Below are 72089 nucleotides of genomic sequence, written 5' to 3' on the forward strand. Positions count from 1 at the left end.
CCACTGTTTCTTTTCTTTCTATGGTAATAATTTCTGCTGTTGCATTTATTAGGGCTTTTCTTCTACTACTTCATTTCTAGAGTTAAATGCTTACCTGACTAATTCTTAGCCTTTCTTCTTCCTAAGAATAATACACTATACATTTCCATTAGACTCTATTTTTGCTACATTCCTCAAATTTTATTTTTAGTATTTTTATTATCTGATACAACTTTTATCAAATATGTTCTAATATTTATTAAATATAAATGTCACCCCGTGAGGTATTTAGGACATGTTAATTTCCAGACATTTGGGGTTTTTAAGTTACTTCTTTTACAGTTATTAGATGCATTGTCATCAAAGTATATGACTTAGTGATACCAACCTTTTGGTGTTTTTGAGACTTGGTTTATGGCATCAAACAATTTTTATAAACATTTTTGGCATGAGTTTTGTTAACTGTGATATACAAATCCTTTATAACCTAACCAAATATTTGGTTTGCTTCATCTACTTATTAATCAAAGTATATTAAACTCTCCATAATTGTAGACTTTTTAGACTTCACATATTTTCATCAATTTTTCTCTACATACATATTTTGAGATTACAATACTAGGAGCATAAGATATCATTTTCTATCTTCCTAAGAATTGTTCTTTGTATCATTATATCCAAACCCTCTTTATCCTTAAAGTGTATTTTTGGTGAAATAAATATAGGCTTATCAATCTTCTGGTTAATATTTACCCAGTATGATTATGATTTTCTCAGGCTTTAACTTTCCCCTTTTCTACGCTTTATGTTTTAGGACCCTCTGAAGAACTTGGAGTAGTTTTATTTCCTGCAAAACTGACAAGACAATCTGTCTTTTAACTGTGAGCTTAGTCCCTTTGGATATATATAGATAGAGTCTTTTTTATATTCTTTGTTTTATATTTATGTATATTTTTATTATATATATTTATATATATAATATTTTTTTGTCTTTTTTTTAAGGGTTGCACCCACAGCATATGGAAGTTCCCAAGGCTAGGGGTCAAATCAAAGCTACAGCTGTCAGCCTACACCACAGCCACATAATTCCTGTCCTGTCCCTCTTCTGCTCCAAAGCCTCCAGTTGTTTCTCATCCAAACACCCAATATAAAAATCTCTTCATCACCCACCCCCTTTTCCTCATAACTTCACTTCCCACTACCCTTCTAGCTGATGCTGATGTAGCTCTGACTCATCACACATGCCAGGAAAGCTCCTTTACTGGCATGCTCCCTTCTACTCCTTCTGCCTCCCACCTTCAGACTGATGCTCAAGCGTCACCCTCTCAGTGAAGCCCACTCTGAGCCTCTCTTTGACACAGCAACCTTTCCAACCTAGCATATTTTATTTCTGCTTTTTTAAAAAATTCTCCTTAACATGTATAATCACCTGAAATACTATGGGATTTTTAACTCTGATAGTTGTCTGTCTCTCCCCTCTAGAATGAAATTGCCGTGAGGGTTGTGACTTTTGCTGTTTTTCTCACTGCTATATTTCTTGCACTTAAAATATTTGCCTCACCATAAATAATTTTTTAATGAATGAATTAATAGCCTTTTGTAGGCCTTACTTACTACTGTTCCTTGGTATTCTATTTCCATCATTATTTATAACCAAGTGAATACTTACTACTACCATTGTTTTTTACAACCTTATATTTTGATTTACTATATGTTTCATAATTTGCTTGCCCAGCATTTTATTTTCCTTCTCATACTTCCTTCCTGGGTATGACTTTTTTCCCACCTATAGTATAACCTTTGGTTGTTTTTGTAAAGTCTACTGGTAAGAAACTCTCAGGAATGTCTGAATATGGTTACTTTGCCTACAATCTTAAATCATAATTTACCTAGGTTATAAAATTTCTGATTACAATGGGAAGGAAAAGTATGTATACACGTATGTGTAACGTGGTCCCCATGCTGTACAGTGGAAAATAAATAAAAATAAAATAAAATTTCAGATTAATAACCTTATAGATCATCCTAATTTTTAATGGTTTCTAATATTGCTGTTGATAAATTAGATGACATATATCACTCTCTTTGTAGTAATCAGCCTTTACTCTCTGGTGATTTTACAATTAAAATCTCTTTGTCTTCAATTTCATTTTAATATTCCAAATGTGAATTCAGCTTAATTTATCTCGTGTTGGGATTCATTGTAATTACTGAACTTTAGAAGTTGTGTCTATGAAAAACCTCAAAGGTTCTGAAATATTCTCAATTATTTTCTATTTCAATAAATCCCTCCCCACTTCTCCAATTTTCTCCATCTATGGATATTTATGTTCAATTAATATTCAGTGATCCTTGTTTCTTAGCCATATTTTCTCTTTATCTCTCAGGCTGTATTCTTGAAAACTCCTGCAAATATTCCCCAGAAGTCATGAAATCCCTCTTAAGCTATCTCTAAGTTTATCTTTAAGCCTTTCTACTGAACATTTTTTTTAATTTATAGCAACCAATCATGTCATTTTTTAAAACTTTGCCTGTTAATGTTTTTTTCTTTTCTGTATACATCTAATTTTTCCTTATTATTTTGATAATTTTAAATGTTTATATTTTGATTTATGACTGATATTTGTAAATCTTTAGGGGGCATGCTTATATTTGTTATGTCTGCTGAGTCATTCCTGATTTTTTTTTCCCTAGTAATTTTGGTAGTTTGGGATCATTAGTTTATACTGAGCAGGGCTTTATCTGTCTGTTTCCATAGAAACAATAGGCATCTATTCTCCTGGTTATGCCAAAGAAAATCTGTATTAATTTTCTGAGGTTACACATTTGGTACATAGGAAAGGAACTCCTCACTACAAACTCTTCAGAAACAGGTGTTTATTTCCATATGTTCTACCTACTGTCAAAAACCAAGTTTGACCAACATTTTTTGTCATTATTTCCTAACCAATTGCATTTTTCCCCCATTGGATGATGTTATGAGGGTACAGGTCTATGAAAGTATTGGCTTTTCATAAGAAACCCAGTTCCAACTTCCCCTTTTCATCCAAAGCCCTGTCTCCTCTCACCACACAAGTCTTAAAATTCTAGGCTCCTCATTAACTGCTGTTTCAGACCCATGGTTAATGAATCAGTTTCCTTCCTAACTTTTAAGAGCTGGCAATGTTGTTTATTTTTTGATTCCTAGGTCCAGAATTTTAAAGATATCTTTCTATTTTATACACTTATAAATATTTTGTAGTGGGAGTAATATCAGGTTTTCTACTACCATATTCCTGATAGCCAAAGTTCTTTTTTACGGTCTCAAACATGGAGTGAATTTCACGGACTTTACATCAAAGACATTTGATTTGAACAAGGATTAGGAATCAGTGCCAAGGCTTCTACAGCACATGGGAGATAATAATGAGAAAAAGCCCTGACACACTTCAGTATCATGTGCTTCAGTGTGAAGGAACCTTGAAGAAATGCCCGGAAAAGGAGCAATTTATTTATAAACCTCAGCAAGAATTCTACACATCCCATACCTGCAGTCCTTATGCAGAAGGCACAGTTTTTGAGAAGCATTTTCTTGAATCTCTAATTCATTGTATCAATATATCAAGCTTCTCTCAAGTATTTGACCCTTATCGTTTTCTTTGAGAGTCTTAAATTTTAAGCATTCATAAGGGAAATTAGTAAGAGTTGGAGGCATAATTACACATGGTCCTAGTGACATTGTTCTGAATATGTGTCAATTTCTAAACATATATATTTACTATTAATTAAAATACATGCTAATAATACTTTTACTCTAAGACTGGATATATCCAATTATAGTTTGTAAACATCTCAGTTATAAATTCTATCCTTTATACGAGTGTTTTCATTTTGCAGGGTATATTTTCCCTGTAAATTGTGAAAATAGGTTGCAACTGTTCATTAACTGGGACACTTATTTATATACTCTGGCATAACTTGGAATGTTATGTAATTAAAGCAGTGCATGTTTCAAACATACATTTCCTTTCCAATAATTACTGAATTGGTTGGGAGAGGAGTGCATATCTGTATGGTATAATGAAATTTATATACACTATTCTTTTTTCAGTGATATAACATGATTCCACAGACATGGGGCATTATGCCTAGTAAAGGGATATAAAGAGGTTCATAATACCAATTTCAAAATTTTCAAAAGCTCTGAAAACTGACAACCTTGTTTGGTAATTCATTTGGCAACAAAACCCAACCTGAATTCTTTTAGTGATAAAATGTAATCTCAACTGATACAAGCTCATTTAACCCACTTAATGTGACTATTTACACATTTTACTAAGTATTGAGTAGAACACACTACCTCAAACCATGATGAGGTGTTACATCATACACATACATGCAAAGTTGGCATGATATTATGTGTCTAAAATCCGAAAAGATTCACAGTTGATTTAATATTTTCAAGTAATGGGTTGTGGACCGCTATTAAGCAAGTATAAAAAACTATCAGAAATACTTTTTAAAAAGCTAAAATATGTGTGATTTGGGTAACCATAAAAATTGGCTCAAGAGAACTGTCATGAATCACTATACTTCCTTGTACAGAGCTTAGCAAAAAGATGAATATACATGGTAATACATTATGAAAATGTAAGGCAAATTAGTTGTAATGCTGTAGTGAATACTATTTTTAAGCATATTTGGAATTAAAATGTAAATTAAGTAATCAATATGGCATTTATAGCCACTAAAGGATGGTTGAAAAACTAGGAGAGTAAGCTCCTTAGAGCTATATAAATGTTTTGGGGTTTACACATTTTAACTCAGTATTTCTCAGTGGCAACGTTATTGATATTTGAGTTCAGAGCAGTCTTTGTTGTGGGATGCTGTCCTGTGTCTGTAGGATGTTTAGCAGTACCCTGACCTCCACCCACTAGGTGCCAGTTGCACACCTTTTGCCCAAGTTCCAACAATCAAAATGTCTCCTGACATTGCCAGATGTCCCCTAGGTGGCAACTCAGCTGACACATAGTCTTAACCCAACTTTCATATAAAACTTTATAGTTTAGAAAAGTAGTTTTGCTAGGTAACCATTGACTCAACCTGCCCACTTCAGCCAGGCAGGATAATAACTGCTTGCGCATGAGATGCCTCACAACAGGAGGTCATATAAGGAACATGGAACTAACAAGCCTTCACCAACCTAAAAATCTGAGAGGTGCTAAAACAAGGGAGGAAGTCCCAGCCCATAATATGTCCTGCCAATCTCCCAGAAACCCTTGCACTGGAGAACTTTATTGAGGATGAGTGGCCAGGGACAACCCAAAGAGCTAACTTCACTTCTGTAAAACATGAGACTGTGAGCTAAATCTGGCTTCCCTCACCCTATTATTCTCTGTCTGTGTGCCCCTTCCCAGTAAAGGCATTTGCTTTGTCAGCATGTTTGTCTCTTCCATTTCTGAGCATTAGACAGGAGCCTACTCCCAGGTCCTGAAAGAAGTCCCTCTTCCAACATCAGTTTTGCATATATGTTCATTTCAAAATATCACAAAAAACTCTATGAGGTAGGTATTATGCTACCCAAATCACTGAAGAGGAAACTAAGGCACTGGAAGATTAAAAAACTTGCCCAAACCACACAGCTACTGAGTTAACAGCTGGGACTCACCTATCAGCTCAACAGCCCCTCAACCATGTTCTTCCTTTGGCATCATCTTTAAGAGGGTACTGGGTCAATGAAACATCATGCAGACCATCTCTGATTTTTTTTTAAGTAGAACGATGCATTTTAGAACATGCATTAAATCATTTAAGCAGATGACTACTTATGAAAGCCACTTGTCTCTAGGCCTAAGCCATAAGCTGATCATAGGCATACCAAAGAGAACCAGGTTTTCTCATAACACTTGCTAAGCAATGACTCTTGTGGGTAAGAAAAACCAGCAACATAAGCTGGTTTTAATAACCTTGTGCCATAGAAATCACTTTGCAGCATCTTACCAATAATCCCCAACTATAAAATCACTTAAAATAATTCCAAACTTATATCTTAAAATGTAATATTACAATGAAGTATAATAAGAGTGATCCAAGAAAATTAGCATTCAACCCAGAAAATTAGTTCCCAATGGCTCCAGCTGTTTAAAATTCTGTTTAGAGAACAGGTAGGATCACATTGCCTTAAATACATAATAGGAATGCATTTCAATTGCATGCTTATCTCCAAGGCTTTAAATCTTCATGAAGTTTATTTGACACTGAGCCTGATAAGGAGCAGCACAACTACTGAAGCGGGTGCACAGTCAGTCTGAGCTCTTTTCCAAATCACTATCGACAATTCCAATGAAACCTGAAGGAGTTGCCACACTACTGATGCAATTTCATTTCCACATGTCACATTTATGTCAAATTGTTTACTCCCAAGAGATTTTGTAATTCACAGTTCAGAAGCATAATTTTCTTTTCCATCAAACTAAAATGATTAAGCAGTATTTTGTATGACAGCTGTATACTACATTGTTATTCTTATAACTGATGCATAAGCACACACACCCAGCATTCTGTAATAGTCACCAAAATTATAGTGTTTTATTTAAAAGTCAAAAGGTCAGTTGACTAGACCCTTTGTCTGCCACCTCTGAATCTTCAACTGAGCAATAACTCTTGTCACTTATTTAAAATTCCAATAAACATAATGTCAATATAAAAGTACAAGTCTGAGTTCCTGTCATGGCTCAGCAGAAACAAATCTAATTAGCACCCGTGTGGATGCAGGTTCAAGCCCTGGATTTGCTCAGTGGGTTAAGGATCCTGCATTGCCATGAACTGTGGTGTAGGTCATAGATCCGGCTCAGATCTGACATTGCTCTGTCTGTGGCACAGGCCAAGCTGCTACAGCTCCAATTCAACCCCTAGCCTGAGAACTTCCATATGCTGCAGGTGTGGCCCTAAAAAGACCAAAAAAAAAAAAAAGTACAACTTAAAAGTTTTGCTCGTACCTTGAAATCTAACAGTTCTTGAATTTCTGTTTTATTTTTTATTAAGACATTATAAGATGTTATTTTTTAGAGCATTTTCAGGCTTATAGCAAAATTAAGAGGAAGGTAGAGAGATCTCCCATATAACCCTGTCCCTACACATGTACATATGAGCTCTGACCTTGTGACTTTTAAATAAAACCCTCTAATTTTGGTGACTATTACATTTGTTACATGTAATGAGCCTACACTGACACATCATAATCTCCCAAATCCGGAGTTTATGTTCACTCTTGGTGTTGTACATTCCATGGCTTTGGAGAAATGAATAACGGCATGTATCCAGGATTACAGTATCATACAGAGTATTTTCACTGCCCTAAAAATCCTCTGTGCTTGACCTGCTAGAAAGCATGATTTTTTTTCTTTGAAACCATTGATCTTTTAACTGTGCCCAGAGTTTTGCTTTTTCCAGAATGTCATATAGTTGGAATCATACCACATGTAGAAGTTACAGCTTGAATTTCACTTAATATGCATTTTAGATTTCTTCATATCTTTTTACCACTCAATAGCTCATTACTTTTTAGTGCTAAAAGTTATTTCATTGTCTGGAAGTACTGCAGTTTATTTATCCTTTTACCTACTAAAGGACATCTTGGTTGCTTCCACATTTGGGAAATTATAAATAAAGCTGCAATAAATATCTGTGTGCAGGTTTTTCTGTGGACATAATTTTTCAACTCCTTTGGATAAAAACCAGGGAACACAATTGCTAGGTCATAGAGTAATAGCGTATTTAGTTTTGTAAGAAACAGTCTTCCGAAGCAGCTGTACCATTTTACATCCCCAACAGCAATATATTAGAAAGTTCCAGTTGCTCCACATTGTCACCAGATTTTGTTGTCAGTGTTCCAGATTTTGGCCATTCTAATAGGTATGTAGTGGTATTTCATTGGTATTTTAATTTGTGGCCTCCTGCTGGCACATGAGGGGGAACATCTTCCTATCCTTATTTGCCATCTAAGTCTTTTTTTTTGTTTTTTGTTTTTATTTTTTTATTTTTTTATTTTATTTTATTTATTTATTTATTTATTTATTTATTTATTTATTTATTTATTTTTGTCTTTTTAGTGCTGTACCTGTGGCACATGGAAGTTCCCAGGCTAGGAGTCAAATCAGAGCTATAGCTGCCGACCTACACCACAGCCACAGCAATGTGGGATCCGAGCCATGTCTGTGACCAACACCATAGCTTATGGCAACGCTGGATCCTTAACCCACTGAGCAAGGCCAGGGATCGAACCTTAGTCTTCATGGATACTAGTCAGTTTCATTAACAGATGAGCCACATGAATTTCTGTCTAAGTTCTTTAGTGAAATGTGTGTGAAGGTCTTTAGCCCATTTTTGTATTGACGTCTTACTCTTGAGTTTTAATTCTTTGTATATTTTGGGCAGCAGTGCTTTACCAGATGTGTCTTTTGAGAAGCCCTAAGAAAAGTTGGCTCTTTGGACATTCCATTCAACTCTTTTCCTTTACACTGGGAAACTGGGAGCTGGGGTTTTTCATCCACTTGCTCTTGCCAAACCAGAGGGAGAGGGCTTATGACAAATGCCGGCCCAAATCCCCACCTCTATTCTCACCTATCCCCAGGCAATCATGTTATATGAGGTCCCATCAGCACTCCGGGACAGGCAAGTCAGAAGGCAATCCTTCGGCCAGCTCCCTGAAGAGTTGTAACAGGAGATGCCTGGATAAACTCTTTCCTTCCCCAGGGGAAAGTAGGTAGAAGTGTTTTCTGTCCACTCCTTCCTGAGCTGGGCAGAGGTGCCATGTCATAAATCAGCCCACATGGCCTTCTCCATTCTCCCCAGGCAGCTAGCCTGTGCCATACCCTTCAGATCTCCCAGACTGTCCTCAAGGGAGAACCCTCAGAAAAGTTGGGATGTTGGATCTGTCAACCAATTCTTTCCCTGAGAAAAGCTGGGAGCTGAGACCTGAAATTCTCAGTTTCTGATAATACCATCAACATTGCCTCTGTTTTCAAGATAACCAAAGACACATGGCTCCACAGCAAAATGGAACATCACAATACATTCTTCACCCATCATTTTAGCGAATAGAACTATTTCATCAGTTTCAGTGGCATAGCATACGTGGAACTGCTAAGAGCTCAGGAAGGAAAATAGAAAAATCTATCAAGTCTACTGTTTCAAATAAATGTTTTCCAAAAGCCAATAAAATCATCTTAAATATGCCAGTTCTCCAATTCCAAAATCTATTGTCCTTTTTAATAAGTTTATGTAAGTTTAATTTTTTTTCTAATTTCCCATCACTGCAAGCAGCTTAATTTTTGAAAAATCATTTTTGGTAATAAACCTTATTGAGGAGCTAATGTACCTCTCCTCCTCATTCCATTCCTAAGAATCACGTTTCCGTGCACTCTGCTCCGCAGCATGCTCTGTTGAGTCCATCAGTCTGTTACTACAAACACTCACAGAGACTTCTGGTTAGCAGGACCTGCACTAACTTCTGAGCTCATCTGGCTCCTGTCCTACCCCCAGCAAAAGAAACAGAACTCTCAATTCAGCTGCCAACCAGGGTTTACATTGTGCTCAGCCTCTGGATCAAATTAGCTTATTTCACTTCTATGGTTATTTTTCTGCTACAGTGAAAAATGTTTTCAAAAGGATGTTATCCAACTTCAGTTCCTAAATGAAAAGATTTCCTAGCTGATTTTAATTCATTGTGAACTGATAATATTCAACAATACAAACCAAGTACGAGAGTACTTCTCTCCTCATTTATGTGAGAATGCACCTGGAATACCTTCAGAAATATATTATTATAGGCACACACAAAAAAAATAAAATTTCCATTATATTTACATAATAACCAGGCCTATACTTCTAACCAAGAATATTGTCAATATTCACTGGTGTTTTTTACTATATATGTGTTTTCTGCAATATCTATACCCAAAAACTTACTTGAAAACACATGTGCTAAATTTGAATAATTTTATGTCAACAGGGAGTATTAACAATATAGAAATTCTTAAACACTTTTACATTACTTAGAAAAGATGAGAAATGTGATACAGTCGGTACAAGAAACAAAATCCAACAGTTCTTTAGGACACCGGCTTCCCTCAGAATAACTCATTAATTTATTCACTGAACCTGGACTAGTAGACAGCAGTCCACTTATCCACTGCTTCACTTACTGTGCTTTCAGTTACCCTCTCAACCACTGTCCAAAAACATTCAATGGAATATTCCAGAAATACACAATTCATACACTTTAAATTGTGCTCCATTCTGAATAGCATGATGAAACCTCATGTCATCCTGCCCCATCCCTCCTGGAATGTGAATTGTCCCTCTATGTCCAGCAGATTCTGCCCACTGGTCAATGAGTAGCCATGCAGCTTCTCAGATAACCATCGAGTTTTCACTGGGTTTGTGTTCAAGTAAATCCGTATTTTACTTAATAATGATCCCAGAATGCAAGCGCCGTATTGCTGGGAACTTGGATGTCAAAGAGAAACTGTAAAACACTTGCTTTAAGTGAAAAGGAGAAAGTTCTTAACTTAATAATAAAGAAAAAAAGTCATATGCTGAGGTTGCTAAAATTCACAGTAAGAACAAATATTCTATCCATGAAACTGTGAAAAGGAAAAAGAAATCATGCTAGTTTTGCCGTTGCACCTCATACTGCAAAAGCTATGGCCACAGGGTATAAGTGCTTAGTTAAAATGGAAAAGGCATTACATTTGTACAATAAGCTATTCTGAGAGAGAGAAGCCACATTCCAATAAATTTTATTACATTATATTATTAAAAATGTTCTATTTTATTATTAGTTACTATTGTTGATCTCTTACTGTGTCTATAAACTATTTTGAGTATGTATGTATAGGAAAAAACACAGTCTCCACAGGGTTGGGTGCTATCTGCAGTTTCAGGCAACCACCGGGGATCTTGGAATGTATACCGCATGGATAAAGTGTGTGTGGGTAGGTGGGGGGTTACTGTACAAAGAATGTTTTTAAACAAAGAACATACCAAGGTAAGCAAAGGTTCCTATTTGCCTACATCCCCAAAGGGGGTAGGATATAAAGATCTGTAAGCTTTAGATCCTTGAACCTGGGTTCAGAGCACTGGTTTATCACAGCATCTCATGACCTTTGGCTAATCACTAAATGATCCCAAGTCTCAGTTTCCAAACTATAAAATGGGAGTAATAATGTCTACCTTCACTGCAGACATGAGAAATGAGTTAAATTTATGTAACAATCAGGGCACATTGTACACCTGTAGCTCTTTTCAACTACGAAAACAATTTCCCAAGTTGTACCCTGAAGATAGTAAATTACTTCACCTGGGTTTACTTATTACTTGACAATTGTTATTTCCTTTGAATAAATTAATCAGATCAAGTGTACCAATTTATACGTTCTACTCCAATCAACAATTATTTAACATATTTAAATTAAAATGCCAACATCCTAACAACAAATGATTTTTTTTTAAAAAAATTGAATTATTTGAGTACTTAGCAACCCCTTTTTAAGCTTGCTATTCAAGTTCTTTTCCTCCCCATCCTCTGAGAAGGGCTCTATCTTGCCAAAAGAGGTCTTTGGACTTTCACAGTACAAAAAAAAAAAAAATGAAGAAAGGTAAAAGGATCAGAAACAATCTAACTCAAGCTGGAGAAAATATATTGGAGAAGAAAAGTGTGTAATCAAGTTAAAAAATGTGAGGGAAGTGGACTGGGGAGAAAATGGTGAATTAGTAAGTAATGCTGTAATTATGGAGATCCTAGTGTCAAGTTCAAGAAAACTTACAAGTTGGTATTAATTTTGGAATTAAAACTGTGTTATTTCAATCATAAAATGGTGCATATATATGATTAAATGCCACCATAAGTGTTATGAGTCAGAAGGCATTGTGGAGCACATGGAGGGGGTGGGGAAGAATACAAAAGACTTCCCCAAGGGAGGAGTAAGAGGGTAAACTAAGCATGAAATCAAACTTTTTTTTTTTTTTTTTGCCACACCCATGGCATGTGGAAGTTCTGGGGCCAGGGATTGATCGAGGCCATGGCAGTGACTCAAGCCACAGCAGTGGCTGGATCCTTAACCCACTCTGAACTTGGGAACTCCAGAAAAGAAAAACATTTTTTATTCTCAACAGTAGCAACATGTATATGAGGCTTACGCTGCACCAGGCTCAGCTCTGAGCAGTTCTCATGTACACACTGACTCTTAAGCTTCCCAACCACCCTCTGAAGTAGGGGAAATTATTTTCCACATTTTACAAAGGAAGAAACTGAGTCACAAGGTGGTCAAGTAACTGGTACAAGAACATGAGCCCATAAATCAACAGCCCTGAAAGCAGATCCAGACAGTCTGTCTCCTTAGTTTTGTTTAGTGTTTCGTATGCCGAAGGTGAACAAATTAAAGTCTCCTAAGCAATCTACACCTAACGTACTTTAATTCTTTTCAATACCTTAAACTGGATTTACACCTTTAATATATCTGATTTGTGACTACTTCACCTACCTGAAAAGGGATTTCTTAGGTGCTTAATCCTTTATTAAATCTAATAAATTAAACACTATGTGTACACCTAGCTGTTACATTGCCTTAAACATTACAAATATTTTAAATTACAAACATAACAATAATTTTGAAGTGAGCACAGAGGTATTTGCATTATGAGTTTTCCTTTTTTGTGTGTGTGCTCCATTTATTTTTTGTTATTTTTCTAGGATTGTATAATCCAATAGCAGGGGATTGGGGGAGGTACAAACTACCGTGTTAGGAAGGCTAAGATTTTTAGGCCAAGAATTTTCAAATTGCAGTATTACTCAGTGGTTAAATATTTAAGAGTAGACAAAGTTTGAAAGGGATAGCAGCTCCCAACACAATTCTACCCAAGTCCTTCTATACAGTTGCTATATTATTAGGGCTCCCAGGTCTGTGTTTATCAGAGAAGATGGGTTTAATCCCCCACATCCCCTAAACTGAATAGTTACATCCATACACAAATTTTTTTTAGCCTTTTGATTGGTACTAATTTGTGTAGGCAGAACACCACACAAACACACACACACACACACACACACACACACACACACACACACGTGTTTCTTCTGATTTCCTTCATGTTTACCTTCTTTTCATGCTCTTTCCCCCCCCCCCCTAGGGATTTCAGCCACAGCCCTAAGGCCAATTACAAAGACATCTATGCTGAGCTTTTCACTTTTCATTCCATTATAAATAGGGTGGGCCTTGAGTGTTTCTAGGTGTATTATGACCAAAGGATGTGAAGTCTGCCCCCAGCTCATAGCCACCCTTCCCTAGGTAGACCCCAAGGAAGACAGGTTTACACAATAATGGGAAGTAAATGGAGGTGAAGTCCTACTTTATTAATCAGCTCTGAAAACACTCAACCACTTCTGACTTAAAGACTTAGAAGCAAGAGGTGGGAAAATGTGTAAACCATGCCCACATATGCCACACTTCTACCCTCTTGAAAGCCCCTTTTCTAGCAATTGATCTGAACCAGTGAACTGAACTATAATAACAATTCAGATCACTGTTTCTCATTTTATGGGAGAACCAGAGAGAAATGAAGAGGATCACAAAGAAAGACCTTGAACTATTTGCTCTGGAGGACTCTACTATGCCTGATTGTATTCTTAAAGTTCAAGACTTCAAAGAATAAATGACCATCATGATCTCTTGTTCAGAAACATTTAAGTATACTTTGTCATTCATGAAAGGCACCAACACATTTTAGAGACAAACAGACTTGCATTTGAATCCCTCTTTGGACTAGTTCCTATCTTTCTCGACTTGGGCAACGGGCTAAAATTTTCTGAGCCTCAAGTCCACTCATGTGAAAAATGAGCTTAGTTCTAGCTACCCCGCAAAGCTATGACGATGATAATATGAGATCACAGATTTAAAATGCCAGACATATAACACTTACGGATATTGGTTCCCTCGCTTGGAAACTACCTCATCTGTTCAACTGAAATAAATTGCTCTCCTTTACCGTGTTAAAAAATCTGAAGAATACAACTCACTGTAGTTTGGCTTATTCAAGTTTATAATATAAAACAATATACAGCCTGCCTATGAAGAGTGATTGTGTTGCTATTACTTGCTTCTTTGAATTTCAAAGTTATATCCATTACCCAGGACTGGTTCATTACTCTAATTTTAAATTAAATAAAGAAAAGCCATTTAGGTTCAAAGAGAAATGATATAAGCCATTCTTATCATAACTGGAGGTATACTTAATGTTGGCTATGGTATGTCCTAGTAGCTGAGTACTCTAGATTTTTGCCTAATGTGATCCCATATTGTCTAATCACAACTCAATGAATGGAATAATTTAATAATGTCCTTCTGTAGCTACATGACTTACTTGCAGAGAGCATTTTCCTTAGGTTCTTTTCTCTTCCTATTTTTATCAAAATTAAAGTTTTTAGTCTCATGAGAAAACAAAATATATCAATCATTTTTATGCTACAAGGGTTTTTTAAAAATGAAATAATATTAGCTCCAAAGAGGGCTTATTTATGACAGAATCATTGGAAGTAGGGCATAAATTGCTCATAATTTTACATTACAGCCCCATTTCAATTTACTCCCATGTCTTACCATAAGAAAACACAATTACCATTGAGCAGGACAGATTTTCCACTGCTTAAGCCACATTTGCCGCAAGCAAACATTCTCATGCCTTCACTTCTTGGCTGGATACCTTCAGAAAGGAACAAAACTGATAATGTCACCCTTGTCTTTTAAACCAAAAGCCAATAGCTACAGGAGAGCAAAAACATCAACAAGATAAATAGGAAAATGTTCTGTTTTACTTGGGGGACTCTTAAACTCCTATTTCCTCTCTCCCAAAATCAATCTCCCATGTAGATTTAATAATTATTCTTAAACACAAATGTCCATAAACAGAATGGTCAGTCCATATTTCTGGGTGCCTTACTTTTGCTGTTAGAAAGGTACAGCTCATTCTACTTGGAAAGAAAGAAAAGAGAAAGCACACAATTAGCTACAGAAAAACCAGGTTGCCATAGCAACATGGCAAGGATAAAATGATCTTTCAAACTTTTTCTGCACTGTGTGTCAAAGGAAAGTTTGAGCTCTTTCATCCATCTTCCTGGGATGGAAAAGGGACATAGTTTTCATCCAAACGGAGCACCTGCTTCTTTATTATCCTCTCCAAGTGACTTGCAGCTGCTGAAATGAAGGTACATAGACTAGAGTAAGGACTAAAAAGAATGGAATGTTCTGGGTACCATGGGTATCAACCTCACCTTTAAAACAGCCTATCCTGACCCAGACTTGACCAGAATGACCTTTCTATCCCCACAGGCCACAATATCCTGCTGTGACAAAGCACAATTTTAAACTAGTTGCAGAAGAAAACTCCAATGCTTTATGAACTTTTCCAGAGCACGAACATATAAAGCCAAAAAATGTTTTGTAAAAAAACTAGCATAACCATGATATTAAACATAAAAACATAGTTCAAGAAAAGAAAAAAACACTAGTTCTATCTCACTTATTGACTATATATCTAATATACTAGCTATAATGCTGGAAAAATCAATCTTACCATGTTAAAAAGTAACACACCAATCAGGAAAATCAATACTTGCTTAATACTGTGAATGTATGAGTGGAGATCACAACTATGACACAAATTATAAATTATTAGAAATTATGCTCTATAGTCAATAACTATTCAAACTTTAAAACAATGGCCATCTCAATAGGTCCTGGGAAATTATTTGAAAAGTTTGGTACCATATCTAAATACAAAGGTAATTCTTTGAAACCAGGAAGAGTTACTCCATGATCACAAGATTAAAGAGAACCTAGCTGCAGTTTCACAGCTATTGCTTAAGTCCAAATCTGAAAAAAAAAAAAAAAAAGACTAAAATGCCCACACATTCTAAAGAGGGTGCAATGATTCTCCTCCCTCCCCGTGGGCCCTCTACAACTCAAGTCAAAAGAGGATGGGGAGGACTTCTAAAAATGTGACTAGTTATCAGAGTCTGAGTCTGTGGTCTAAAGTGAAGCCCAAAAACTGAATTTTTAATAACATTCTACCACCCAAGTGTGGGAAATATTATCATATGGAAAGAAAAAGATAATGATGGGTTACAGAATTTTATCAGTTATTTCTCAGCAATAAATAAGGAAAGGCAAACTGGAGGATATAACAAGAATAGTCCAGGGAGCTCCCATTGTGTCTCAGCAGTTATGAACCCAACTAGTATCCATGAGGATGTAGGTTCATTCCCTAGCCTCACTCAGTGGGTTAAGGATCTTGCATGGCCACAAGCTGCAGTGGAAGTCCCAGATGCCGCTTGGATCTGGCGCAGATGTGGCTGTGACATAGGCCAGCAGCTGCAGCTCAGATCCAGCTCCTAGCCCAGGAACTTCCATGTGCAGCAGGTGCAGCCATAGAAAGAAAAAAAAATAGTCTTGATAGAATATCCAATCTTGAATGCTTAGATCAGAGCCCAGAAGATTCTCCAAACCCAGTGCCTCACAGTAATGGGCAAAAGCATGTAATTTTCAATCACTCACTCATTTGCCACCACATTAGTAGATCACACTGTGGACAGCCCATTAACATTAGAATACTACTTGGCAATAAAAATCATGGACACCCTCTCAAATCAAGGTCAGCTTATAATAGAAATCTATAACCTATAACCAAACAAAATTTAAAATAAATTCTTGGTCAGTTCTCAGCATAATCATGGACTTAGAGAATAGACTTGTGGTTGCCAAGGGGAAGGGGGAGGGAGTGGGATGTGTTGAGAGCTTAGTGTAATAGATTCAGACTATTGCCTTTGGAATGGATTAGCAATGAGATCCTGCTGTGTAGCACTGGGAACTATGTCTAGTCACTTATGATGGGCATGATAATGTGAGAAAATAGAATGTGTACATGTATGTATAACTGGGTCACCATGCTGTACCATAGAAAAAAAATAATGCATTGGGAAAATTAAAAAAGCTACAATTAATAGAACACTGCAAACCAACTATAATGGAAAAAATAAAAATCATTAAATTCATCAAAAATAAATAAATTTTGATCCATTCAATCCATCCTTGAGCCTCTTTCAGGTCATACATCCAGAGATGATTAAATAGCAGGAACAGATTGAAGGACATTTGCACTTACAAAGTTACAAAGCATGGGCCCACTCCTGGCAGAAATCCATGACTTGCTTTTTTAATTCAAAAAGAGTTCAGCCTTGAAAAACCATCTAAAATTTCAACCAGCAGAACAAAAAGAAACTACTACATTTTCCATTTGCCCACGACTTTTCCACATTTTCATCCAAAAAATAATATCAGCCTTCCAAGATATAGCCGTCATAGCTTTCTAATCAGGATGCCCTCAGGCAGGCTGCTCTCATATGACCTACATTTCTCAAAAGCTGTTGACCTTGAATTGCATAATACAAATTGAAAATGAAAGTGGGGGACAAAGTAAGAACCTGCTTTCTCATCTTACTTTCTGTCATTCACCTTCCAGGGGAGGAGGAGACTAGTAGAAAATAATAAAATCATCTTTATCATTACTCTTCCTATGAAAGATATATAATGGGGAAAAGTGCTATTTTGAACCACAATTTCTGGTAGTTCTTTCCAAAGGGAGTTTTTGATTTTGGCTTTTTTGTGGGTTTTTTGTTTGCTTTTTTTAAATTTTTTTTATTTTTTAATTTAATTTTTATTTTATATTGGAGTATAGTTGATTTACAATATTGTAATAGTTTCAAGTGTACAGCAAAATGATTCAGTTATACATATATACATATATCCATTCTTTTTCAGAATCTTTTCCCATATAGATTACTACAGAATATTGAATAGAGTTCCCTGTGCTATACAGTAGGTCCTTGCTGATTATCTATTTTATATATAGTAGTGCTTTTTAACGACCACACCTGCAGCATATGGAGGTTCCTGGGTCAGGGACTGAATTAGAGCTACAGCAGCAATCCACACCTCAGCTGCAGCAATGCCAAATACTTTAACCCACTGCACTGGGCCAGGAATCGAACCCTCACCGCCACAGTGACCTGAGCCACTGCTCTGAGATTCTTACCCCCACTGCACCACAGCAGGCATTCCACAAAGGGGGCCTTTGTTCTAAACATCCTAATGAATTTTGTGATTAGGAGCCAAGAAAAAACTATATTGCTTTACAAAAAGAGTTTAGAGTTTGGATTCCCCTGTGATGTCCAGGGACAAAAGGAGTTGGAGAGAAGAGCTGGAAAGGGGAAAGAGAGAAGCAGTCAAGATGGTGCGTGGCCAGAATCTATGAGAGGTGAGACCACTGAGGAAAACTCTCAGGTTACAAAGGATTAAAAAAGAAAGATTTCGGAGTTCCCATCGTGGCTCAGTGGTTAACAAATACGACTAGGAACCATGAGGTTTCAGGTTCAATCCCTGGCCTTGCTCAGTGGGTTAAGGGTCCAGCATTGCCGTGAGCTGTGGTATAGGTTGCAGACGCGGCACGGATCCTGCATTGCTGTGGCTCTGGTGTAGGCTGGCGGCTACAGCTCCAATTCGACCCCTAGCCCGGGAACCTCCATATGCCGCGGGAGCAGCCCAAGAAAATGGCAAAAAGACAAAAAAATTAAAAAGAAAAAGACGGATTTCATAATGTGGAATGGTCTTGCTGCACGATACATCTGACATCCTCCTGCAGATCATCAGCATAATCTGCCACATACCTGCCCCATGAGAAAAGCTTTCATGGGAATTGAGCGAAGGTTCAAGGTTCATATCTGGGATTCCACATAGCAGCATAAAGGCAGCAAGTGAAGAAGGATGACTCCAGTTCTGAATTAAATGAATTCTGAGGAAATAGTTTGGAGTCAGACAATGAACAAAGTAGAAATCCAAGAGTTCTTTGGAAAAACACATTGTGTGAAATGGGAAACTCCATGAAATCTTATATAGATCTTCATAGAAAGAAGACCCATGCTAACATCTTGTTTCCAAGAACTACCATATAATTATAACAAATACAGGAAAAAAAAATACTAAAAACCTCTTACACCCAGAATAAGGCCACATCCAAAGAAACAACTATTTACATGTGGTTATCTACCCTTTAAGTGGTTTTTTCTCTCTTCTCTATATCTCTATGTACATACACACAAACACACAGAGAAAAATTTTATTTAAATAGATTCATTCAATTTTGTGATCATAATTTTTAAATCCCTAGCCCCCATATCAGCCTTTTCCCAGTTTCTCTCCAAATGCCGTAGAATTTTGCAAAAGATTAAAAATTCAGTGCGATGTCAGAAACAGAAACTAATATTGTTATGCCACACTCTGGAAAAATGTATAGTAATTTGGAGACTTTTGGAAGAGGATTTAGATAAAAAATATTTGGGTTTCAACAGATGATATAATCTGAGATTTGGGTTTCAACAGATGATATAATCTGAGATTGTGTCACAAATCGGGAGTTACATGGAAGGGATGCAAAGATTCTATCTTCCCCTACCAGCTGCCCTCAGAACTTAGAATGAAGAAGCCAACACTCTGTAACCCTTTGACTCTACAATTCATTTTAAAGTCTTCCTCCCTCTTTTATTAACCAAAAAAAAAGTAATATATTTAAAGGGTACAGTGTGATGAGTAGACATGCATATACCGTGAAAGGATTCCCACTACCACCTCACATAGTTTTGTTTTATAAGAATGCTTGAGATCTACTCTTAGCAAATTTGAACTACATAAGACAGTGTTAGCAACTATAATGACTGTGCTGTACATCAGATCCTCAGAAATTTTTCATCTTATCAGTGAAAACTTAGACCCTTTTACCAACCTTTCCCCATTTCTTCTACCTCCTAGCCTGTGGCAACCACCATCTACATTCTGTTTCTAGGAATTCAGTTTTTTCTAAGATTCCATATATAAGTGATACCATGGAGTATTTGTCTTTTTCAGGTTTACATAATGACCTATATAATTACGTTTATCCATAATGTGTATCTATATTATTTTCAAATGGCAGGATTTCTTTCTTTCTTTCTTTCTTTTTTAGGGCCTATGCAAGTTCCCAGGTTAGGGGTTCTATTGGAGCTACAGCTGCTGGCCTATACCACATCTACAGCAATGTGGCATCTGAGCCACGTCTGCGACCTATACCACAACTCAGAGCCAGGCTGGACCTTGACCCACGAAGCGAGGCCAGGGATCGAACCTGTATCCTCATGCATGCTAGTCAGGTTCATTTCTGCTGTGCCGCAATGGGAACTCCCCAGGTTTTCTTTCTTTTTTTTTTTCATTTTTCAAGACCTAATAGTCCCTTTTATTTATTTTTTTTAATGTAGTGCCAATTTTTTTTAATTATTTATTATTATTTTTCCCACTGTACAGCAAGGGGGTCAGGTTAACCTTACATGTATATGTTACAATTACATTTTCCCCCCACCCTTTCTTCTGTTGCAACATGAGTATCTAGACAAAGTTCTCAATGCTACTCAGCAGGATCTCCTTGTAAATCTATTCTAAATTGTGTTTGATAAGCCCAAGCTCCTGATCCCTCCCACTCCCTCCCCCTCCCATCAGGCAGCCACAAGTCTTTCCTCCAAGTCCATGATTTTCTTTTCTGAGGAGATGTTCATTTGTGCTGGATATTAGATTCCAGTTATAAGTGATATCATATGGTATTTGTCTTTGTCTTTCTGGCTCATTTCACTCAGTATGAGGTTCTCTAGCTCCATCCATGTTGCTGCAAATGGCACTATGTCATTCTTTTTTATGGCTGAGTAGTATTCCATTGTGTATATATACCACTTCTTCCGAATCCAATCATCTGTAGATGGACATTTGGGTTGTTTCCATGTCCTGGCTATTGTGAATGAACATGCAGGTGCACGTGTCTCTTTTAAGTGGAGTTTTGTCCGGATAGATGCCCAAGTGTGGGATCGTGGGGTCATATGGAAGTTCTATGTATAGATTTCTAAGGTATCTCCAAACTGTTCTCCATAGTGGCTGTACCAGTTTACATTCCCACCAAGAGTGCAGGAGGGTTCCCTTTTCTCCACAGCCCCTCCAGCACTTGTTATTTGTGGACTTATGAATGATGGCCATTCTGACGGGTGTGAGGTGATATCTCATGGTAGTTTTGATTTGCATTTCTCTTATAACCAGCGATGTTGAGCATTTTTTGATGTGTTTGTTGGCCATCTGTATATCTTCTTTGGAGAAATGTCTATTCAGGTCTTTTGCCCATTTTTCCATTGATTGATTGGCTTTTTTGCTGTTGGGTTGTATAAGTTGTTTATATATTCTAGAGATTAATCCCTTGTCGGTTGCATCATTTGAAACTGTGTTCTCCCATTCTGTAAGTTGTCTTTTTGTTTTCTTTTGGGTTTCCTTTGCTGTGCAAAAGCTTTTCAGTTTGATGAGGTCCCATGGGTTTATTTTTGCTCTCATTTCTATTGCTTTGGGAGACTGACCTGAGAAAATATTCATGATGTTGATGTCAGAGAGTGTTTTGCCTATGTGTTCTTCTAGGAGTTTGATGGTGTCCTGTCGTATATTTAAGTCTTTCAGCCATTTGGAGTTTATTTTTGTGCATGGTGTGAGGGTGTGTTCTCATTTCATTGCTTTGCATGCAGTTGTCCAGGTTTCCCAGCAATGCTTGCTGAATAGACTTTCTTTTCCCCATTTGATGTTCTTGCCTCCCTTGTCAAAGATTAATTGACCATAGGTGTCAGGGTTTATTTCCGGGTTCTCTATTCTGTTCCATTGGTCTGCCTGTCTGTTTTGATCCCAGTACCACACTGTTTTGATGACTGTGGCTTTGTAGTATTTCTTGAAGTCTGGGAGAGTGATGCCTCCTGCTTGGTTTTTGTTTCTCAGGATTGCTTTGGCGATTCTGGGTCTTTTGTGGTTTCATCTAAATGTTTGGATTGTTTGTTGTACTTCTGTGAAAAATGTCCTGGGTAATTTGATAGGGATTGCATGGAATCTGTAGATTGCTTTGGGTAGTATGGCTATTTTTACAATATTGATTTTCCCAATCCAGGAACATGGAATAGCTTTCCATTTCTTTACATCTTCTTTGATTTCTTTGATGAACGTTTTATAGTTCTCGGCATCTAGGTCCTTTACCTCCTTGGTCAGGTGTATTCCGAGGTATTTGATTCTTTGGGGCTGCAATTTTAAAAGGTATCGTATTTTTGTATTCCTTTTCTAATATTTCATTGCTGGTATACAGAAATGCAACTGACTTCTGAATGTTAATCTTATATCCTGCCACTTTGCTGAATTGATTAATCAGTTCAAGTAGTTTTGGGGTTGAGTCCTTAGGGTTTTCTATGTATAGTATCATGTCATCTGCATACAGTGACAGTTTGATCTCTTCTCTTCCTATATGGATGCCTTTTATTTCTTGTGTTTTTCTAATTGCTGTGGCTAGGACTTCCAAAACTATGTTGAAGAGCAGTGGTGAGAGTGGGCATCCCTGTCTTGATCCAGATTTGAGTGAGAAGGCTTTCAGTTTTCCCCCATTGAGTATTATATTTGCTGTGGGGTTATCATAAATGGCTTTGATTATGTTCAGGAATGTTCCCTCTACACCCAGTTTGGCGAGGGTCTTGATCATGAATGGATGTTGGACTTTGTCAAATGCTTTTTCTGTGTTTATTGAGATGATCATATGATTTTTGACTTTTCTTTTGGTAATGTGGTGTATGATGCTGATTGATTTGCGAATGTTGAACCATCCTTGTGAACCTGGGATGAACCCTACCTGGTCATGGTGTATAATTTTTTTGGTATGTTGTTGGATTCGGTTGGCTAAGATTTTGTTGAGAATTTTTGCATCTATATTCATCAATGATATTGGGCGATCGTTTTCTTTTTTGGTGGTATCTCTGTCTGGTTTTGGAATGAGGGTGATGGTGGCATCATAGAATGTCTTTGGGAGTATTCCTTCTTCTTCAACCTTTTGAAAGAGTTTAAGGAGGATGGGCACCAATTCCTCTTTATATGTTTGATAGAATTCGCCTGTGAAGCCATCTGGTCCTGGACTTTTATTTGTAGGGAGGGATTTTATGACATCTTCAATTGCATTTCTAGTGATCGGTCTGTTCAGTTGGTCTGTTTCTACTTGATTCAGTTTTGGCAGGCTGTAAGATTCTAGAAAATTGTCCATTTCTTCCAGATTGTCAAACCTGTTGCCATATAGTTGTTCATAGTATTCTCTTATGTTTTTTTTTTTTTTATTTCTGCAGTATCTGTTGTGATTTCTCCATTTTCATTTATAATTTTGGTTATATGGGTTCTTTCTCTCCTCTTCTTAGTGAGTCTGGCCAGGGGGTTGTCAATTTTGTTTACCTTTTCAAAGAACCAGCTCTTGGCTTTATTAATTTTCTCTATTGTTTTTTGAGTCTCTATTTTATTGATTTCTTCTTTGATCTTTATAATTTCCTTCCTTCTGCTGACTTTAGGACTTTTTTGTTCTTCTTTTTCTAATTCGTTTAGGTGGAGGGTTAAGTTGTCCATTTGGGATCTTTCTTCTTTTTTGAGAAAGGCCTGTATTGCTATAAATTTCCCTCTGAGCACTGCTTTCGCAGCATCCCATAGATTTTGAGTGGATGTGTCTTCATTATCATTTGTTTCAAGGTATTTTTTAATTTCCTTCTTGATTTCCTCATGGACCCATTGGTTTTTGAGTAGCATGTTGTTTAGTCTCCATGCAGTAGGTTTTTTCTCTTTCCTTTTCCCATGGTTGATTTTCTAGTTTCATGGCATTGTGGTCAGAGAAGATACTTGAGATAATTTCTATGCTCCTAAATTTATTGAGGTTAGCTTTGTGTCCCAAGATGTGGTCGATTCTTGAGAATGTTCCATGAGCATGTGAGAAGAATGTGTATTCTGCTTTTTTTGGATGTGGTGTCCTGAAGATATCAATTAAGTCTAACTTTTCTATGGTTTCCTTTAGGATCTCTGTTGCTTTATTGGTTTTCTGTCTAGAGGGTCTGTCCATTGATGTGAGGGGGGTATTAAGGTCTCCTACTATGACTGTATTCTCATCCATATCTCCCTTTATGTCTGTTGATATTTGTTGTATGTATCTGGGTGCTCCTGTATTTGGGGCATATATGTTGATGATAGTAACATCCTCTCCTTGGATGGATCCCTTAATCATTAAGTAGTGTCCTTCTTTGTCTTTCTTTATGTCTTTTGTTTTAAAGTCTATTTTGTCTGATATGAGTGTTGCGACTCCTGCTTTTCTGTCATGTCGATTGGCATGAAATATTTTTCCCCACCCTTTCACTTTCAATCTATATGTATCTTTTGTCCTAAGGTGAGTTTCTTGTAGGCAGCATATTGAAGGTTTTTGCCTTTTCATCCACTCAGCCACTCTGTGTCTTTTGATTGGGGCGTTCAGTCCATTGACATTTAAGGTGATAATTGATAGATGATTATTTATTGCCATTTGAACCTCGTGTTCCTGTTGATTCTATGGTTCTCCATTCTTCCTTTCTTTCTTTTTTTTTTTTTTTGGTTGGCTGGTCTCCTGTTATTATCTGCTTGAGTGTATTTTTTTTCATTTTTTGCAAATGCAATATTTGGTTTTGGCTTGTGGTTGCCCTGTTTTTTAAGTATGCTAACCGCTTCCCATAATTGTGTGTTTTAGCCTGATGGTCCTGTAAGTTCAAACCCTTCATTACTATATTAAAATTAAGAAGAGAAACATACAAACAAAGAAAAAGGGTTATTTCCTTCCTAACATCCCTTGCGCACATTTTATGGTTTTGATGACTCTTTTTTATTTTTTTCTTTTTCATTTTATTTTGTTTGAGGCCTGTTCATGATTAAATCTGTATGCTGGCTTATTTGAGTGACTGCTCTCTGATTGCGGTTTCCTCAGTCCTAGTTCTTCCTCTTCTTCTTCTTCTTTTTTTTTCTTTTCTTTTTTCTTCCCTTTCCTTCCTTTCTTTTTGGTTTAGAGAAGCCCTTTCAATATTTCCTTTAACCTGGGTTTTGTGTTGCTGTCTTCTTTAAGTTTTTGTTTGTTGGAAAAAATTTTTATTTCCCCTTCTATTTTAAATGATATTCTTGCTGGATAGAGTATTCTAGGTTGCATATTTTTTCCTTTGAGCACTTTAAATATCTCTTGCCATTCCCTCCTGGCCTGTAGTGTTTCTGTAGAGAAGTCAGCTGATATTCTTATGGGGGTTCCCTTGTAGGTAATATTCTGTTTTTCTCTTGCTGCCTTTAGGATCCTCTATCACTCACTTTTGCCATTTTTATTATGATGTGTCTTGCTGTGGGTCTATTTGGGTTCAGTTTGTTTGGGGCCCTCTGTGCTTCTTGTATCTTGAACCCAGCATCCTTTAGATTTGGGAAGTTTCCAGCAATAATTTCTTCAAATATATTTTCCATCCCCTTATCTTTTTCTACTCCTTCTGGAATTCCTATTATGCATAGATTGGCCCGCTTTATATTATCCCATATGTCTCTTATATTGCTTTCCAGTTATTTGATTCGGTTTTCTGCCTGTTGACTGGATTGAGTGATTTCCATTATTCTATCTTCCATATCACTGATTCGTTCTTCTGCATTATTCATTCTGGTTTTTACTGCCCTTAGTTCAGTTTGCATCTCTGCAAATGAATGTTCTAGTTTTTCTTGGCTCCTCCTTATATGTTCTAGTTCCTTTCTGAGGGTATCTGCATTACTGTTCATATCTTGTCTTAGTTCCTTCAGTATTTTCACTATTTCTCTTTTGAACTCCAGGTCTGTCAGACTGCCGAGATCTGTTTCATTGTTGACTGTTTTAGGTGAGTTCTCCTGTTGGTTTGACTGGGGGTGGTTTCTCAGCTTCTTCATCTTGCTTGTTGTTTTCTTTCTCGTGAGGGAGTTGTACTCTCCGTGACTGGGCAGTGTTTGCCTTGTCACTGCCGTGGAATATTTCCTGAGGGCTAGCGTTGTTGGTCAATCTTTTTTGAGGCAGTGTGGCTTTTCTGGAGTGTTGATGGGGCTAACAGTGTTTTTTTGAAGCAAAGGAGGGCTTCCTGAGGGCAGACAGGACTGGGAGGTCCACACCACGATGGTAGCAGATTTCACTTGGTCATGCAGAGCTTGCTCTGGTGTTTTTAGGCTGTGTGGTTCTTGCAGGGGGTTAGTGGTGTTGGGGAGCTGTTCCTCAGGAGTGTAGCACCCCTGGGGCTGGAGCAGCTATCTGGGTCACTGAGAACCTAAGAGGCTCTTCCCTAGGGCAGCCCAACTCAGAAGGATGGCCTGAGAATGTAGGCAGATCTTTTCACAGTCTGGCCAAGCTTGTTGCAGCTTTTCTGGGCTGCAGGGGCTCTTCCAGGGGGCTGGTGGTGCTGAGCAGCTATTCCGCGGCAGTGGGGCCCCCCCTAGGGGCTTTGGCGGGTAGCAGGGCCACTGGAAACCCTAGAGGCTCTTCCCCAGGGCAGCCTGACTCAGAAAGACCGTCTGAGATCTTTTCCCGGCTTGGCCAGGCTTGTTGCAGCTTTTTGGGGCTGTAGGGGGTCCTGCCTGGAGCTGGCAGTCCTATACAGCTGAACCACTAGGGCACCCCCTGGGGGCTTGGGCGGGTAGCAGGGCCATTGGAAACCAAGGAGGCTCCTCCCCGGGGCAGCCCAACTCAGAAAGACTGTCTGAGATCTTATCCCGACTCGGCTAGGCTTGTTGCAGCTTTTCTGGGCTGTAGGGGGTCCTGCCTGGAGCTGGCAGTCCTATACAGCTGATCCACTAAGGCACCCTCTGGGGGTTTGGGTGGGTAGCAGGGCCGTTGGAAACTGAAGAGGCTCCTCCCCGGGGCAGCCTGACTCAGAAAAACCGTCCGGGAATTAGGCAGATCTATTCACTGCCTGGCTAGGCTTGTTCTAGCTTTTCTGGGCTGCAGGCCTTTTCTCGGGGGCTGGTGGTGTTTGGTGCTACTCTGCGAAAGTGTAGCCCCTCCAAGGGGCAAGCAGGCCTGTGCAGGGACAGCCCCCTCGGTGGTAGGCTTCAGGCAATTGTTGATGCCAGCCCTCCTGGATGGCAGGCAGCCCCAGGTTCGGCGAGAGCGCAGGGGGGGGTGGGGGGAGGGGGGATGTACTGGGAAGCACAGCTTTCAGCTAGCTAGCAGACCTGTAAGCTTGCTGTGGTGTGGGGGGTATTCTATGAGGACCCACCCCTTCTTCTCTCCCCTCCCCAGCACAGGCGCAGACCAGGCTCTTCTCCCAGGTTCCCTCTGATGCGGCTTTCCACTTCCCCGCCCCTAGAGTAGTGCTCCCTTCCTCTGCGACAGCTTTGTTTTCTAGTCTCCCAGGCAGTCTCTGCCCCGTCAAATGGTTTCTAGACCTCCCAAGCAGTTTCCGCTCTGCCGCGCCCCCCCAGCCCGGGGACTATCCTCTGGAGCCTAGGTCTCGGTGCCCAGCCCCCACCCAGGCGTCTCCAGGCCCTTTCTAGGGGACTAAACTTCGGAAGCGAGGTCTCCGTGCCCAGCCCCCACCCAAGCGTCCCCCAGCCCTTTCCCAGCGACCAACTCTCGGAGGCGAGGTCTAGGTGCCCAGCCCCCACCCAGGCGTCCCCCGGCCCTTTCCAGGGGACTAACCTCTGGAGCCGAGGATTCGGTGCCCAGCCCCCCCCCCCCAGGCGTCTCAATTTTTGGTGACTGTGCCTGTAGTGCAGATGGTCCGTTCGGTTCTTGATCGGCTTTTCCGTACTCCAACTTACTGCTACACTCTTCTCTGCATCTGGAGATTCCTCCGGTTCGTTTGATCTTTCCCCCGTGTAGGTGACTTTCCAGGGTGCGGGATCCCTTTCTCCTCCGCAGCTCCCTTTCAGGAGCGCCCATCCTGCTCGGATTCACCTTCTCTCACTCTCCTCTTTTCTCCCGTTCTGCCCCGTAATGTCACGAACTTCTTGCCGTTATTGGAGTTTAGGTTCTTCTGCCAGCGATTGGTTGCTGTTCTGTGTGAGTCATTTATCCTGTAGATGTGTTTTTTTTTGTTGTGTTTGTGGGAGAGGGCGAGCGTGTCCCTCTACTCCTCCGCCATCTTGTCTTGGTTTTCTTTCTTTATCTCAGCTGAATTCACTGCATATATTCCAGTGGGTGGGTATGTTTGTGTGTCTCTCATCTTTAGCCATTTATCCATGGATAGACACTTAGGTTGTTTCCAAATCCTGGCTATTGTGAATAATGCTACAATGAATTCAATAGGAGTACAGATTTCCTTTGAATATATATCTAGAAGTGAGACTTCTGGATCAGATGGTAGTTCTATTCTTAATTTCTTGAAGAACCTCCACACAGTTTTCCCTAGTGGTCACACCAGTTTACATTTCCATCAACAGTGTACAAGGGATCCCCTTTTTCCACATTTTCACCAGCATTTGCTACCTCTTGTCTTTTTGATAATAGACATAACAGGTATGAGGCGATATCTCATTGCAGTTTGATTTGCATTTCTTTGATTAGTGATGCTGAGATGTTTCCATGTACCTAATGGCCATTTATATGTCTTTTTTTGGAAAAAATGTCTATTCAGATCCTTAGCCCATTTTTAAAAATTGGTGTTTGCTACTGAGTATTTACATATTTTGCTATTAACTCTTTATAACATATGTGGTTTGCAAATACATTCTTTCATTCTATATGTTACCTTTTCATTTTGATGGTTTCTTGTACTGTGTAATTTTTTGTTGTTCTTTCAGTCCCTCTTGTTTATTGTTAATTGTGCTGCATTTACTTTTAGTGTCAAATCTGAAGTATCACTGTCAAAACCAATGTCACGGAGCTTAATATCCTATTTTTCTCTTAAGAGTTTTATAGTTTCAGATGTAAGGATAGTAAATCACTCATTATATTACCAAAAATCTAAGAGCAAGAACTTTCCTCTAAGGAAAGAAGTGAGAAGAATTCTGAGATGGTAAAGATGAGAAAACATTTTCTGAAGTATGTGTTACCCTAAATACTAGACAAAGGGGAAATACATACTAAAGTCTCCCGACTCTTCAAGTGGAAGGTAATGCCTATTATTTGAAAAGTTATCTAGCCTTCTACTGAATTTTAAATAGCCTATGTATCAAAGTACTTTGGAAAACAATGTAGTTTATGAAGAGGTCCTTATCTTGCCCTTTTGGAGAGGAACAAAAGAAACCTGGTTTATGTAGAAAAATTTTTTAAAAAAAGGATTTTTACTAAATGTGTATCAGGCATCATCGATGGGATTGTCTAGGAAATTAGAAAGGAGTCTTTCTTCTGACTTTAAGAATTTTATTACTTAAATGGATGAGCCAGAAGTATGGAAACATTAACTTAGAAGTAATAAACATCCCATCTGTAAAAATTAATAGAAAAAGTAAATGGAAATCAAAGGAGCATATTAAAGTTTAATGACAATCGAAATCAGGTAACTGAATGACAAAAAACAATACTGAACCGAGCCTTTTATCACCTGGTATTCCTGTTTCCTTCGGAGAAACAAGTAGCACAAGACTGTATTAACGTTGAGTCAAATCTAGAGTGTCACACCGTTCAATTCATCCCTTCTTTCTTCCCCTTGTCTTCTCTTATGCAGTTCAAAAACAGTTACAAAAATGAGACACAGGAGCTCCCATCATGGCTCAGTGGTTAGTGAACCCAACTAGCATCCATGAGGACGCAGTTTTGATCCCTGGCCTCGCTCAGTGGGTTAAGGATCAGGCTCCAATTGGAATCCTAGCCTGGGAACCTCCATGTGCCATGGGTGTGGCCCTAAAAAGACAAAAAGACCAAAAAAAAAAAAAAACCCAAACAAACAAACAAAAAAAAAGAGAAACAAAAATTAGCACCAACATTAATATGGAGAATCTGAAGCTCAACACTTTTTTTTTTTTTTGTCTTTTTGCTATTTCTTGGGCCGCTCCCGCTGCATATGGAGGTTCCCAGACTAGGGGTCGAATCGGAGCTGTAGCCACCGGCCTAAGCCAGAGCCACAGCAACATGGGACCTGAGCTGCATCTGCAACCTACACGACAGCTCAGGACAACGCCAGATCGTTAACCCACTGAGCAAGGGCAGGGACCGAACCCGAAACCTCATGGTTCCTAGTCGGATTCGTTAACCACTGCGCCACGACGGGAACTCCTCAACACATTTTTAGTACCCAACTTCTGCTTTGTGAAATATCTTAATACAAATTATACTCCAAGAACATGAGCTCAACTTCAACACAAGTCCTTCAGCTATATTTTCACTGTAGGCTTTGTATCAGGTTTGGGGGTTGGAGTTTTTTCTTAAAAAAAGACATTTTCTCGAGAAGCAAAAGACATGTGTATTATGCAGCTTTCAAATAAGAATGAGCTGATATCACAATTTCTGTTTTTAACATGTTCACAGCATTTTCTTTTCATATCACTCTTAAGTTGTTAATTACATGCGCTTTGTCATTGTGATTACAAAATCATAATTATATCTAAGTGATTTGACAGTGGCACATCCCCAATATGAGAGTGTGAATTCTGAGCTTGTTTTCTGAACTATTAACCATCATTAGATATGAAAAATTGCAGTCAATTTTCACTATGCTATCCAATGTGCCACTCAAGGATTTAACAAATGCTTAGAAATGTGCTTAGATCATAATCTAAACACCAATTTCTTTGTGAAACTTCATTATATCAAAAAATACATGCCTGTGTATAAAATACTTATGTTTATAAGCATGCAGGGTTTTGAAGCTATAATTAAAATCTCTTTCATCACATATTTAACACACAATCTGTGTTCATGTAAAGTTAAGGTCTTGCAAAAAATACTGGTTTATTCACTAAGGAAAAGAACTATGCCAGTTAATTTGTGAAATTAGACTATTTTTTGCCTGTACCTTTGTATTCACCAAAGCCAAAAAACAGATAAAATATATTCCTATTTATTAAAGTTTTATTTGTATATTCAGCTTTCATGATAGTATCAAAAAATTTATGTTATATACCAGTATAGCCCTATTTTTTTTTTTTTTTGTCCGTACCTATGACATGTGGAAGTTCCCGGGCCAGAGAATGAACCCACACCATAGCAGCACCAGAGTCACTGCAGTGACAGTGCTGGATCCTTAACCTACCGAGCAGCAAGAGAACTATAGGTGTAGCCTTTTGTAAGAAAAATAATATACAAATATTTACAAAAAAATGAAATGTGGCAACTAGCATTTTGAAGATGCTCTTTGCTTTTCTAACAAATTGGACTATGCTATTAAGTTAGAAAAGTAGATAAGACTAGCAAAGCACAATGGGATCTCTTGGTGTTTTTTGATAAAAGAATTTCTCAGGTCAGTCTTTAAGTGAAATAACACTCTGTCCAATCGAAAGCTCTCGCAAATGTCTAATATTTCAAAGATGTGGAAGGTAAGTTGGTTGAATGAATGAATGGTGACCACGACAACTCACATTGCCATCCCCCTCCCTACTCTCCTTCCTGAATTCAGCCCAAGATTTCTAGGAGCATATTTAGGAAACTTCTACTAAAAAGCCCTTAAAATCAGTGTTAAGGTGAAGGCGTTACACAGCCTTTAAGTAACACATTTAACTAAAAAGAGGAGCACAATTCTGGTGCTAAATTCAACAAGAGTCTCAGAAATTAAACACGTGGAGCCATTTCTTTTTTGTCTGGATGGGTAAAGTCCTATTTCCAGACTATGCAGTAATATTTTACATTATCTCCAGTAAATCTCTGAATGTTGATGGAGAGCAACTAAGAAATGATCTGTCACTCCTCCCTTGACAGCATGGAAAAAAATTAATAGCAGCTCACCAGTTTATTTATTGGAGTAGTTTAGGTTTGGTTTGGTTTTGTATTTAATGTCACCCTTGGAAAAAACTGAAGCAATACATTTTCATCAGCCTTAAGAGTAAGTAGATTGGTTTCACACACAAAATGAAACCGCTTCACTGCTGACACTGCTATAAAGTCAGTAGAAAAACAGAACACATTGTTGCTGTCCATATTGGGATATACAATAAAATAACCCTAAATCCAATCTAAAGCTGCACCAATATCAGTAAATTTGTGGAGTTAAATAAAGTTACTCTAATGGGTAAAAAAAAAAAATCAGTCAAGTGACTTGCTTTCTGAGTAGATCATATGTTTGTACAGTGGTCCAGGAAGTAGGATTCCTTCTTCCAGCCACCTGCCTGGGAGAGTTATGACAAGCTAGCAAATAGAAGGACTCAACTAACTTTCAGATTTCATAGGACATAGCTCTAATCTCATAATTGTAGAAAAAACAGTAAGTTGTCTTTTATTCAACAGATACGTGCTGCAACTTAATACAGCTTAATATGATGATGACTTAATACAATGACTTACTACAGCATCACCGTTCTAGACACAAGGACCAAACGGTGAACCAGAAAGAAATCCCTTCCCTGGTAGAGCTATATTCTGTCTGGTATGAGAGGACAGTAGACATTGTAAAAAGTAAATTCTACAATTCAGAGATGGTGTTAAAAGCTATGGGAATGGAAAACAAGACAGAGTAGGAAATGAAGGTGCAGGAGATGTGGTAGGGTTTGTGATTTTAAATTGGTAGTTTGCATTGGGAAGGTGGCATTGATCAAAGACTTAGAAGGGGATTGGATAGTGAACCAGATGGATATCTGGGGAAAGAGCATTCCAGGCAGAAGGAACAGCCTATGCAAAAACCCTAAGTACCTCATTTGTCTGTTCATCGAGAAAAAAGGAGGCTCTTGCAGCACAAGAGTGACAAGAAAACAATAGGAAATAAGGTCTGAGGCCTGGCTTTATATGAGGTGGTCTCTCAGCCAGCTTCCTACTCCACATATGGCCAATCTTGGTCCATGGTTGCCTTCCCTGACCCCGAGCACCACTCAAGTATGGAAGCTCCAAGTGTCCCAGCATACCCTCAGGGGATGCAGAAGTTTTAAGTTTCCTTTCTCTCAAAAATGCATTTTCTCACTTCTTTACTGCCCATATAGTAGTCTTTCTAGGATAACAAAAGTATATAAAAGTTGTTGGTTTTTTGTTTGCTTGATTGCTTGTTTGTTGTTAAAGTATTTCTTCTAGTAATTTCCATGTTTTGTAGCTGGATAGTTTGGAAACTCAGATCTGCCACCCTGCAAGAAATCCCAAGCTAAAGCATTTGAAATCATTAGATTTATAGCTTAAAAGTCATCAAATTATTGGCACTTGCAAATGGTTTTACCTAGTAGACGTATTTTCATTATTTTCAGTACCTTAGTAACAAGACTAAGGCAAAGACTGCTGGTTGCCTATGCAGTGGACAACTCCTCCATCTTTTTTGGTAACAGAACTCTTTTACTCAACGTGATACTGAGCCCAGCTAATGGCATCTATTCCAGCCTCCCTTGCAAGTAGGTGTCATCTTTGTCTAAGATCTGACCAATGACATATAATCAGAAGTATTATGCAGAACTTTCAGGAAGATTCCTTTTTGGGTTTTTTGTTTGTTTGTTTGTTTTTGTCTTTTGTCCTTTTAGGGCTGCACCCACAACATATGGAGGTTCCCAGGCCAGTGGTCTAATCAGAACTACAGCTTGCCAGCCTCCACCACAGCCACAGCAATGACAGATCAGAGCCAAATCTGCAAACTTCACCACAGCTCACATCAATATCAGATCCTTAACCCATTAAGCAAGGCTAGGGATTGAACCCTCAACCTTATGCTTCTTAGTCAGATTCGTTTCTGCTATGCCACGACGGGAACTCCCTCAGGAAGGTTTCTTATAGAGGAATTTACTTGGCTAGAAAGTCCTTAGTATTTTTTTCCTCTTCCCTCTCTTTTTCCCTTACTGCTTCCTGAAATGTAATGTGATGGCAGGAGCTCCAAAAGCCATATTAAACCATGAGCTATTACTAAGGATGGGAGCTAGAGGCAAGAATGATATAGAAAAAAAGGAGGTGGACCATGGTGAAATCATCCCACTGCCACACCATCTTCCTTAGAGTAAAAGAGTCCCCAGAATTTCAGCTGGTCGTATGACCATACACCTGGAGACTGTGCTCTAATCTTTCTTGCAGTGAAGTATGATGGTATGACTAAATTTAAATCAATAAGATATGAATGGAAGTTGTTAGACATTATTTCCAGTCATTTCTTTAACTGCTTCTGCCAGCACTTCCTCTCTCCTCCTTTCCACAAGCTGTGAAATGCCAAAGAGGCCACCACTGAAGCTTCACATTAGGATGGCATGACCATCCTCCGACCCTGAATCACTTAGCTCCGAGCTATTATGGGAAACCAAAATAAACTACTTATTTCTAGTCTTCTTGTTATAACATCTCAGCCTATCATTAACTAATACACATTTCATCTAGCTTTGGGGAGTCCTATTATAAAATAACATTTGACATTCCAAGAAAAGCAATAGGGAAATGCATCTATTGGAAGAATATCAACATTCTGAATTCTCACAGCTCCTTTAAGCACTAGAAGTTGTAATCTTCCTCAAAAGCACACCTGCTCACTCATTTTTCATTCTTAAGAAAATAAAAGTTGCCATTTTAAGATGAATTTACATTTAAAACAAAATATATAGGCATTATGTTTAATGCCTGGCTGACAAAAGAATATAACTGCTTAAAATGAATAAACTTTGCTAACAGATCAGAGTACAAGAATTTCATTACGAGGTATACATATTGCAGCTATTCTTCACTTTCCCAAATAGCATGGTATGCCACATAGAATTGTTATTCTGGATGTGGGAGATCATAATGATATAATTTTACTCTCAACAAAACACACCAAAATATGATAAACATGTTAAGCAGTGGTATATTTAAGTAATAAAAGTTACTTTTCTCCAGTTTACATAGTAAAAATTAAAGTTATCATCAGCCTCTTGCAGACATCATCCTAAATTCCTGGAAATAAAAGATTATGCTAAAAATCTCTCTGTAACTTAATATTGCTTGCTTTTTTGTTTGTTTTTTGTCTTTTTAGGGCTGCACCTGCAGCATATGAGGGTTCCAAGGCTAGGGGTCAAATCGGAGATACAGCCGCTGGCCTACACCACAGCCACAGAAACACAGGATCCTTAACCCACCAAGCAATGCCAGGGATCAAACCTACATCTTCATGGATGCTAGTCAGTTTGTTTCCACTGAGCCATGGTGGGAACTCCCAATATTGCTCATTTTCAAGAAAAATACCAGAAAACATTTTAACAAATTAAGTTTTCTTATTCACGGCACACACATCTACTGTCTTAAAAATCAGTAAATACGCTATACTCTTCTTTGAATAGCTTACATAAACCCAAGAAATCTAGCAATAATAAAAACACATTTGATGCTGTGTGTGTGTGTGTGTGTGTGTGTGTGTGTGTGTGTGTGTGTGTGGACCCTGTCACAAGACAAAGAGGCTGATGAGGTTTGAGGGTTTACTTAAGACAAACCAAATATATACAGGAACATTACTGAGAAAACATAAGTTTATTTTTTACAAAAATGTCAATAGATTAAATTTGAAGTCACTATGCCCTTAATATAACAGTTGTCATAAACAAGGAGGCATGAGTTATCAGCTGTTCACATAAGCAGCTTTAGAGAATCATGGGAAAAGATGATTAAACGGATATAATTTATAATCCAGGCTCTCTGTAATCCTAGAGCTTCTGCACAGTCTCTGGCTGGGTCTCATTACCAACCTTCACCACAACACTGGTTAACAGTGTACTGTTTTTGGTGTTGACCTGTTATTCCTCAAATGCACATTACACAATAATGCAATATGCTGCATAAATATAACTTATTGGACTTTCAATCTATAAAAGTTTCACTATAAGAATAGATTTTTTTAAAAAGTACTCAATTTCCTACTTAATTCTGTAAATACTTATGAAACTACAAAAACTTTTTTTTATATTGAGTTTTCTTTCCTAACTACTACATGATATAACAAACCAAGATTTACAAATAAATCCATGGAAAAACCAGCATCCTATCACTACATTTATAGGCAAAACACTCTCTGACATCAACATCATGAATATTTTCTCAGGTCAGGCTCCCAAAGCAATAGAAATGAGAGCAAAAATAAACCCATGGGACCTCATCAAACTGAAAAGCTTTTGCACAGCAAAGGAAACCCAAAAGAAAACAAAAAGACAACTTACAGAATGGGAGAACACAGTTTCAAATGATGCAACCGACAAGGGATTAATCTCTAGAATATATAAACAACTTATACAACCCAACAGCAAAAAAGCCAATCAATCAATGGAAAAATGGGCAAAAGACCTGAATAGACATTTCTCCAAAGAAGATATACAGATGGCCAACAAACACATCAAAAAATGCTCAACATCGCTGGTTATAAGAGAAATGCAAATCAAAACTACCATGAGATATCACCTCACACCCGTCAGAATGGCCATCATTCATAAGTCCACAAATAACAAGTGCTGGAGGGGCTGTGGAGAAAAGGGAACCCTCCTGCACTCTTGGTGGGAATGTAAACTGGTACAGCCACTATGGAGAACAGTTTGGAGATACCTTAGAAATCTATACATAGAACTTCCATATGACCCCACGATCCCACTCTTGGGCATCTATCCGGACAAAACTCCACTTAAAAGAGACACGTGCACCCGCATGTTCATTGCAGCACTATTCACAATAGCCAGGACATGGAAACAACCCAAATGTCCATTGACAGATGATTGGATTCGGAGGATTCGGAAGAAGTGGTATATATACACAATGGAATACTACTCAGCCATAAAAAAGAATGACATAGTGCCATTTGCAGCAACATGGATGGAGCTAGAGAACCTCATACTGAGTGAAATGAGCCAGAAAGACAAAGACAAATACCATATGATATCACTTATAACTGGAATCTAATATCCAGCACAAATGAACATCTCCTCAGAAAAGAAAATCATGGACTTGGAGGAAAGACTTGTAGCTGCCTGATGGGAGGGGGAGGGGGAGGGAGTGGGAGGGATCAGGAGCTTGGGTTTATCAGACTCAACTTAGAATAGATTGACAAGGAGATCCTGCTGAGTAGCATTGAGAACTTTGTCTAGATACTCATGTTGCAACAGAAGAAAGAGTGGGGGGAAAATGTAATTGTAATGTATACATGTAAGGATAACCTGACCCCCTTACTGCACAGTGGGGAAAAAAAAAAAAGAAAAGAAAAGAAAAGAAAGAAAAGAAAAAAACAGAAATAGCCTTTCTCTTCTCCAGATAACTTCTTAAATCAGGTAACAAATGATGACTGTTTATAGGAAAGGCATCTCTACCAGGATACAGTATATTATTTTAATTTCCTAAGGGTGAATTTTTCCACTTACTTCATGAAATAAGTTTACTTATGTATGTGAATGGTGTATAAATAGGAGAAACTACCCTAGTCCGAATATGAATTCCTAATCCTTGAAACAAGTATCTTAGAGTATAAGAACAGAGACTACTAGTTTTAAAGGCAGGCTACCTGCAGATGAGTCTCAACTAGTTAGATACAGTTGGGCAAGTTTCTTAATCTCCCTAAGTTTTATTTTTCTCCTCTTGTTATTTCTACACCTAAAAATGAAAGTCTATTGTTATATTTAACTGAAAGGAGTTATGCACCCATCTGCAGTGAACTAAATGTGCCCTTCAAAATTCATACATTGGAACCCTAGTTCCCATGTTGATGGAATCAGGAGGTGGGGCTTTTCAGAGGTTATTAGGTCATGAAGGTAGAGAACTCCTGAATGGAATTAGTGTCTTAAAAAGCAGAGGCCAGACCATCATTAGTAAGTCTGCAAATAACAAATGCTGGAAAGGGTGTGGAGAAAAGGGAACCCTCCTCACTGTTGGTAGAAATGTAAACTGGTGCAGCCACTATGGAAAATAGTATGGAGGTTCCTCGAAAACTAAATATAGAACTATCATGTGAACCAGCAATCCCACTCCTGGGCACGTTATCTGGACAACACTCTAATTCAAAAGGATAAAAGTGGAGTTCACATTGTGGCTCAGGGGGAATGAACCTGACTAGCATCCATGAGGACAAGGCCTCATTCAGTGGGTTAAGGATACAGCATTGCCATGAGCTGTGGTGTAGGTCGCAGACATGACTCAGATCTGGTGTCACAGCTCAGATCTGTCTGTGGTGTAAGCCAGAAGCTGCAGTTCAGTTCAACACTTTCCTGGGAATTTCCATATGCCAAAGGTGTGGCCCTAAAAAGAAACAAAAAAATAAGAATTAAAAAAAAAAAAAGATACACATACCCTAGTGTTCAGAGCAGTACTATTCACAATAGCCAAGACATGGAAACAACCTAAATATCCATTGACAGATGAACAAGATGTGGACTAATATGTGGTACATATAAACAATAGAATACTACTCAGCCATAAAAAGCATGAAATAATGCCACTTACAGCAACATGGATGCAATTAGAGACTCTCATAATAAGTGACGTCACAAAGAGAAAGACAAATACCATATGACATCACTTATGTGTGGAATCAAAAATATGGCACAAATGAACCTATCTACAAAACAGAAACAGACTCATAGAAATAGAGAACAGATTTGTTATTGCCAAAGTGGGGATTGGGGGTGGGAGTGGGATGGACTGGGAGTTTGGTGTTAATAGATGCAAACAAGGAGTTCCCACCATGGCTCAGTGGTTAACGAACGAATCTGACTAGGAACCATGAGGTTTCGGGTTCCATCCCTGGCCTTGCTCAGTGGGTTAAGGATCCAGCATTGCCATGAGCTGTGGTTAGGTCACAGACGTGGCTCAGATCCCGCATTGCTGTGGCTGTAGCATAGGCTGGCAGCTACAGCTCCAATTAGACCCCTAGCCTGGGAACCTCCATATGCCACGGGAGCGGCCCTAGAAAACGCAAAAAGACAAAAAAAAAGATGCAAACTATTACATTTAGAATGGATAAGCAATGAGGTCCTACTGTACAGCACAGGGAACTATATCTAGTCTCTTGGGATAGCACATGATGGAAGTATAAGAAAAAGAATGTGTATATATATATATATATATATATATATATATGCATGACTGAGTCACTTTGCTATACAGCAGAAACTGGCACAACTCTCTAAGTCAACTTAGTTTAATGAAAATTTTAAAAATTAAAAAAAAAAGCATAGACCAGAGAGTTAGCTGGGCCTCTAATCTCCACATTGTAAGTATACAATGAGAAGACAGCAGTCTCCAAGCCAGAAAGCAGGCCCTCGCCAGACACTGATCTGCTGGCCCCTTCATCTTAGATTTCTCAGCCTCCAGAACTGTGAGAAATAAATGCTTACTGCTTAAGCAACACAGGCTATAGTAATTTGTGATAGCAGACCAAACAGACTGACAACATCCTACAAAGTGACAGAGGAATTTCTCCTTCTTTATCACCAATAAGCAGAACCAAAAAGAGCTAATTATTATATATATAATTGTTGTGTAAGAGAAATGTATTTTAAAGCATCCAATTTGTCCTCAAGTTTCTATGCAGTAGAAAAATGTGCATATAAGTGTATGTCTTTCCTTTGGGACCATCTTAAGCATTAACCTGTCTCAGTGCTATGCAGGAAGCCAAGTAAACCCCCTTCCTATGCTAGTTCATTTCCACACTTTGTCCTTTCCAAGGGCCTTGGCATTTGGAATAGTCTCTGTCCCCACCATACCCTTTCATTCCTTAGTATTCAACTCTAGAATCACACTAAAGTGCTATCTTCAGAGTGATGTCATTGACTTCCATCAATGTGCAAACCTTCTCCCCATACATTCAGGACCATGTCTCTCCCCTCTTTTCTTATGTCCATGATCACCCCCTCATATTCAAATTGGAAAATCTGGAGTCATTTTCAATTTTTCCTTCTCCCTCAACGCAGCACCCTCCCTTACCTACTCCAATCTAGTCCACTACCAAAGTATTTAATATGAGCACTGCATTTCCCACAACCTCTCAGGCAAATTATACTGAAGTATTTTAAGTGGCTATTCTTCCTTTCTTGAAATAATGCAATATTTTCTAATTTTTCTAGCTTTCAATATATGTCCCATTTCTTGTATATCTTTACCATTGTATAAGAATATTTGATACTCGAGTTCCCCTTGTGGCTCGGTGGGTTAAGAACTCAACATAGTGTCTATGAGGATGCGGGTTTGAGCCCTGGCCTTGCTCAGTGGGTTAAGAACTAGACATTGCTTCAAGCTGTGGCACTGGTTACTGATACAGCTTAGATCCAGTGTTGATACTGTTGTGGTGTAGGCCTCAGCTGCAGCTCTGATTTGACCCCTGGCCTGTAAACTTCCATATGCCTCAGGGAGCATCCTTTAAAGGAAAAAAAAGTAATTTTTTTAAAAAAGAATATTTGATACTAAGTGTATACATCCACAGTCTCAAGTATAGGACTGGCTTTAGATTCTTATAATTTGTATTTTCATCCTATCACTAAGACGATGCTTCAAGGAAATGATCAAAATTATACATTTAATAACAGTAACTTCTGATGCTTAATCCTTCTTGTATACAAGAGATGTTATAGGTCAACTCTCAAATATCCATTCGTAAGGAAGGAGTCTTCCCCCAGAGCACATTACAACATGCCCTTTCTTACTAACTCCATAGTAGTACTACATGCACAACTGCTAACAGTCATTTTCCATTGGGATTTTGATTTCAAAAAGAGAAAGGAGTCCCAATATACCTAATGCTTTAGAATCCAAGGCACTTAATAGAGAAGAATATTTCTGTTTATATAGGGACTAAGGCTGTTAACACAAGGTGCATGTAAAATAATTAAAAAGTACCTAAAGATCCACTTCCTATTTAAAAGACACTAAGAACTATTTAAAAATCTAGACTTCATTCCACATGAAAATTTTTTTTTTTTTTTTGGTGAAACGTTTGCTTTAGAGAAGTGTTTCATTCTCAAACAGATGCAGAAATGGAGACGTTAGTATTTCAGAAATGATGTGAAGGGTTGTGGTGGTGGTTTACCCCAAGTTGATCATTTTAGAGCTGTCTCCTGAAAAAAGTCCATCTGCTGTCCCAATAGTATCATTTATAGCATCCAAACACATTTGAATTCAGCAGCTTTCCTGAACCCAAGACGGCATTCATTGCATATCTTTTCCAAAGTTAATGTCTTTTTATTTGCATGAAAATACAATTCCATAACAGATTCCAATCAGAGGCACAGGAGGAGAGAGAGTTGTAGCTGTCTAAAGAACTTCATATCTGAATAAATCCTGGGGATGGAGCTTCACATTCATTGTTGACCTTTTGCATTTTATTACTCAACTGTACACACTGCAAAAGACTACGCAAGCTTAGAAAAATCATCTCTCACAAAGATGCAGAAGCTTATCTGGAGGACAGATCCTGTAATGTGTTGTGTAACAAAATGCCACCAGACTTTAATTCCAAGTCAAGGAGACACCCCTCCACAGATTCCAATGACAGAAAGGGTTTCAAAATGTGACCTTTTAAATCTCTGCCCTATGTAATTACTAGAATTGCCCTCTTAGGTAACATCATAAAGTTGGCAGCCATAACACTTTGATCTTTCCATTGTTCCTGAGCTGGAAGATGCAAAGGTTTAAAATGATGGGTTTCCGGATGAGCCATCCGTTCTCAGGCCTCAGAGCAGAAATTGTTTAGATTTCCTGAACTTGACAGGGCGTAAAGGGCATTACAGTTATTTATTCACGAGCAGTCCTTAACTGATAGGGTATTTGGGTTTGCCTAAGATAGTCCCTGTTTATACCTATCGTCCTGGTATAATTATGAACAGTGTCCCATTAAAAGGGCCCTTGGGACTATAAATTACATGGTAATTCTATTAACTGAAGGTGATGTGTATGCCAAACCTATTTTAGGTTTCAGGGAATGGACAAAGGTCTCCTGGGCAAAGGAATGAAATCCTTTTCTTATCTAAAATCATAGTCAATCACATAGAAGCAACAGTCCACCACATAGGAGTATTCTCGCACATATACTGTAAGGCAGTCCCTATTGTGTCAGGCCTTGGCAGGAAGGACAACCTCTGAGCACTAGTCCAGAAAAGCTGGCAGGCTAATGGGGGTTAAGAAGACAACAGAGTTGGAGGCAGACTCAGATGACCAGACTGAGACTACATAGGATCTGAGTACTCAGAGATCTAAGGGTTTGTTTGTTAATACCCTAGAGATGATGGGTTAGTATTTAAGAAAAGAATTACACTGAAATTATGCCTATATATCATTTCATATAGTGTATATGTGTCCTTCAATAAAGTATTAGCTGATGAGCACATAATCTGGCTTGCCTATGCTGTTTAATCAGTTCACCCAAAGATCCTCCTTGCTGCTTGTTTTCCCACTAAAGATATTAAGCTCCTAAATCCTTAAATACAAATCCATGTTTATGCTCAAATCAGTAAAAAAAATCTTGCCAGATGCCACACCACAGGCCAAGTTTGTAGGCCTCTAAAGGCAAAAATGACAATGAAATCCGAGGGCATGAGAAGTCCAGAATAATGGGAATAGGAGCTGTCCTCTTGGGGGGGGCCAGAATTAGGATTTTACCCCCTCAAGCTTGAAATTAGGAGCTGCTGCCCAATGTAGCAGTAAATGCATGGGATATGTAATCCAAAAATTTGGACTTGGGTCATACATTCTAACTAAATAATCTTACTTCAATTCCTTACCTCCCTGAGCATCACTTTCTCATATAGAAAGTGCAGAGAATAATCACACTGATTTCACACGGTGATTTTTAGGATCAAATAAGTTAAAGTAAAATCATAAGGTTGAAGATGCTGGCAATAAACTTAGGATGGCTAGTACACCCTCATTTTCTTCATCCCATTTCTAAGAATTCTTTCAAAGTGCTCAGACTTCAACTAACAAACATATTCCTTTCCTCCCTGGCTTATTTATTTTTTTTATCATTACTGGCATATGGGCAAAAAGAAAAGTGGGCATGTCAGTACACACAATTTTTTTTTTATCACATCCAATTCTTTTTGGTTGAATCCAGTTAACTCTGCTCTGGGGTTTATTAATAATATAATTAATGACACTTGTCTAAACACTTCACTTCTTAGCTATTTATTTTACTGCCATGAAGAAAGGATGATAGTTTATTTTTATCTCCTTCCTAAGAACAAAGATTTTTCAAATAATCAAGCCAAGCTAGCACAGTTCTGTAGTCTAAGGAAATCTCATGTTTTTCCTTAGAAGAAGTGTGTAATTAGTGACTGCTTTTTAAAGTTACCAGGAGAGAGTGCACTGATTCATACTTTTCATGATTATCTGGCCAACATTTCATTTAAAATGACATCTCTATTTGCGAATAAATAGTCCTATGGTCCTTTAATGCTCTAGTTTAGAAACTTTTTCTTATTCAACACTTGAAAGTATTCACAGTTGAGGATGTGAATTTTTAATGAAAAATTAGAAATTAGAATTGGAATTAGCTCAATATGTGAGAAAGGGAAAATAATTCCAAGCCACTGATCTTCAGAAGGCAAAAACAAAACTCCATTTCACAAGCTTCCTTCCTACATTGTTATCTAACCAGCCATTAATAACCACTGCCTACTTTTTTACAGTGGTTGACAATCTGTGCTCAGCTGCTATGACACCAATCTCTCAGAATTAGCTCTTGATTATTTTCCTGAAATGCTCAAACTTTTCATACACATTGTGTGGTTCATCCTCAGCATTTCTGTAGGAAATTGATGACAGACGACAATGCTAACATTTCACAAATTTTAAAAAATCATTAGGATAGTGACACAATTAACATAATCACTATTGATTACATCCTAACCAGCCCGTGGGGAATTCCCCATGTTGCATTATGCCTCAGTAACCATTAAAATGACACATTATCCTAAGTTTAAAGTTTATAGTTATCAATAAGAGTTATTCAGAAATGTCTGAAAAGTGATGTTAAGCTACTAAGACATAACTGACCATAAGGAGATTTTGAGATACATTTAAAACACCAAAAGAAACTTATGTTCTATGTACTTTGGATTTATTCATTTGTGTATCAGTTACTCATTTATTCCACAAATGTTTATTAAACACCAACTCTGTGCCAAGCATTATTTTAGATTATTTGTTTTATATAAGTTAACAAAATGCCTACCTTCAAGGAGCTCATGTTCTACTAGATAGAGACTGACATAAATAAATACATGGTACCTTGGAAGTTTATAAGTACAACAAAAATAAAAATAAAGAGGGTCACGATTGTGGGGTACTAAGGAGGAGGAACATCTGTCTATTTTATCACATATTGCTCACCAGAAAACAGCTAATGCTTAAAAAATCACTTATTCAGAAGCATTTGCTTCTCTTACATACCTATGATATTTTATCATAAAAAATTATCCATTTTTCCTGGCATCCCTTAAATATATTCACAGTTGGAATTAATAAAATATGTAACTAAAACAGAAGAGGAGAAACATATGTCATTTTAAATCTGATGTTATCTATTTAGTTCCAAAGGTGATGTCATGGCAGTTATATCAATAAAATTGTGTTCTAACACTGTACACTAAAAACAATATCTTTAATTCTGCCAGGAAAGGCAGCTGCTGCCTGAGAACAGCTGTCAATCTAGTGTAGAACCAATTTATTTCAGTTGATGTCATAACTATGATAGATCCAATAACATAGCTGAACAATCATGTTCATTTTGTAGGGCACTGTTGATTCCACTATAGAATTTCATTTTTTTATGTGTCTCTAATGACTCTATTGCTACCAAAAACTGGGTATTATATCAAGAAGATGTCAGCCACTAATGCAATAATCAAAGCAACATGCGTATTTTCAACCTCTCTACAAAACTGCATTTGTTTTTCATTCAGAACTCAATTCAAGAAGTATCCACTAAATGCTCCCAAATGCCAGGATTCTTCCAAAGTACTATAAGGAATATGATATTGAACAACTCATGTGCCCCATTCCCCAGGAGCCACCCCTTAGAAAGGTTTGCAAAGTGCACAAATAGCTACAAAGTGAAGAGATGTCAGTATTTAGATACACATACTAGATATTCTGATTTGGGAACAATATTCTGATTTGGCCACTGTTACTTAGCACTCTCTTGCCCTTGGAGATTATGTCATGCCTACGTCTTGTACCCCTATTTTTATTTGCTATTTTCTCCCATTTTAAATCACTTGCAAAATTGAAATTCCCAAAGTAAATCAGAACTTCAGAGGAGGTATGCTCATATTCAGGGCAGGCAGGCAAGGCACATCTCTGAAAAGACATCCCTGACAGCACCAAAGAGTAAAGAACAAAAGAGGCTATAAGAAGGAATCTGTGGTCTGGCAAGAGCCAGGGCATCTATCAAAGCAGACGCTCTTAACCTTTACTGTCGAGGACCTCATGTCAGAATAACGCTTTCAAATGCATGAGATAAAATAACTAGCATTACAAAGAAAATCAGTGAAATAGAAATATCACATTTTTTACTGTCATTGAGTAATATATGTGCCTCTTTATTAGCACATTAAATTACAAGAGGTAGCAGTGTATCTAATAACACCTATAATTTCAAAGTAGTGTTGAGTGTAAATGGTATTTTGAAATATCTGCAACAACATGATATAAAAACGCTTGTGATTTCTATTAATGACAAAGTCACAGGTGCTACTAATAGAGTGTCTGTTGCCTTCATATATAATTGAAGGACATACTAAATTTCATGGGTTATATTTTACTGTTCATAAAATACAGTGTTCACCTTCCTACCTTCTGTCACTGGCCCACAGGACCTAATTCCTATCAACGCTTAGTGCCATTCAGCAATTTAATTTCCTAAGACCTCACAAAAGCAATACCTTATCAACCCCACACATTTTGCACAGAAGCATAAAATTCATTATGCCCTTCAAACTTCTCTGTCATTGGTACTGCTGGGCTTGTGATAATGTGAACTTGGATAAATAGTTCTATTTACGCAATCTCGGGTCTGAAAAATGCACCACCATTAACTGTCATTTTCAACACCAACAAAAGTCCTATAACACTAAACATTATTGCAGCCTGCCAGGAGCACACAAAATACAGGACAGAATACCCAGACAACTCTATTAAGACATACAATCAAGCTTAGATGGTTTACAGTCAAGACGTTATCAAGGAATCAACTGGGGAACAACTGACAGAAAGGAGAAAAACAAGTTGAGGAAACTCCCTGTTTTTCTAGGAGGAGGCTGTCAAAGCTGGTGCTAAAAGAAAAAGAGTCATGAAAACTTTCAACAAAGGTAGAACATCTGTTCGGATGCAGGCAGATGGCCTGGCTCCATTAGAGCCCAAACACAAGCAAAACATGCTATTTGATTCATGTGTTGGTGTGGAATCATGTGCCATTCAATTTTGGGAACAGTTTCATCTATGACACCTACAATAAATATTTATCAAATGACAAAGCAGAGTTATGCCCTCATTGAAAAGAGAAGAACCCAACATATAATGCACATTTGAAACATCCTCCATCCACTTGGGAATGTTAGCATCATGCAGACCACGTGAACACAGCAACTTCAATGCCAACTGATTTGCTGCTGTGCAGGAAATAGTGCCCTTGAGAGCAAATAAATAGCATGTGTCATCTCTTTAAGCAACTAGAAGAAAGAGAAATTTCCACAAACTGAGAAAAGAAGTGGGAGAAAAGAGTAGGAAAGGAGAGAAGGAGAGCTGGACCCAAAATACTTAGGGCAGGTGCCCTCAAGGAGTGAGCAATGCATGGCTGCATGATGTACCGAAAGGCATGGCATCCTTGGCCAGGTGGTCTCAGATGCCAAAAAGCTCCCTGTACCCTGTGTGTTGCTAACAAAAAGCTATCAAACTTCAAAACCCCATTGTGGGCTTGGAAAATGTGAACATCATTTCCCCCCATTTCTTACAAAATGTAAGACTCCCAGATTCTGGTCCTACCTCATAAGGGAGGAAACTGACTGAATTTTGATAAGAACATAAATACATCAAATATCTCCTGTTCATCCAATTCTGAAAAATATTTCTGCTAGGATTATTTTTTGAAATTTATTAGACTGATTTCTGCCTTCTCAAAATGTTTGAACAATTTAGTAGGTCATTTCAATGAAAATAAATGTCAGACGTGACATGAAATGTGACAAGACTTGCATGTTAGAAGAGACTCTGTAATTTTTGAATAAACTTCAAATAACACTCTCAAGTTTATTACCTCATGATTTTTGATAAAAATATAAACAAAGTTCTTCTGGCTCTAAAATTAGATAGCAGCATCTCTTTAATTTCAAATCTGCATGTTTCCTGTGGTTCTTCATATCCATTCTCAAGAATCTTAGAGCTGAAATAATTCCCTTCTGAGCTCAACTTACCCCAAAAATGTGAATTTATTGTCTATCTCAAGATTTCTGAGTTTAAATTAATTTTTAATGTATGTGCAATTATGTGAACCATTAAAATTGCAGAGCTAATATAAACAAAGTAAAACAAAAAGAATGATGAAGTTATGAGCTCATTAACCCTGACAGGGTCCAATGAACTCTGCCTTATCTCCTTAGACAATCTCCCTGTTCATGCTGATTACTTAATATACTGTGAAAGGAGACAGACATGAGCCAGAACGTCCATCTATAGCCATCTTTGAATCAGTACCAGTATTCTGATCCAAACAACACCAGGAAAATTGCTATCATCAAGAAGAACCCAAGGAAGTCAGAGAACAAGAAACTGGCATAACCCAGAAATACTCTGTTTATAAATCCACGCAACCAGTCAAAAGCAGGCAAACTTCTAAAACATAAATATGTGATATCATGAGCTAGGAAAGAAACTTGAGCAAATGGAAAGTGAGAGATAATGGTTTTGTTTCAGAACAGCAAAATCACCACAGAAAAGTGAATTACAAATAAACATCAGGAGTGTTTCTTTTTGGTGGAGGGGGCGGGAACTTGTGGCAGATCCTATTATATTTTTTAAAATATAATTAGTCCTCTCTGTGTGATAGCATTATATACTGCTACCCCTTGGATGTCAGCCTTAAATCTGTGTCTTATTTGGCCAATGAAATGGAAGCAATGTGATGGACCCCTTCCCAAAAGAGGCTTCACATATGTTCTCATGTATCTGTCATGAGATGAGCATCCCAGATAGTGTCTGTTTCTTCAGTCTGTATCCCACAGTGAGTCACAGTGACACAGGATAAATGGATAGTGGCAAGAAATACAAACTATTTTTTCTAAACTTTTTTTTAAGCCATCAAGATTTGAGGGTAGTTTGTTACTTCAGCGTACCTTAGCCTTATCTGATTATTACAGGACAGATAGGATTCCATAAGCCAAAAGCAGAACCAGTGAGCATAATTCAGTAAATACAACTGTATAGTGACTACTCATTACCACTATCCCTGAATCCTAGTATAGGCATACCTCTTTGAACCAAGAGCTAACTTCAAGGAGAGAGCCCCAGATCAGCATTATAGGAAACTGCCCCAAATGGATGGTTTCTGCATTGTTTACCCTTTCCAGAGCACAAAACTATAACTCTTTTTATTTAATGAGATTATACAACTTGAGGAAATTGATCACCTCTTACTTCCATTCTCCTGAAAGTAGTGTTTATAAACAATAAGAGTTTCTGTGTCCTGTGTTCTCAAGATAAGGGGAAGGTGACAAGGGGAAATTGTGGAGAGAAGAGAGGTAGCATGAATCATGATCCACAAACCCAGGCACACGAAAAGTATAACTTTATTTTCTGAAGCAATTTAATTTAACTCTATTGAACTTGTATTTTTTGAGCTTGTCTAACATTGGGTCAAGCCACAGTTTTGGAATCGGATATGCGGAGGGGGTGAGGGGTCCTGGATCATTTCATCAGTCTGCACATATTGTCACTGAGGTATTTACCAAAATAACCCTTAAAGCTCCTTGCCATGTGACTAGCAGATGCTCCTGGGGCAGACCTGAGTTAATCCTTCACAAGGCTGAATCTTTGCCCATCTGGCCCTTATAGGAATTTTAGCTCAAGAATCTTGCTGCCTCCCGACTTTACTGCCAGGGAAATATCTTTCTGTTTTCATCACACTCAATTTCTCTTGAATGGGAGTATCTAGGGAGTTTCCATTATGGTTCAGCTGGTTAAGAAACCGATGAGTATCCATGAGGATGTAGGTTCGATCCCTGGCCTCACTCAGTGAGTAAGGCACTGGCATTGCTGTGGCTGTGGTGTAGGCCAATAGCTGTAGCTCTGATTCGACCCCTAGCCTGGGAACTTCCATATACCACAGGTATGGCTGTAAAACGCCAAAAAAAAAAAAAAGGAATCTCTAGTATAAGGGGATATCCAGCTACCTTTGTGTTTACGAACAGAACCTTTTTGTGTATAGCCAGGCAATTTCTACCTTCTCTTGGCTTAAGTTTTTCAAAACAAGTGCCAGAAAGAATCATAGCCAATTTCTGCTTTAAACCTGCCACACTCCTATTCTGAGACACTAGGAAGGTGGCAAGCAGACAACTTGATTCAATGGGGAGAAAAGCAAAAGAGAGAAAGACTGGAAGGTAAATTTTTAAAGTAATCCTTTGTTCCTCCTCCCTCAAAATTGCAAAACTGCAGTTGGCAGATTTTCTAGAGATGGACCCTAAGATTCCACAGCCTAATGACCAGAGCCTAACGATCAGAATGTGATGAGGTGCCTCTTCTGTGGTTGTGTTATATGACATGGCACAGTTTACCTTTGTGAATGAAAAATATTGCCTGCCATATCAGAAAATGAAGGATGTGGCAGACATCAACCCATCACAGTACAGCCTCCCAGACAGTGAGCCCTGAGGGAACTCAGGATGAAGACAAAGAGGTTGTGGCTGACAAGCCCTCAGCCACTGCAGTCACCCCCAACTGTGCACCTCAGGGGATTCAGTGTGGACTAAATCTGGATACTGGCTCCAAATAGCTGACGTGCATATCAAAGGAATGATTTCAGTGAGCCCAGACACTTGCATCTCCTCATACATAGAAAAGCCATAAAATTCCTTAAGATAAATGGTTTTATTTAATTATCAGTAATCTTTTGATAGTCCAACTATCTAGCTTTTATTGCAAAAACTCCTATATAGCCTGGCTCCCCGGGCTTGCCTCTTCCCAGCAGTCTCTCAGTTATCTGAGATGCAGAGTCCCAGGGTTGAAGTCCTCAGAATGTCTGCTGAATAAAACCTAATTCTCAATTTTTAGATTATGAATTTTTTTCCAGTCAACACCTTTAAAAATGGTGGTCATTCAAGTGGTTCTGATCTAATTACTTCAGCCCTTAAAAACAAAGAGATGTCTCTTGTTGGCAGCAAAAAGGGAGGTAGAAAAGGGAATCAGAAGATATTTAAAGTATAAGAAGGACTTGAACAGTTGCTTCCTTAAAGTGGAGGGACCTTAAGGAGATGAAGATGCGCCCCTGACTGAGTGCCAACAGATAAATGGACTATAGACCCACAACCACAAGCAAATGGGTGCTGTCAGCAACTAGAGTGAACTTGAAAATAGATTCTTCCCTAGAAGCTTTAGATAGCAAGCAAGCCCAGCCCAGCCCCTTTGACCTAATAAGCAGAAAGCCAAGTTGAGCCCACCTAAATTTTCTGACCCATAGAAATCTGAACAAATTTGTATTGTTTTCATCAGCTGAGGTAATTTGTTACACAGCAATAGAAAACTAATACAACCGTGTTCCCAGTACCCAACTTCACTCCTACAAAATAAGGATCACAAATTCCCTAAGCACTAGTAACAATTCTTCAAGGACCATTTCTCACTTATTCAGATTGTTTAACTGACTAATAATGGCTGCCTCCCTTATCCTTCTCAGAGCATTAAACTGGTGTTTAGTAAACCTAGTGATTTGATTTTTCCTTATTAAACTCTCCATATGTGCTCACATTAATTATATATCCTTGCTTGGGCTGGGAAATAAAAAGGGGGGGATTTCCTGTTGTGGCTCAGCAGAGAAGAATCTGACTGGCATCCATGAGGACACAGGTTCGATCCCTGGCCTCGATCAGTGAGTTAAGGACCCAGCGTTGCCATCAGCTGTGGTGTAGGTAGCAGATGAGGCTCGGACCTGGTGGCTACAGCTCTGATTTGAACCCTAGCCTGGGAACCTCCATATGCCACAGGTGCATCCCTAAAAAGAAAAAAAAAGGCATTAGGTTAACCATATATAATTACCCATCTCCAATGTCTTTTTCTTGCCCCCCTCCTTTATTTTTTTAAACAGCCACGCCTGTGGCATATGGAAGTTCCCAGGCTAGGGGTACAATTGGAGTTGCAGCTGCTGGCCTACAACGCAATCACAGCAACACAAGATCCAAGATGCATCTGTGACCTATGCTGCAGCTTGTGACAACACTAGATCCTTAACCCACATCTTCGTGGGCATGATGTTGGGTTCTTAACCTGCTAAGCCACAACGGGAACTCTGAAATTATTAATCTCACCCAGAACAATCCTCCATCTAAGAATGTGGTTCCCCTTAATAGCTAATAGAGTTTAAAATTAACTTTTACCAATGGGTACCTGGTCTATGCAAGATGCACTATGGTCTAAATTGCACCTGATTTTGATAATTCAAGTTTAAAAATTAGTTATTTCCCTAACAATTTAATCCTACAAATCAAAAGGTTATATATTTCAAGTCTGAATGCAAGTAAGGTCATCTCATCTCACTTTATGTGTTCATTTCCATTGTTTTTAATTAAATGGACCTAAAAAGATAAACTTTTTTTAACTTCAAAACACTTGAAAAAGTAAAATCTTATTATACCTGTTTCTGATATTTAGCCAACAAAAGTAGAAAGGTCAAAATACTTCCATCTTAAGTTACCATTACACACTTAGAGTTCTTAAGTACCCCATCAGACAGGGTTTTCAACTTTCATTTCCTAAAGATGGTAAGCATTTGGAAGGAAATACCTTGTTCAAGGAAGTTTGAAAAGCTCCAAAACTTGTATTCTATAACTCAGGAAAGTATCAAAGCCCTAATGTGCTATAAAAGTGCTTTTTGATTCTTGAAATGTTGCTTCTAGTAATTCTGAGTCCCTCCTGTCAGTTTGTCAGGAGTAAAAGCATCACTAGTTTGTGTTCACTGAAGTTTTGATCTTTAAAAAATGTCTTCAAGACACAAAGCTCAGGCAGCACTCCATTACATCACTTAAAGATTTCACACCTGGGCACTAGCTAACATCCTATGAAGGCAGTTGTAACTATTCCCGCTGGATGGCTGGAAATTGATTGGTTAATACATAATAAGGCAAACCCTTTTTCCCTTACCAGATTATCAAAGTCTAAAGAAATAAAAAACATTGCCCTTTCCCCCTTTTCTACAAAAGTGTTCGTGGCCAAAATTTATAGGCCCATCAATATTCTTTGGGGAACTGCAATTCCTGGGAAGCGGGAGTAGGGGAAAAGGGGTAGGGCCAGAAAGGAGAGAGAACAAGTAATGGAGAGAGCATTACCAAGTTAGTCCCAGCTTTCCACCCAATGCAGCTGAGTGTTCAGCCTCAGAAGAGGTCTCCATGAAGGAAGTGTGAACTACTGTTTCTCCTGAGTCGGCAGGGATGTGGAAAGGACAAGGATTTATCTGCAGATTTGTTTGCCCCATGGAACATCAAGTCCCCAACACTAGCCAGTCTGGCACAGCTTAGGGCAGATCCAAAAAAGTCAATGGCAGCAACTTTAGGGCTTATGGGAGGCCCACAATTCTGTAGATGCAAGTCAGGGGAACGTGCAAAATCAGTGTCCACCCCTCCAACTTCCCACCAGCAGCTCCTTGGGCTCAGCTTACTGAGTCACTGCACATGAGGGTTCATCAGATCCATGGCATATGGTGCCTCAGCAGCAATAGAGAAGGCTCAGGGAAAGAGGCAAGAAGCTCTCAGCATGATGCTTGAGGAAACGTGATGCCAGTCATGGCCACAAGTAATGTGAGAACAGCTGCCCCAATATGAAGCAACAGCAGCATTTGACGTCCTCCCATCTAATGAATATTGAAACCCACCCTCAAGGTCTATAAGGATGCAGTTTGTTGCTAGAGGTCATAGCTAAGCAAACGCAGGGATCTGCTTAAACTGGTCTAACGCAGTCTGCCCCTGGAGGCATTCAGAGTCTTTCACGCTCTTCTGAGAGAAAAATGACCTCATTTCTCACCTCATGAGGGAACCACTCCTTCCAAGTGGTGGCTAACTTCAGTCACTGAAAAAGTCTCAAAGAGGGATAGGAAAAGAAGTTCTAGTCTCCACCATTAGCACTGGTCATCATGCTCTGAAACTTATGGCTTCTCCACTACTCATTCTAGGGTCCCCTTGCTTTCAGCCAACACTTTAGCTGGTCTGGGTTGTTTATCTTGTGAGAAAATCCAGATATCTACCACCAATGGGCCTGAGCCTTCAGTTCCCTTGTCCCTGTCAGATCATAATTGTTGCAACTGTCCATTTACAGTCACTACTAGGCATGAAAGCACCAAATTACATAGCCATGATTACAAATATTTTATTTCCTGTTGGAGTTCCTATCGTGGCTCAGTGGTTAAAGAATCTGACTAGGAACCATGACTTTGCGGGTTCAATCCCTGGCCTTGCTCAGTGGGTTAAGGATCTGGTATTGCCGTGAGCTGTGGTGTAGGTTGCAGACGTGGCTCGGATCCCGCATTGCTGTGGCTCTGGCATAGGCTGGCAGCTACAGCTCCAATTAGATCCCTACCCTAGGAACCTCCATATGCCGCAGGAGTGGCCCTAGAAAAGGCAAAAAGACAAGGAAAAAAAATTTACTTCCTGTCTATTAGGTATCAGGAAGAACACACACACACACACAGAAATGAGCAGTGGAAAGCCACTGAAAAGATATTTATATTTTATCATTTTGGCTAAAGCCCACCATCATCACTAACAACCACACAACAGAAACAACAATATTTCATTGCTAAAATTAAGAATCCCTAACAGGGGGATGGACTGGGGGTTTGGGATGGAAATGCTAAAAAATTGGGTTGTGATGATCATTTTACAACCATAAATGTAATAAAATTCATTGAGTAAAAAAAAAAGAAGCCCTAAGATATCCAACAGAGAAACTCCATGGAATACAAAAACCTAACACATACATACAACTGCTTAACTATATGCAAATCTGTTATAATATGTAGTACATACTATTTATAGAAGGAAAGATATTATTTTGGATATTCACATTTTATAATAGTATAATTATTAGATCTATATACACTAGAGCATTACTGTGATAATATCTATTGAATCTTTATTGTGGAATTAGTATGCAAGTAAAAAATGTCAAACTGCTATTCCATGTTTCTTCATAAAAAGATCTTTTGGATTTAATACAAGATATGTCTTCTATTAAAACAAATTCTAGGGATTCCTGTTTGGTGCAGAGGAAAAGAATCTGACTAGGAACCATGAGGATGTGGGTTCGATCCTTGGCCTTGCTCAGTAGGTTAAAGATCTGGTATTTCCCTGAGCTTTGGTGTAGGTTGCAGACGTGGCTCAGATCCTGCTTTGCTGTGGCTGTGGTGTAGGCTGGTGGCTCCAGCTTCGATTCAGCCCCTAGCCTGGGAAACTCCATATGCTGTGGGTGCACCCCTAAAAAGAAAATCATAATAATAATAATTATTAAAAACAAATTCCATAGTAAGGTGACAATTCATTTTAGCACACATGAATACAAGAAATAATGATTAGAGTTATGTAGAAATCCAGAGTATTTCCACTTCCACGTAAACCATTAAATACAGTGAGATTGTACTTTGGTTTTTTTTGTTTGTTTGCATTGCAACAGTAGTAGAATAAAACTACAGCCTCACTAATAAATTTCTGAAACACCCAAAAGCTCCCTTGGAAATATTTAAACTGGATTTGATGCTCTGACTGGTATAGAATGTGTAAAAGTAAAGAATGTACAGAGGGTAGAGGAGAAATAAAACCATGTTTCAGCAAACTAAGATAAATTGTCCAGAAATAGTTAAGAATCGTTATACTAGTAGCCAGAGTCCTTCATTAGAATTCTAATCCAAAACCAACAGGTCTGTTTTTCTTCTTTAACACAGAGATGTAGATGCTTGAATCTTTTATTCCAACAAATTTCCACCCAACAATTCAGTGTTTTATGTGGAACAATTTTCCAATCCACTGTGTTGTTGTTTTGTTTCCTTGTTTTACTGTTTTATTTATCTACTGCGAGTTTACTCAAAACATCTCGAAAATCCAAAATCATTTAAGGAAAGTAATCTCAAAGGTAACCATTACCAAACATAACATGCTGCAGCTTCCCCCAGATGCACAAATTTTATTTGTGATGAGAGTACATGATAGGCCATTAGAGAAGAAGAAAAAATAACTGGAACAGCTAAAACAATTATACAGTGTAATGGTTTCATCATCATCATTTCACTGGCTCACATCTGCGACTATTTTGAATCTGCTGCTAATTAAATAGGGACATCATAGGAAATAAAACATCTGGACAAAAATCATGGTTGAGGTACTCATCACAAACATTATCTATCCCTCAGACTTTCTTTTCTCTCAACAACTCTTCATCAAGGGATAGTTTTCCTCCTTTAAAAAAAAAGAAATTCGGAAACAAGGAGTTTGTTCCCATAAATATCTAGTTTCTATCTCCTCCTATAATGGGATATAATAATAAAAACAAATGTTTCAAATTAGTTCTGTTAAAATATCTTTCCTAGGATAATTTAGAAAATAAATTTCATTTCACATCGACCTCTGAGGACAAATATCTGAACTTTTTTTCTTATTTGTAATTCCTTTAGTCGTAATCACTGTAATTTTTATGAAGGTTCTTCTCAGGTCATTTCTTTGGCAGCCTAGTGACACAAATATCTTAGAGTATCCTTAAGAGTTTTCAAATCATCTTTACCTAGCATCAACTTTATAAAATGTTGCTCAAGTCTCTATTAATGTTGATCTCACACACACACACACACACACACACACACACCAAACTATACGTCAAAAAAAAGCAAAAAACACAACAGTTCCTTATTTTGTACTGAGTGGACTCAGGAATGGCGAAGAGCTTGACATGTCATGGTGGGGAGGGGTGCTATAAGATTCCTACTTCTCAAGCCAATCATTTAATACAATTAAGCATTGTCAAAATTCTCAAAAAAAAAAAAAGTCTATTTATTTCCCTCCCTCCTCCATTCATACAAAGGGCTATCTGTAACCTCTGCAGTCAGCTACCCTTAATCAAACTTTTCAAGGGATGGGTTTCATCTGTGTTATTTCAGCTAACTATCAGATTTTTATCGACTCACCCAAAAAAACATAGAATGCCAAAATCTTGGCATTGCTCTGGGACATACCACAAGTCTGTCCTACATGATACACAACCAAAGAACAATGTGGAGTTTTGTTGTTGTGTCTTCCTACTTGAAACAGAAAGAGTTCATGGGTAAATGCAATAAAGTACCTAAACTTATGAAGTTTACACTCTACCTCAGAAGAGGACTGACTCATAAATAAAACATTAAGCTGCAACATGATCCAATGAAAAAGGGAATTATTTGTGTGTGTTATTTTTCAGAGATTTATTATTAACAACGAATCTCAATAATAACTACACACTCATTTATATTGTTTATCACCACTAAATAAATATTTAGAAGCAACGAGCAAACAATGTGTTTGTAACCCTTTAAGAAGTTACCATTGGTTTCTACCTATGGTGTTAAAATTTTGTTTTGTTTTGTTTTCCCTGGAAATATAAAAGCTAAATGCTCATTTGGGTATATTGTCTAGACCAGACAAAATCAAATTTTCAAGATGAGAGCAGGTAAGGCAACAGTGTGCAAGCAGACAAATATATAACTTAATATTTTACAGGGGAAGTATAATAATTTCAACAGAACTTGAGACTTTTCTGAGGCTAAATAATATCTACTTCAGTTTCTATCGAATTTGTTTACACATAATTTTGACAACACAATAAAAACTACTAAGAAATATTGAGGCATGAAAACATGACCCCAAATAAGAGGGAAAGAGAGTCAATAGAGACATACCTAGAGAAAACCAAGATATTGAAATTAGAAGACAATATTTAAGATAAGCATTATGAATGTGTTAAATATTCTAATGTGGAAAACAGGTGTGAACAGATGAGGAATTTCAGGAGGAAAATGGGAAGTGTAAGGATGACCCAATAGAAGTTCTAGAACTGAAGAGTAAGATGTTAGAAAAGTAATCAATCATTAGATAAGTTTAAGAGCAGAAGAGTCTATGTATTCAAATGCTGGTTAATAGAAAGCATTCAAATAATAGTGCAAAGGTAAAGAAAAGGAGAAAACTGAACAAATTTTTTTTTTGTCTTTATGTCTTTTCTAGCTCCGCATCCGCAGCACATGGAGATTCCCAAGCTAGGGGTCTAATCAGAGCTGAGCTGATGGACTACGCCAGAGCCACAGCAACGTGGGATCCGAGCCGTATCTGCGACCTACACTACAGCTGATGGCAATGCCGGATCCTTAACCCACTGAGGAAGGCTGGGGATTGAACCAGCAACCTCATGGTTCCTAGTTGCATTCATTAACCACTGAGCCACGACAGGAACTCCTAAACAAACTGCTAATATCGGTAGGACAATACTATATCATGTAATATACATGTAACTGGAGTCACAAAATGAGAACAAAAGAAGAAGCTCTTTCTTTTTTTTTTTTTTTTTTTTTTTGCCATTTCTTGGGCCGCTGCCCCGGCATATGGAGGTTCCCAGGCTAGGGGTCTAATAGGAGCTGTAGCCACCAGCCTAAGCCAGAGCCACAGCAACGCGGGATCCGAGCTGCATCTGCAACCTACACCACAGCTCACAGCAACGCCAGATTGTTAACCCACTCAGCAAGGGCAGGGATTGAACCCACAACCTCATGGTTCCTAGTCGGATTCGTTAACCACTGAGCCACAACGGGAACTCCAAGAAGAATCTCTTTCATAAATAGAGGAAGAAACAATTTCCAATTCATTTTAATAAAGCCAGCTTACTCTGATACCAAACTTGAAAAAGATATTACAAGAAACTCACAGAGCAATATTCCTATGATCAAAGGTGTGAAAGTCCTTTAAAAATATTAGCAAATGACACCCAACAATGTGTAAAAGAAATTAAAAAATGGATAATAAGCAGAAAAAATTTAAATCATGTGATCATCTTAATAGAGGCATAAAAACATTTGACAAAATTTAGTACCTGTTTTAAAACTTAAAAAAAATAAACACTGAGCAAAATAGGAACTGAAGCTTCCTTAACCCAATAAAGATAATTATAGGCATTATAGCATTATCTATAATAACATTATAAGCAATTCTGAAAGAATAAATGATTTTTCCCTTAAGATCAGGAACAAGGAAAGTGTCTATTCAACACTGTACTAGATGTTCTAGCCAGTAAATGAGGCAGGAAATGAAGTATGATATAGAATAGGGAAAAATATTAAAAAAATTATTCATAGATGACATGATTTTATACTTAGAAAATTCTAAGCTCTTTTTTAAAGCTACTATAATAATGAATTTAACATGTTTTTGAAAGTCACTTGTATTTCTAGATATTAGCAATAAACAATAGAAAACTACATTTTTAAAACAATACAATTTACAATATTATGAGAAAATATCAAATATCTATGAAAAAAATCTAAGAGATATGAAAGACTTCTAGGAAAAAACTAATTTGAAATAGATCATAAACATAAATGCCATAAGTTTTCTAGAAGAAAACTAAGAGTATTTTTGTGACCTTGGTGAAAATAAAGATATCATAGGCAGAATAACATTAAAAAACCGCTAATCATAAAACTAAAATTTTAATAATCAGACTTCATAAAGACTATAAAATTCTGCTTATTGAAAAACTATTAACAAAATAAACACACTACAGAGGAGAGAAAATTGTATATATAAATATATAATACAAATAATATCCAAAATATATTTTTAAAACCCTATGAGTCAAAAATTTTAAACAAGACCAACAACCTGATGAAAATGGGTAAAACATTTAAACATACCCTTCAGAAAAGATGATAAAGGAATGGCCAATAAACATAAAAAGGCATTCAGCAACATTAATCACCAATAAAAGGCAATTTAAGGGCACAATGAGGCACCATATTCACTTGCTAGAACTGTTAAACTAGTAGACAACACTAAATGCTGGCGAGGATATAAAAGGAAAAGATGGGAGTGTAAAATAGCACAACCACTTTGGAAATACATATGACTCAGCAATATAAATTATAGATGTTTACTCAAAAAAAATGTTTAAAGTAAGCCCACCAAATAAACAAAAAGCTTGTGAAAGAGTGCTAATGAAAGACTTATTCATAATGACTCCATACTAGGAAAAAAAATCATTTTATCCACAGTAGCACTGATTAACTAATTGTGATATAGTCACGCAATGGACAACTACTCATCAATGAAAAGGAATGAACCATTAGGAAATGCAACGACATGAATGAATCTTAAAATATTATTAGACAAAATAAGCTGGATCCAAATGAGCACACATTAAATTGTTTCATTCTCTGGGCATTAAAATAAGACACTATTTTTTCCAGGGATGAAGAATTGACTAGAAACTGTTACAAAGAACTTTATAGGATGATTAATTGTTCTATATCTTGATTTGAATGGATGTTATAGGTAGAGAAAATTGTTAAAATACATCAAACTATATCCTTAAGATCTGTGAATTTTGTCTCTGTAAGAGTGAAAAAGATGAGACATGCATAAAAAAACAGTGTTAGAAAAGACCAATGCAATGTGCCAGGAACTGCAAAAATCATCATGCAAGTTTTAACAAATGGCTACCATATGCAAAACACTCATGAGAGATAAAAAGTAGAACAGTTGCTAAGATTTAAAAATTTAAATTATAATGGAGGTTGACAATTAGACTGGGCTATATTTATATACCCATTAAAGAGCCTCTTCAATTAAAAATATCACTGGTTGAGCACCAGTTGTCTGATTTCATTAAGCAGAATCAGTCAAGAGAAGGCCAAAGTCAAGCAAGCAATTAGTTAAATACCTCGTGAGAAGAAGGAGCCAGTCCAGAAAAGAGACCTTGAGCTTGGGTGTTGGGTGAAGGATCCAGATGAGGAAGAAGATTTCTCCCCAGTGCGTGGGAGAGAAATCAGAGGTCTCTCTAGGATGAGATAGGGAAGTGCCAAGAGAGGAGAGGACCACTTATCAAAAAGCTACCACCTCACTGTAAGCTGGTGTCTGATTTGTCAGAGCCAATGTGTGAACCTGACTCCACTCAACTTCCAGAAGGGTGAGACCCCCCCCCCCCAGCTGCATCTGATCACTCCTTAAGTGCATAGACCTGCCATTTGCAATTTCCAGGCCTGTATGGTCCTTGCCTCTGTTTTCCTCCTTATTTCTTGTCTCCAATGGGCTGTTTTTCTCAGTGTTCGTCTGACTCTGAACCCCTGTTACAACTTTCTGGATGCTTCTGGAGTTCTCTGGCCTGGTCTATGGCCTAAATCTCAGTGGGCTTCCCTACAAGGTCGGGGGTAGGGGGAGTGTTTTCCACACAGATGTTGAGGTTCTACTGATCCTGACCACACCTCTGCCTCCCAAACCTGGGAGAAGTTAGTCTGCACGTGTCTGCCCTCAGCGGCCCTTAATAGTCTAGCCTCCCTTCTATATTTTCCATACATTCAACACCTAGCCTGGGAACCTCCATATGTCACAGATGCAGCCCTAAAGGAAAAAAAAACAAAAAAAAACACTCAAGTGTGCAAGAGTGATAACTCTAATTTAAAATAATGTAATGGAATTTCCAAGAAGAAGACAGTTCATTTAGATCAATATGGAGGTCCCACACCCTCCTCCATGTTTATATCAAGCTTCCCAGAGTTGCTCAGGGTATTCAGACTTTGAGGATGACCCAGGTGGTTCTTGAGTCAGGCTGGATCTTAAACGAGGGTGTATCATGGAGGCGTCCATTTCAGGTCTCACCCATTTTTCTCTGGATCTTCACTTCATCCTGCCTAAGAGGAATGTTTCCCATCCTGTGGCTTCCTTAACTAGATGTGAGCTGGCTACAGGGCATGCAAGCACTCCGCTGCTTCCCAGCCAGGCTGGAGCACAGGCCTCTGGGGGAGGCTGTCTTATAGTGCCAAGAAGACATTCTCTACCAGGGACCTTGTCCTGCCCAGAAACCTACCCCGGAAGAAGCGCACAGGACACTTCTGCCCTCTGACCCACAAACCCGTTAGCACTCCTCATCTCCTGTTATGCCCTTTTCCTTGAGGCAGACAGAGAGGAGGAAGAAGTTGAAGGAGAAAAATCTGAACAGTTTCCAATTCTTACTATCACAGTGGGCCAGACTTCAAAACATACGCTAACACAGAAATTGTCTCCTTTACAAAACTGTATTGCATAAGAAAGATTTAGGGAAACTCTGATAGCCAGAGTAAAATTTTATGTCCATCAATTGGCTTTTAATTATATACTCAAGAACCACTTAAAAACAGCATGTGTGGGTCCAACATTTGGAAGTAACAAATGTGAAAAATAGGAACTCCTTAAGGACAGCACTGTGGAAAAGAAAACAAGAGGAAAATAGAGAGAGAGAAGCAGGGCCCCTCAGAATCTCAGAGGGGAGTGGGGGATTCCCCTCTCCCCAGGAAGGACATGTTGGCTAAAATCATGCACAGAGGATTGGCACTCAAACATGGTTTCCTTCTGGATCACTGAGCCTCAGGGGCTTGTATGGATTTCCTCCTCTCCACTTTCATAGCCTTGGGTAGAATCCAAGTAAAAAGCCACAGGGATTAAACATATCAGAAAATTATTTGCTCAATGATACGATGTTTTTTTGGAAACACAGTGTGAAAAGTGATTTGTAGTTTCACCATAATATTTCTGGTGATTTTCACTTAACTAAAAATCATGAAGGAATGGAGTTCCTGTCATGGTTCAGTGGTAACAAACCCAACTAATATCCATGAGGATACAGGTTCTATCCCCAGCCGCACTCAATGGGTTGAGGATCAGGCATTGCCATGAACTGTGGTGTGGGTTGCGATCAGGCTCTGATCTGGCGTTGCTGTGGCTGTGGTGTAGGCTGGCAGCTGCAGCTCTGATTGGACACCTAGCCTGGGAATTTCCATATGCCACAAATACAGCCCTAAAAAAGCAGAAAAAAAATAAAATAAAATGAAGGGGAGTTAAATATAGTAACACATATATCATACTTCTCAGAGTTTTAAGACATGAATATACACACAAAATACCTAGTACAAAGTTTCAGTGACATGCTCATAGCTGAAGGCAAGAAACAGGTAGAGCTTACCACACACATGACTGTCATAAACCAGGTTCTCTGACAACTGCCCACATACACAGCCTAACCCTGATAAAAGACCACCGAAGGCTTAGAGCCTCTTGCTTGCCACTGGTTAAATAATTACTTCTCTGTGTTCATTGAACAGTTAAAAGTTTGATCCAATTATTGCACAATTTCTGCTCTCATTCAGGAAATTTACAACTCCCATATAATCTAAGAGAAGGTCTTTAATTCTTTTCCAGCAGACCATTTTCTGATGAAAAACTTCAGAATCTCTAGTTAAATACTCAGGAATTATCTTCAGAGAAAGACTCTGTAATGTATCCAGTTCCATTTCTGTGGCTACAGACCAGCTCATTGTGGGTAGAGTTCCTTGGGGCTCAGTTAAAAGGCTTTTTTTTTTACTTTCTATACAAATGCTCAAGGCCTACATTTGCACACAGTTAATTTGCATTTTTATGGGGATGAACCCGTTTTGTATGCCAGGGAGATGTCTGTGGATTTTGCACAGGATACTTTTTTTAAAATGCATTTAACATAATGAAGGGTAGATTGCTAGATATTAAAGTATAGAGGTTAGTACAAAATATTTGAGAATGCATTTCATCTAGACATATTAAACTGAGAAATATTTTACCTTTCTCCTTGAAAACTGAAATCTATGCAATTCAGGCAGAGTATATATTTATCTATGTGAGTGTGTGTGCGCACGACCCAGATACTTGATTAGTTCTTTTATAAAAGAGTAGCTGTTTGTAAAATTCAATAAAAAATAATGAAGTCATTTCAAGTATGGAGAAAGAAACACTAAAGTTGCCAGAATTCTACAACTGCTGTAGAATCCCCTTAGTGAAAGATATTTGAAATTAACCGGAAGACATCACAAGCAGGATAACACAAAGGAAATTAGCATGGATTCTTTCTCAGAAGGAATGGAGAAAAAGAACTGGAAACTATGACCATGGCTGCCATGAGAGAGCTAGAATTTTTTTAGTAGCACTACAGTATTAATTATAAGAAATAATTCATTCATTTACTAAATATATGTTGAGTTCCCATCCATACAAAGCACTGTTGAGTCACTATAAGGACTCAAGGATGAATAAGACATAGTCCCTATTCTAAGCTTATGAAAAATGGAAAATAACCAAGAAGAATTGCCAGTACTTTTCTGAGCATGTATTTCTTGTTTTTTAGCTCTACTTTCCCATGTGAGAAAGTCTCAGAGTAGCAGTGCCTTGGTATTCAAAATGGGGTCTGTGGACCATCAGCATCATCTGGACTTTTGTTAGAGATGCAGCCCCAGGCCCCACCCCAGACCTACTGAATCAAAGTGTACACATTGGCAGGATCCCCAGGTGTTTTGCTTGCATATTAAAGTCGGAGAAGCAATGATCTAGTGCTGTCTGCCAACATTTTTAATTCTGCCAAAGCTCTATTTCAAAGCAATTAATTTCCAAATTATAAATGATATGCCAAAAAAAAAAAAAACTTTGGTTATGCTCTTCCTTTCTCAAAATCTTTCAGTAGTTTCCCAGCACTCTCATGTTGGCCCTTGTGGCATTCCACAGTCTGACCCCTACTTGTCTTTGCTTCTGACAGATCACACACACACACACACACCCCTCAGGAATCTAGCATCACAGTCCCCAGGTGCTCCATGCATTCATTTTTACCTGGCATCTTTGTTCATTAGCTCACCTTTGCCTCACACAATGCTTCTCAATGCTTTTCGCTGCCCATTAGAAACCTCGGGGAATGATTTAAAAAGCCTGAAACTCTGGCTTCACCCCAAGCCAAGTTAATCAAAATTGCTAGCCGTGCAGCCCACAGCCCACACATTATTTTTATAGCTCCCATGAGTGATTCCAAAATGCAACCAAGATTGTGAACCACTGGCCTATAAAATCTTCCCTCCCCTTCATTCATGCTCTGAAATCCTACCCATTCTTCAACCCAGGAATCAAATTCACATGGGCAGCCCCCGATCATTCCACCCTGTTGGGATTTCTGCCTTGCAACTCACTGACACCTTTCTGTCAGCGCTTTCTCTTCGTAAATTATCACATAGCAAATACTACACAGGTGCTTACACATAGTAGATGTTCCATTTTTTTGTTTTGTTTGTTTGTTTGTTTTTTGAAATAACATATCATTCAAGCTAAACTTACCACTGAAAACTGGAGAAAGACTGGGATCAATATGTGACTCTCATCTCCCATGAATGATAAACTTGTGAATGGAGCAGGACCCTGTGGGGCTCCTGGGCACAAAAGCTTTTCTGTGTCCCCTGTTTCTTGTTTATAGGAAGTAGGCTTCCTTCACCCTCCATGACCTTCCCTGAGTTTCAAAGGGCAGGTTCAAACACTTGCTTATCAGGGAAAGGAGGGAATGCAGAATCAAGAAGCAGTCAAGAAATAATAATGGAGCCTTGGACCAGGGTTCTCGTTCCCCTTCAAGGGATATACATAATAATATCTTTGAGCTTTTGTGCAGAACTAAAACCCACAGCAAATGGAAGATGTTCATTACTTAATGAAGCCTTCTTCATTCCAGAGAGAAGGTTATGGTTCAATAACCTGGAGAACAGAAGAAGCACATTGCAAAGCCACTTGAGGCCAGAGGATCTCTAATCAGCAACATTGCCCCCTCTTGACTATAAAACTCCTCACAAATGGTTAGGACACACAGTTTTGAGGGCATTAGCCACCTGTGGCCCCTTTTGCCTGGCAAAGCAATAAAGCTATTCTTTTCTACTTCACCAAAACTCTGTCTCCAACATTCAATTTGGTCTCATTGTACAGAGGCCGAATTTTGGCTAAACTTGCAGGGTACAGCAGAGCACAGCAGTGGGTAGGACACTAAAAGAACACATAGGAATGTGACAATTGAAGAGGGATAAGGAAGAAAGAGGGGATGGGAGGCAGGAGGCTCCTTCCAGATTCAGATCACCCTCCTACCAGTTCAGCTGATGGTGGTGTCACCACACAACCTAGCTGCCAAGGTCAAGAAGATCCGTGTCTTCACTCTTACTTCCTTATTTGTCTCCCTTCACTACGTCAGATAAAGGAGGAGAGGGAATTTTGTCTGTTTTATCCACTGATGTAACTCCCCATTGTATAGAGGAGTATGTAGCACAGAAAAGGTGAGAAGGTTAATTTTTTGTGTCAGTTTGGCTGGGCCATGGGTGCCCCTATATTTGCTGAAACATTGTTCTGATTGTGCCTTTGAGAGTTATTTCTGGATAATATTAACATTTGAATGAGCAGGCTGAGTAAAGCCCAGTGACCTCCTCAATAAATGTGAGTGGCCTGAATGGAAGAAAAAGGCTGATTAAGGAACATCTTGCTCTGTATGCATGACTCCAAGCTAAGCACTGGCCTCCTCCTGCCTTCAGACTCTGACTTGAACCAGAACTCATACCACTAGTTCTCCTGGTTCTCAGGCCTTCTGACTCAAACTGGACCTACACCATTGGCTCTCCTGAGTCCCCAGCATGATGACTGCAGATTTTGGGACTTGGCAGCCTCCATAAGCATGTGAGTCAATTCCTTTAATAAATCTATGTATGTGTAATATATATATTATATATACACATATACATATATATACAGTAAAATATGCATGTGTGTGTGTATATATACACATATATACACACATCCTCTTGGCTATGTTCCTTTGGAAAATCCTGAAACAGATTTTGGTCCTTAGAGTGGATCCAGAACACAAGAATGTTAGAGCTGAGTTTTCAGAGTTGGTCATATTTTTGGAATTGATTTGCTGATCCGATTAGATGGAAAGATGCTAATGACTTCATTTCCAGTACTAAAGAAAGCACTGATCGTCCATGGTGTCAGCTGTTGATAGAGACACAAAAAATATCTTCATTGGATACTTTTAATCAACCACTTCAAAGAAGCTAGGTGACTCTACATATTACACTTTTGGACATTAGGGAAAATTAACCAATAGGACACTGATTGGCTGTTCCTAGTGTCACTGGACAAAATAGTGAAAGAAAAAAGTGAGCTCAGGGATTCTAATTTTCAGCTCAAGGTCTGCAATGACTTCAGAGCTTCGTGGTATGCCCTAAAGGAGGGACTTATCTCCTGTAGCCACAGGCTGAAATTGCTGCGAATCAAATGCAGAACCTCATCCTGCAAGGGGACAAATTGCAGGGCAAGCTGACATCCCAGCCTCACAAAGTGGCTCCTATTAGAGTGAGGGCATTGATTGAGAAAGAATAGGATCCTATACATTTGGATGGAAACTGATGGAAAGGCCCTGGTGAAGCTAGGGACCCTGAACCCCTAAATTCCGAGGAATCTTCTTTATTGGCAGAAGACACTTCTTCACCCCACACCCAGTAGTAGTGGCTCTTGCATTCCCAATGTTATCAGTCTTTCCACACCAATCTGAGAGAATTAACCCTGCACTGACCGAGGAAAACTGTAATAGCATCTTCTGAGGCAGTTGCCACAGACAACAATCATGACTCTCTTTGGGACCCACCCTCACCATGATCTTTGCTTCTAGATCAACCCAAGTCCCAGTAAGTTCCTAAAAGTAAAGTAAAACATGTGACCCATGAGAAGATGAGTTACACTCCGAGAAAACTATTTGAGCTTTCTAATTAATACAGAAAGAGATCCAGGGAACATGTATGTGAATGGATATTGATGTTGTAAGATAATGTTGGAAGGAATATAAAACTGGATCAAGATGAATTTATTGAAATGGCACATGAAGCAGAGGTTCTGCATTTGGTATTCCAGTCTGAAGAGTGAGGAAAGGCTCTAACATTTTGTTTGTTTGGTTGGTTGGTTGGCTTAAACATGGATCAAAGGGTGGCCCACAATGAGCAAATCAGAAATGCTAGATATGTTCTGGTTTAATGTAGAGGAAGAGATTCAAAGGCTTAGAGCAAGTTTGTCATTTAAGATGTACTCAGCCCACCTGGAGGGTCCAGAGACATACCTTTCACCACTACAAAGAGAAACATATTTGTGATTGGAGCCATGGCACCCTTGAAAATTTCTATGATGACTTTCCACTGCATACCATACCCTGCAGTGGGAAATACAGAAACTAAATACATAAACATAAATGCAATGAGGGTAAGGAGATCCTGGAATGGAAGGGGCCAAGTGGCAGCATCTCAAACATCAAAGGCAAAGTGGACATGGTTACTGTAATGAACAGCAGGGTCAAAGCAGCAATCAGAATAGTGTGACCTGAGCAGACCTGTGGCAATGGCTGGTTGGTCATGTTGTTCCTAGAACTGCAAAAGATAGGAAGCCTACTAAATTTTTACTTGATCTGCATAAACAGAAAAATACTAGGCCAAGTGAACACGTGTTTTACCTGAATCACAAAAGCAGAGAGTCACTGTCCCTCAATCAATTCCCAACCTTGAGCCAGTTCAAATACCAAGAACCCCTTGGACAAAACAGAGGCTGGTAACCTGCTATGCAACTATTGATTTAACAAATGCTTTTTTCTCTGTACCTGTTAGTAAAGACCACCAGAAGCTATTTGCTCTCAGCTACCAAGGCCTATAATATACCTTCACTGTCCTACATAACTGGTATATCAACTCTCCAGCCCTATATCAGAATTTAGCTTGCAGGCTCTTGATTGCTTTTTCCTTCCACATGGTATCACACTGTTTCATTACAGTGATGATATTATGCTGATTTGACCTCATGAGCAAGAAGTAGCAACTACTCCAGACTTATGTAAGACGTATGTGTGCCAGAGTGTAGGAATTAAATCCAACAAAAGTTCAAGGGCCTACAACCTCAGTGAAATTTCTAGAGGCACAGTAATGTAGGAGCATGTTGCAATATCCCTTTTGGGATGAAGGGTAAGTTACTGCATCCAGTACCGCCTACAACCAAGAAAGAAGCCCAATGCCTAGTGGACCTCTTTGGATTTTGGAGGCATCACATTCCTCATTTGGATAGGTTAATCTGGCCCATTTACCAGTCACCCAAAAATCTTCTGGTTTCCAGTGAGACCTGGAAAAAGAGAAGGCTCTACAACAGGTCCAGGATGCCATGCCAGCTAATCGGCCACTTGGACCATATGATCCAGCAGATGCAACGGTGCCTGCAGTGGCGGTGGCTGACAGGGATGCCGTTTGGAGCCTTTGTCAGGACCCTGTAGTTATCACAGAGCATCCCATTTGTATTTTGGAGCAAAGCTCTGACTGCCATCTTCTGCAAATAACTATTCTCCTTTTGAGAAACAGCTCTCGGCCTGCTACTGGGTGTCAGTAGAAACCGAACACTTAACCAAGTTACCATGCAACCTAAGCATCATGAACTTAGTGTTATCTGTCCCACCAAATCATAAAGTTGGGCACTCTATTTTCAAACAAAATGATATATATGATATTGGACTTGAGCATCCCCTGAAGTTACAAAGAAGTAGCCCAAATGCCCGTGATACCCATTCCTGTTAGACCACCTTCTCTCCCCCTGCTGCATCTATGACCTTCATGTAATCCATGTCATGGATTAGTTTACAGAGGAAGATAAGTTTAGGGCCTGGTTTATAGGTGGTCCTGACCCATATGATGCCACCACCCTAAAGTGGACAGCTGCAGCACTATTGCACGTTTCTTAGACAACCATGAAGAACATTGGTAAAGGGAAATCCTCCTAATGGGCAGAACTTCAAGCAGCATACCTGGTTGTTTATTTTCTTGGAAAGAGAAATGGCTATATGTACAAATATATTCCAAGTGATGGGCTGTGACCAATAGTTTGGCTGGATGGGCAGGGACTTGGAAGGAAGATGATTAGAAAATTGGTGAGAAGAAAATGTGGGGAAGAGGTATGTGAAAACCTCTCTGAGTAGGCAAAAACATGAAGATATATGTGTCCTGTGTAAATGCTCACTAAAGGGTGACCTCAGAAGAGGATTTCAATAAACAAGTGGATAGGATGACCCATTCTGTGAATAATATCAGCCACTTTCCCCAGCCACACTTGTCATTGCCCAGCGAGCTCATGATCAAAGTGTCTCTTGTGAATGGAATGGAGGTTATGCTGCATGGCCTCAGCAATACAGACTTTCCTCTCACCAAGGCCAATCTGGCTATGGCCACCTCTTACTGTGCAATCTTCTAGCAGTGGAAACCAAAACTGAGTCTCCAACATGGCACCATTCCATAAGGTGATCAGCCAACCTAATGGCAGGTTAATTACTTTGGATCACTTCCATCATGGAAGATTCACATTCTAGGTATCCTGTATGCAATTCTTCTGCCAAAACTACAATCTGTGGACTTACAGAATGCCTTATCCAGTATCCTGGCATAGTCAGCTCTCCTCTGTATCTGCCGGCTCTGCATCTACAAATTCAATCAACCATAGGTTGAACTGGATGGCAGTTGGTTAAATCCATGAGTATGGAATCCATGGATACAGACAACTGTACTGTATCATTTTATATAAGGGACTTGAACATGCCCAGATTTTGGTATACATGGGGGGGTCCTGGAATTAATTTCCTGGAGATACCAAGGGACAATTATATTCCACACATTACTTTTGAACAAGGCACTCACCTTACAGCAGAAGAAGTGAAGCAGGGGTCCCGTGCTCATGGAATTCATTGATCTTACCATGCTCCCTCTATTCTGAGGTAGCTGGCTTGATAGGACACCAGGAATGGCCTTTCAAAAACTCAGTTTTAGCCCTACCTGGACAGAAATATCTTATAGAGCTGGGGAAGGTTCTCCATAAAGCTGTATATTCTCTGAATCAGCATCCGATCAATACATGATACTGTTTTTCAGAGCCAGGATTCATTGGTCCAGGAACCAAGTGGTGGGAATGGAAATGACACCACTCACTATTACCTCTAGTGACCCACTAGCAAAATTTTTACTTTCTGTTCCTGTGATCTTATGCTCTGTTGACATAGAGATTTTAATTTAAAAGGGAAGTATGCATCCACAAAGATGCACAACAATGATTCCATTAACTTTGGAAGTTAAGACTGCCACCTGGCTATTTTGGACTCTTCACACATCTGAAATCAAAGGCAAAGGAGGGAATTACTGTGCTGGCTGGGGTGATTGACCCCTACTACCATGAGAAAAGTGAACTGCTACTTACAATGGAGGTAAGGAAGAATGTGTCTGGAAGACAAGGTATCCCATAGGGCTTCTCTTAGCATTACCTTGTCAATTAAAGTCAATGGGAAACTACAACAACCCCATCCAGGCAGCACTACTCAGGGGCCAGATCTGGAATGAAGTTTTCCATCACTCCACCATGTAAAGAATAACAACCAGCTGGGCTGCCTGCTGAAGGAAAAGGGAACACAGACTAGGTAGAAGGAGATAATAATCAATACCAGCTATGACCATATGACCAGTTATAGAAATAAGGACTCTAACTTGTATGAGTATTTTCTTCTTATTTTGTTATAATTAGGTTTCTCTGTGTGTGTGTACACACCCAAATTTATTGTTAAATAAGGCAAAGATCTTTATCCCTTTTAGTCTATTATTATGTAACACTGATGCATTGACTTTTTATCAGAGTACTTAAGTATTACTAATTTCACATTGCATTATTTAACTTACAAGATGTCAAGACGATTGATAAACATCACTCCAGGACTTTACTCCCTCCTCTGGGGCAGGGGTTAGTGTGTCTGGTTGTCTACAGGATGGTTATACCACATTAGGCAGAATTATGACCTAGTTAATTGTCTTTATTTGTAAATGAAGTCTGATTTAAGGAGATGCACATGAGTGTCAAGTTGACAAGGGGTGGACTTTTGGTGGTTAATTTTATGTATCAACTTGATAGGGTCACAGATACCCAGATATTTGATTAAACATGATTCTAGGTACATCTTGCGAAGGTGTTTCTAGATGAGATTAACATGTGAATCTGAGGATGTGAATAAAGATCCTCCCACCACCCCACCCAGTGTGAGTGGCCCTCATGCAAATTTTGAACACCTGAATAAAACAAAAAGAATAAGGGTGACTGGCTCTTTCTGCCTGTCTTCAGGCTGGGCATTTGTCTTCTCCTGCCTTTGAATTTGGACTGAAGGTCTGAGTAGGAGAGCTGATGGTATATGTTACAAACCAAGTTCCAATGTCCTGCTTGCCAGATGCACATCTTGAAACTTCTCAGCTTCTATAATCACATCAGCCAATTCTTTGTAATAAATCTCTTGATACATAAACATGTATCCTGTTCTGTTTCTCTGGGAAATACTGACTAATACAGAAGGTGTTCAGTAAAAATGTGTTGTGTGAATGAATAACTCTGCACTGTTACTGGCTTAGTTCAAGAGTTCAAGCTTCCATTTTTCTCTCACATGAATGATTTTATGTTTTTTCTTGGCTTACATGAACATACACACACACAAAAACACGCAATTTATGCTCTGAAGAAATGATCTATCTTTTTTTTTTCAGGGCCACACCCACAGCATATGGAAATTCCCAGGCTAGGGGTCTAATCGGAGCTGTAGCTGCCAGCCTATGCCAGAGCCACAGTAACACCAGATCTGAGCCATGTCTGCGACCTACACCACAGCTATGGCAACACCGGATCCTTAACCTACTGAGCAAGGCCAGGGATCGAACCCACCACCTCATGGTTCCTAGTCAGATTCATTAACTACTAAGCCACGATGGGAACTTCCTAAAATTCTTTTTAAAAACATTTAATTTAAACCTGGCCATTGTTAGGATACAT

The sequence above is a fragment of the Phacochoerus africanus genome, chromosome 2 (assembly GCF_016906955.1).
Source record: "Phacochoerus africanus isolate WHEZ1 chromosome 2, ROS_Pafr_v1, whole genome shotgun sequence".
NCBI lineage: Eukaryota > Metazoa > Chordata > Mammalia > Artiodactyla > Suidae > Phacochoerus > Phacochoerus africanus.